The 72,089-nt window shown below is 44.2% G+C and overlaps 5 long non-coding RNA genes across 6 annotated transcripts; all 5 read right to left on the bottom strand.

The window, feature by feature from the left end:
* Nucleotides 1-7,703: 7,703 nt before the first annotated feature.
* Nucleotides 7,704-23,732, bottom strand: LOC142485430 (uncharacterized). Its single transcript, XR_012798471.1, has 7 exons — nucleotides 23,620-23,732; nucleotides 21,102-21,221; nucleotides 19,985-20,080; nucleotides 18,438-18,549; nucleotides 13,674-14,877; nucleotides 11,998-12,108; nucleotides 7,704-8,687 (listed from the first exon to the last, which is right to left on the bottom strand). It is a non-coding gene; the product is annotated as an uncharacterized LOC142485430 (long non-coding RNA).
* Nucleotides 23,733-26,516: 2,784 nt separating this feature from the next.
* LOC142485426 (uncharacterized) lies at nucleotides 26,517-30,251 on the bottom strand. Its single transcript, XR_012798467.1, has 3 exons — nucleotides 30,146-30,251; nucleotides 27,628-27,747; nucleotides 26,517-26,606 (listed from the first exon to the last, which is right to left on the bottom strand). It is a non-coding gene; the product is annotated as an uncharacterized LOC142485426 (long non-coding RNA).
* Nucleotides 30,252-36,659: 6,408 nt separating this feature from the next.
* Nucleotides 36,660-48,402, bottom strand: LOC142485425 (uncharacterized). 2 transcript variants are annotated; one of them, XR_012798466.1, is made up of 6 exons: nucleotides 48,290-48,402; nucleotides 45,772-45,891; nucleotides 44,656-44,751; nucleotides 43,101-43,212; nucleotides 38,337-39,540; nucleotides 36,660-36,771 (listed from the first exon to the last, which is right to left on the bottom strand). It is a non-coding gene; the product is annotated as an uncharacterized LOC142485425 (long non-coding RNA). The 2 variants fall into 2 exon arrangements; XR_012798465.1 differs by having other exon boundaries at nucleotides 44,656-45,891.
* Nucleotides 48,403-51,185: 2,783 nt separating this feature from the next.
* On the bottom strand, nucleotides 51,186-54,919 carry LOC142485427 (uncharacterized). Its single transcript, XR_012798468.1, has 3 exons — nucleotides 54,814-54,919; nucleotides 52,296-52,415; nucleotides 51,186-51,275 (listed from the first exon to the last, which is right to left on the bottom strand). It is a non-coding gene; the product is annotated as an uncharacterized LOC142485427 (long non-coding RNA).
* A 2,815-nt stretch (nucleotides 54,920-57,734) lies between these two features.
* Nucleotides 57,735-61,693, bottom strand: LOC142485429 (uncharacterized). The gene is made up of 3 exons (XR_012798470.1): nucleotides 61,588-61,693; nucleotides 58,817-58,936; nucleotides 57,735-57,796 (listed from the first exon to the last, which is right to left on the bottom strand). It is a non-coding gene; the product is annotated as an uncharacterized LOC142485429 (long non-coding RNA).
* Nucleotides 61,694-72,089: the final 10,396 nt, after the last annotated feature.

The following is a 72,089-nucleotide window of genomic DNA, read 5'->3' as shown; positions in this document are numbered from 1 at the left end:
CCAAGGTACCAGCCAAAGCGGTAACCCCACCGGCGCCGGCCAAGAAAGCTGTGAGTACCCCCCAGTGGACCCAAAAGCCGCCTGCGGGCAGCGGGTCACAGAAGGCGGGAGAGCTCCGGCATGAGCGCCGGTGCTACAATTGCAACAGCACTGGTCACATCAGACCAGATTGCCCGGAACCCCTGCGTTCCAACGGACCCTATCGAGGGCAACGCACCCCAGCTGCAAAGCCGGTAGCCCGCGTGCGGGTGGCTTCCACCAAAGAACCAGGACCGGTCATGGAAACAACTCCCAGCGAGACGTCCCATGTCACCCTACCCCGGTTTCTTCAGTGCCTACAGCCAGGAGCGGAGGACATCACAGCGCAGACCTGCAGCAGACGGACGGCAGGAGCAAGCATCTCACCCCGGTCACAGTCGGTGACCGGCAAGCAGTTGGCTTACTTGATTCAGGAGCTGCAGTGACCCTGGTCCGACCTGATATGGTCCGGCCAGAGGAATTGATCCCAGGCCCTGGGATACAGATCACTGTGGCTGACGGAGAGCCACGTTTCCTGCAGGTGGCCCGCATTTTTTTGGATTGGGGGGTGGGCAAGGGTGTGCGGGAGGTGGGGGTTTTACCAGGTTTGGATGCTGAAATTCTTTTGGGCAATGACCTGGGACCGATGACCTGCACCTACGACCGTGTGCCCCAGCCCGCTGCAGTGGCGGCGGTTACCCGGAGCCAGACCGCGGCAATGTCGGCGGTGGCCACCCCAGTCCCCCAGCCTTTGGGACCAACGTTAGCGGAGGGCACAGAGGAGCCCAGGGAGGTAAGCCAGGATCAGTTGCAACCACAGGCTGACTTACTGTTCCCCCTTACCGTGTCCCCTTCCCCTGACAATGACATGACTGGGGGGGGGGCAGATTTAGGAGCCCAGTTTAGGGAGGCAGTGAAGGCAGACCCTACCCTGGCCGGCGTGAGACTTCGGGCGTCCGAATCTCAGGCAGGGGAGGGCACTGAGCGCTGCCTATGGCATAAGGGACTCCTATACAGAGAAGAAGGGAACCCGAGAATAGAGAAGGGATTGACCGGTAAGCGACAGCTAGTAGTACCCCAGGGGTACCGACAGCAATTGTTACGGGTAGCTCACTCTATTCCGTTAGCGGGACATCAGGGGGTCACCAGAACGCGAGCCCGGTTATTGCAGCGTTATTTCTGGCCGGGGGCATCCAGGGATGCGGCTGATTTCTGCCGCTCCTGTGATGCCTGCCAGCGAGTAGGTAAGGCGGGCGACCGTGTGAAGGCACCCCTGAGACCCCTACCGATAATAGGGGAACCCTTCCAGAAGGTAGCGATGGACCTGATAGGACCCCTCATGATTCCTAGCAGGTCAGGGAAGTGCTACATCCTCACGGTGGTGGATTTTGCCACCCGGTACCCTGAGGCGGTAGCGCTGGGCACCATAAGTGCCAAGACAGTGGCAGCAGCTTTGCTGAACATTTTTGCTAGGGTAGGTTTCCCTAGTGAGATCCTAACTGATCAGGGGTCGCAGTTCATGAGTGAACTGTTACATTGTCTCTGGGATGCCTGCGGTGTACAGCACCAGCGCACTTCCCCTTACCATCCCCAAACAAACGGATTATGTGAGAGGTTTAATGGTACCCTGAAGCAGATGCTTCGGACCTTTATAGAGGCGGAGGGGAAAGACTGGGAGATTCACCTGCAGCACTTGCTGTTTGCATACCGAGAGGTACCGCAAGAATCTACAGGCTTCTCCCCCTTCGAGCTACTATATGGCCGCAGGGTACGTGGACCTCTGGACCTCTTCCGTGAGGGATGGGAGGGGGAGACTACTGCTACTGATGCTTCAGTGATCCAGTATGTAGTAGATCTCAGAGACCGGTTAGAGATGCTTATGGGGGTGGCCCAGGACCACCTCAGGGCTGCTCAGACCAAGCAGAAGCAATGGTATGACCAGCAGGCCGTAGCAGAGAATTCATCCCAGGACAGCAGGTGCTTGTTCTCAAACCCACTCGGGAGAACAAGCTGATGGCTGCCTGGTCGGGACCGTACCCGGTTATCCGAAAGGTGAATGAGTGCAACTATGTTGTACAGGTAGCGCCTGAGAGGCACAAGACATATCACATTAATATGTTAAAGGAATACAGAGCACCGAGTATGGGAGCAGTAATGGCCATTTGTAGCCCACTGCTGGAGGATCCGGCGAGCAATGCTCTGCCTGATCTCCTAGGGGAGGCAAAGCAAGGAAACACTGTTGAGCAGGTAGAGATCGGGGCACAGTTGAGTGCTAGGCAGAAGGGAGAAGCCAGGGACATGCTAGCTCAGTATAGCGCCCTCTTCACTGACATGCCAGGGACCACACATCTCACCAAACACCCAGTACACACAGGGGACCTGCAGCCTCTGCATAAGCACGCTTATAGAGTGTCAGCAGAGGTCAAGACAAGTATGGAGAGAGAGATTGAGGAGATGCTGACCCTAGGGGTAATTACTCCGTCCCAGAGCCCTTGGGCAAGTCCAGTAGTCCTAGTGCCTAAGAAGGACAAAACCACCCGGTTTTGTGTGGACTACCGGTTGCTCAACGCTGGGACGGTGTCAGATGCTTACCCCATGCCCCGCATGGATGAGTTACTAGATGAACTCGCGGGGGCAAAGTATCTGACCACCATGGATCTGAGCAAAGGCTACTGGCAGATTCCCCTGACCCTGGAGGCTAGGGAGAAGTCAGCATTCTTCACTCCAAGTGGCCTCTATGAGTTTTTGGTGATGCCATTTGGGATGAAGAATGCCCCGGCTACCTTCCAACGCCTGGTCAATAGGTTACTGGAAGGGATGCAGAGCTATGCCAGGGCTTACTTAGATGACATTGCTGTCTTTAGTAATTCCTGGGAATCCCACATAGGACATGTAGCTGCGGTGCTGGATAGAATCAGGGAGGCTGGGCTTACCTTAAAACCCACTAAGTGTATGGTAGGTATGGCAGAAGTCCTGTACTTAGGGCACAGGGTGGGTGGAGGGCATTTCAAGCCAGAGCCAGCCAAGGTAGAAGCCATAGTTCAGTGGCCTGTTCCAAAAACCAAGAAACAGGTCATGGCCTTTTTGGGCACCGCAGGGTACTACAGGAAATTTGTCCCACAGTACAGCGCCGTGGCCAAACCCCTGACTGATCTGACTAAGAAGCAACTGCCTGTGCTTATTACCTGGTCTCCTGCTGTGAAACTGCTTTCCAGGCACTGAAAGCTGCGCTTGCTGAGGCCCCCATCCTGGCTGCCCCAGATTATACCAAGCATTTTCTTATTCAGACTGATGCCTCAGACTTTGGTGTGGGGGCTGTGTTGAGCCAGGTGGGGGACGACGGCAAAGAGCACCCTGTGGTGTATCTCAGTCGCAAACTGCTCCCCAGGGAGGTGGCATATGCCACCATTGAAAAGGAGTGCTTGGCCATTGTGTGGGCACTCAAAAAGCTCCAGCCCTATGTCTATGGGAGGGCTTTCACGGTCATTACCGACCACAATCCCCTGAGCTGGCTACAGAGGGTATCAGGGGAAAATGCCAAACTGCTGAGATGGAGCTTGGCTTTGCAAGAATTTGAATTCACCATTCAGCACAAAAAGGGTAGTGAAAACAGCAATGCTGATGGACTTTCACGCCAGGACTATCCCTCTGAGACTGAATTCATTAATGGTGCCAGCAGTGCCCCACTCCCCGTCAGGGCCAGTGGGCCACAGGACACGCATTAAGAAGGGGAGGTGTAGAGGGAGAGAGGGGGTGGCTCGGTATTAAAGGGGTTGCACCCCATTTGGCCACCCCTGACCGCACCAGGGAGACAAGGGGTTAACTGGGCTGAGGTCCAGAAATGTGATGTAACCCTTGTTATGACATGTAAATGTATTTTCCCCTGTTCCATTGTAATGTCTGGTTACTCAGTGTTTGCATCACACACACACTAGAATCCATCCGGGAGCACAAGGGTTAATAACTCTTTAATGATTATAGCTCTTTGTGTAAGTTTCCCGCCTTTTCGGGCACCATTTTGCAGGTCCCCATTGGCCGCCATTAGGGCTCAATGCATTTCAATAGGAATTTGTGCTGTTTTCGTCCTGTTTCCTGTAGTGACCAGCAGGTGGCGTCCGAGAGGGAGAGCGGCGGTTTCCCATTGAAAGTCAATGGGCTCATTGACTTCAATGGAGATGCCTCGAGGTAACCTAGTTGGCTGCCGTCCAGACCGCAAACCGCAAAGCGGATACAATGTCCTTCAAAAGAGCTAAAATCACTGGGTCAAGTTCAACGTCAATTAGCGGGGAAATAAACTGTTTTAGGGCACCTAGGGATAAAATTCTTTTTGCCCCTAGTTCCTAAGCGTCCCCCCACTCGACCACCACCGGGTCCCCGAATCCTGGACCCCCGATAAGGGTCGAACCAGATAGAGCGGGTCGCGCCATAGGCTTTGCCGGCGGCGGCAGAAACGGCTCAGAAAAATGACTAAGTGAGAAATGCTGAATTTTAGGAATCCATATCTCCGGTTCCGGAGGGTTCAGCGGATCAGGGTTTGGGGTATCTGTAGCCACTGCTCCGGCATCGCTGCAGAACCATACTTGACCCGCTTGGACCAACCCGACGGAGTATGGACCCCCTTGAAGTTCGGGACTTTTCCCATAAACTTCAATGGCAGAAAACCCCCATTGACTTCAATGGCGGCGATTTACCATTGAAAGTCTATGGCGGAGCTGCCCGTTGTTTTCAATGGGGATTTAGTGAAAAGCTGAGATTTCTTTTTCAATGGAGATTTTTGTATTAAAATGATTTAATGTGCATTGGTGTAACTCCGGTTTCTTAGGTCGTAGCAAGTCGCTTTTTGGACCATATGGTGTCCCAGTTCTGGCAATGCGAACTGGGAAGTTTGGACCTGCTAAACCTAACGGAACCGGATATTTTAATACGTTTATGTTTTATGCTTAATAGTGTATCTTAAGGTATGGACAAAGACCCAGAAGAGATTCTTTTGGGCCATAAGGTAGCAGATGGCCCTGGGGACGCCGCTATGTCTAGGATTTAAGTGCTGTTCAAAGAGTTTTATCACCCTCACTGTTTATCCGAAGCCCAAACCAGGGCAGGTCTTAAGTGTTCCAGTTAACACCTTTCAACAAAGGTTTTCCTGCCAGAACTCCAAATGGTAGACTGTCTGGCATTCCTGACGTAAATGTGGGGCTTCAGAAATGAGACCCCCAGAGTTCTACTGCGCATGTGCCAACTAGCAGGGGGGCATGGGTCAGAATGCTTTCCCACGTTAGTGAGTGGCTGGAGGTAATTGTAAACCAATCCCCTGTGCTTAAGGTTAAGAATAGAAGGAGAATGGTTTATAAACTGCTGTCCACCCATATATCCTTTGTCTTCGTTTGCTGATATGGTTACCTGATATCACCTGAATGATTTCCTCACTGCTGAAAGAAATGCTACATCATACTTCTCATTCCCCAACCCTTAAGTAAGTGTACTTCTTGTTCGTTACTGTATTATCTGTTGTGTTCACCTATATTCTAAGGAATAAATACAATTTATTATATCTTAAGCCTCGTTCAGTTCAAACCCAATTATTTTTGTGTAATATTAATAAGCCTGTGGAAGCTATCGTCACAAGGAGGTATTATAGTGTGTATTGTGGGGAGAATTAGTGTGTGTGTTGTTTGGGAGTGATATTCGGGAGGATTGTGTGTGCAGAAGGAAGAATGAGTGAGGGGGGAGTAAGGGAGCAGGATTGAATGAGAGGGGGTCATTGAGTGATAGCGGGGAGGGGAGGGAAGAGTGAGGAGAGTGGGTGTAGGAGGGAGCAGTGCAAGAGACCGTCGGGGGCAGAATACATGGTGAGAAGGGAGGCTGCCTAGAAGCATAAAAATCTACTTCACCACTGTTCTGTACTCTCTTCAATACTCTGTGTTACAGATCTCTCTGGCAAGAAATGGGGTCCAATGGCAAAGACTGCTCTAAATAAGATAGTATAAATGAACACAGAGAGAAATTCCAAAGAGTAACCCAAGAAAATACAAGTGAAATCTAATCGTAAGGTAATTAGTCCCATTAAGTGAAATACATAAAGGAATAGTCCATAAAAAAGCACAAAGGAAAAAAATAGGAGTACTTTATTGTGATGTTACATTTCAGAGAATATAAAATTATAGGAAAACAATTCCACTTTGTTCAGAAAACCAGAAAGTCTTGGTCCCAGGTGGACTGAATTTTTATTGCAAATAAGTTCCTTAATACACAAGTAAAGAATATAGTTACTTATTCTATTCTCTACTGTAAGACGTGCCACATTGCCCAATATTTGGGTACAGTGCCCAGATTGTGACCATGCACTACAGAGGTGAGATTCCCCCAACTCCAATTTGCTACACACTCCAAGAGAGATTATTGTGATCAGAGGTGGAATGAGAGGGGTGAGAAGGGTCGCTGCCCAGGGAGTAGCCTGACAGGGGGTACAGAAATCTCTTTTGGTGCATATATTGCGGAGCTGCATTGATTGACTTGTCAATCAGCTCTGCTGCCTATCCCATTGACATCATGATCCGGCACTGTGATCAGCTGCAGCGCTGACCCAGGTGTGTTAGTGCAGCACTTTACAGGGAGGGAACAGAGGTTGTGGATGACAGATGCTGGGGATAGGCCATGAGTACGGGCCAGAGTAAGGTGGAGACTTTCTGTACTCTGCATACAGGACACTGCATGCATGACAGTGTCTGTGTGTGTGTGTGTGTGTGTGTGTATTCCAAGTGTCAGTGTGCATAAGTAAGTGTGCTCTGTAAGTATGCCTGTGTGGCAGGTATAGGGGGGTGGTTCAGCTGGAGGAACTTATCCAGGCACAAAAGCACATAGATGCCCCAGATTATACCACCCCAAATGCTGATAATATCCTGCTGCACTTTACAGAAGATGATGCAGATGTCAGTGGGTGGTGGGTTCATTAAATCCATCCATCATATCATAGCCACACTGTGCATATGATGTACTGAATCAATCACAGGAAGACATCTCCATGGTAGGGGTAGAAGTTAACAGAATATGTCCAGCACTGTGGTGTGTAGCCCATAAATAATAATTGTGCACATTACAGAACATACTTGCAACTGCAAGATCATTTTGCTGCTTGTAGTGTTTGCTCTTGTCCTGTGCAGTGTTGTCGTAGATCCGTCTCTTCAGTGTTCACTGCAATAAAAGTAAGACATTGCATTAATATTACAGAAGTTTGGGAGCTGAAATCCCACTATGCTGCAGACATTTTCCCTTTGCATAAGATTCTTGTGATTATATCTCAATGATGATCAATAACAACTACATCATAACACAGCCGCTCAATACAAAATATGTATTTGCTATCAATGGTCATGGAGGCCAAACGTCACACAATGTACAGATATACTGCTGCGGCCGAGTTTATTCGAGCATTTGCCCGTTCTTGGCCGCAGCAGTAACCTGGCGCGCGCCGGAGGGTGCCGGGCGCACGCCGAAGCAGCGGAGGAGCGCCCTCTGATCGGGGCTTTCTCCCTTCCGCTGCTGGGTCCGTCGGGTCCCCCGGAACCCCCTGCCGCTGTCCCCCACATCGCGGGACACCAGTGCTCCCTCGGGGAGCCCTGGACGCGCGTGCAGGGGGCGCAGGCACCCGATGACGCGTGACCATGCATCGGTGATGCGCGGCACGCTGAGGGAGTGCGGCTAGCACGCCAGGGCATCCCCCGGCTTGCGGTGCTAGCTGTGCTTCAATAAAACGTGTCGGTAGTGTAGCAAGGATTATTTCTTCCTCTGGTGCATTATGATGGGATGTGTTGTAAGATTCTGCATTATTAGCATCACTGAATCTTTTGGAAACTGAGTAATATTCTATGTTTTAATGCAATATTATGGATGATCAGCCGGTAAAATAAAGCTTACTGTATCTGTAGCCATGCTCTACCCATGATGTGCTGAATCAATGACTGCAGAGTGATTCAGAGTGGTAAACATGACTGGAACTCATCTCTGAATAGAGGACAGAACAGCAGTGCAGAGTAGGAGGTGAATGTATCTCAAATGGAAGACTTAGTAGCTGTGTGGGGAGTAGACAGTACAGACTGATCAAATAAATAGTTAAAGGAGTATCTTCAACATTACTTGGCTTTGTTATCAACATTGAAGTTTCTCTTGTTTTTTCTGTTCTTTAAATCACTACTACTGATGCCATGTGTAACCTGTACTGAGAGATATACTCTACTGGCCTAGATGAAACCATATGATGCAAACAGGATTCATCCCACTCCAGATTCATATGATTGCACCACTTCAACCTTTAATAAAACACATAGAACTACAGCAGTGCGCTACTGCACATGTTCTTGTTATGAATGGTAGTAGATGTGGTCCTTGGGTCAATACTTCATACAGCAGCCACACTCTACTCATGATGTATTGAATCAACAAAAACCTGCATGGTACAGATCACAGGAAGGGTAGAGTAGAGGGGAATATGTCCAATGCGAAACCCTTAGCAGCTGGATTGTGTGGAGTCAACAAAACGACAAATACTAAATGAGAAATATACACATTGCTTATCTGTCTCTGTGTAGTCATTTTCCTCCTCTTCAACTGTCTTTCAAAATTTCTCTTCTGACAGAAAAGAAACACATGGCTTCAATATTCACTGTTCTTCCCTCCTGAAATAAAAGTTAAGCATTGCATGGTTATGATCATACATACAATGAACCTTGCGCCAAACCATGTGATCCAAAGTAAATCCACCTCCCACCCATAGCTGTGTTCCTTCTAGAGCTTCTACCACACAAGTCATTAATGTTCGTGACACTGTACTGCAGTCACAGTCTGCACACAAAGTACTGAATCAATTACATCACACTGAAAAGGCAGTCTACATGATGCAATAGTTAACCATAATAACTCTGTCATGCAAATGACAGGAAAACCTATATGTATATCATTAGGGGAGAGGGGAAAAATAATTAAAAAATAAGTGCGACAAATAAAAACAGATTATAGGAAAGTAAATCCTTGCCCTGGGAACTTTACAATCTAATAGAAATGTTAGAAGACTTAAAGAGAGGCAGCAGTTGGGGGAAGAAGTGCAGTAGATGACAATGCTTGTCCTTAATGGTGGGTACAATTAGTAGAAAGCACATCTTGGGAACAATAGTTGTTAGCAGTGACTGTGGGTGTGGGACAGTAGCCACGAGTCAAAGTTTTTTAAATGCTTGATTTAAGTCGTGAATTTTAAGATTGGTCTTACATGTGGGTGGAAGAGGTTATGTTGGCATATACTGAGTGTGAGGAAGTTTCACATGTACGGTGCAGTGATGGAAAATGGTTTCAGGCAAGTGAGAGAACAGTAGAGGTGAAAGAAGTTTACAGGAGACAGTTATGGTTATAGTGCAAGAGACAAGCAAGGGCATAACGAGAGATCAAAGATGATATGCAAGAAGGAGCAGATTAATGGAGAGCCTTAACAAAAAGGTAAGGAGGAGAACTTTGTAGGTGATACAAAAACTTGATGGGATGCCAGGACAGGGATTTAAGGAGATGAGCAGAGACTGTTGTGGGAGAAAGTGAGATAATTCAAGCAGCAGAGTTTTGCATAGGAGAAAGTTGTGAAGCATGGAGGCCTGTTAGTAGTATGTTAAAATAACCTATAGGATAACAGTATACATTGGAGTTTTAGCAGTAGGTTGAGAGGGGAAAGGGAAGATGTTGGCAATATTACAGAGAAAGAGGCAACACATTTTACCCATAGCCGTGCATGTGAATGGAGATGGAATTGAAGAGCCAAATGTTACTCCTATGCAACATGTTTGATGACAAGATAGATGGTAGTACTGTTTACTGTGATGGAGAAAGGGGATAATATGAGCCCAGTGTTAGACATTAAGTTTAAGGCAGTGGAGTGCCATCCATGAGCATATAGCCAGGAGACAACCCAAGAGTAGGGACTGGATTGCAGGAGTGAGAACAGGGGTGGATAGATTTGTGTGTATCATCCGCATAGAGATTATATCTAAGGCCAAAAGCATTGATGAAGTCACCAAATGATAGTATGTAGAGAGAAAGAGAGATCTCAGAACAGAGCCCTGATGTATACCCACAGACAGATCAATAGAAGACGAAGACATGTTAGCAACAGAGATGGAGAATGTGTGACAGGAAAGTTATGATGAAAACCAGGATAGAACTTTGTTACTGATACCAAGAGAGAGTTTAGAATATGAAGGAGGAGAGTGATTGAGAGCATCAAACGCAGCCGATAGATCAAGTAGGATTAGTAGGGAAAAACCTTGGGAATTAGCTTTAAGCACAGTCTGTAGAACGTGCTGTACGAAAGGCAGGTTGTAAAGGATCCAGGAGGGCATGTGATTTAAGAATGTTGACACTAGCAATTAGAAGGCAAACAGCATGAGGGATACAGAGCGGTAGTTAGTAAGGCACATAGGGTGTAGTTTGTTTCTGACAAAAGGGTGACCGCTACAGGCTTAAAGTAAGAGGGCAAAAATCCAGAGAATAGGGAGAAATTGAAGATGTGGGTGAGAGTGGGGACTAAGAGATGCAGTAAGGTGTGAGGGGATACGATCTAGAGGGCATGTGATAGAGGGAGAATAGAAGATGATTAGCTTCCAGCTCTGTAAGAGAAGAAAAGGAGTCAAGTGCAGAAGGAGATTTGGGTAGAAGGAGAGAAGGGGGAAGGGACAGAAGGAATCTCCTTTTGGGTGGCATCCACCTTGCCTCTGAAGTAGTCAAATGCTTGAGGAGAAGTGAAGGAAGGATGGCAAGTGGGAGGAGAAGGTCAGTGGAGGGAGTCAAATACAGAGAAAAAAAACAGCGTAAATTAAATTTGAGTGTTGATGAGTGTGGAAAAAAGTAGTGTATTTAGCCCTAGAGAGCAGCTTTATACAGGACAGGAGACATTTTTACTGTAGAAAAATCAAACAAAGTGTGAGATTTCCTCCGTAGGTATTAAGAACAGCGAGTGGAAGTGTGATGAGTGTGTTTGGGAATTTAGCCAAAGGTGTGGGTTAGAGGGATGAGTGTGTCAGAGCCTATAGGGGGCATATAGATAGGAGGATAGCATTGTAAGAGTTAATAAGATTGTTAGTTTAAGCAGAAAGAAAGAGAGAGAAGAGAGAAGAGAGGTTAGAGTAGATGTCAGAGGAGAGTTTAATTAAGCAGAGGCAAATCAGTGGGACAGGTAAGATGCGGTGAGGGGAATGACTGATTGTGACTGATGAGAGCAGAAGAGGTTATGTACAACTAGAGCCTTGTTAGTAAGAGTGGACATTCCAGAGGGCACAGGAGAAGGGAAGAGAAAAGTAAGGAAAGGAATGTGGATTACATTAGATAGGTTAACACTCTTAGTAGGGAGGCCTGATGTGTATATGAGCCGGTCCAAGATTATAAGAGATATCCCCCAACATCAGCGAGCATAGAAGGAGACACAGAGATAGGTGTAGAGAGAGACAGAGATAGGGATATGTAGAGAGAGAAGGGCGTCAAGAGAATGAGACAGATAGGCGTAGAGAGAGGAGACATAGAGAGAGGGGGCTTTGAGAGGGGGGCGTAGAGAATGAGGGAAGGTGGAAGAGAATAGGATGTGCAGGAGTGCATTTCATTGAGCAGTGCAGAAATAGCTGCAATAGAGGTCTGTACAAATGGTGCTTTGTGTAGACACATGCAAAGGTAGGGGAAGGAAAGTGTATAGAACATGTGGATAAAAGCAGGAGTGTGGAAGTTAGAGAAATTAGAAAAGTTTTACAGAGGAGTGAGGAAACAGTAAACAGAAAGAACAAGAGAGAGGTTACATTGGGATGACGTGCTGTGGTAGAGAGAAATGCTAGGAGAGAGCCTCCAGATATTAGAGGACATGAATTGAGAGAGCAAATGTATAAATCAAAACCGGAGGGGGAGGTATAGCACGAAAGCTTGCACAGCAGTTGATGAAGATTATAGTCTTAAAGTTGCGTGTACCTGTCAGGGCACTCAAGAAGGTCAATGCTCACAAGTGCAGAGTTCATGAAGAAATGCTGAATCCAGTTCCCCTCCAATTTAATTTTAATATAACTTTTTCATTCTTCATTACTGCAAAAAGCAAACAAAACAAAACCACATTGCATTACTATTTTCAAAATGGATTGAATGACATATTCAACAGTAACTGTGTGATGCCAATATTGCCTTCTCACTCGTAGGCCAGTACGGTCAGGTACCCAGTACTGATAAAACAATAAGTGCCCGTACTAAGTACCAATATGAATTATAAGGAAATGTAAAATCTCCAGGTCTCTCTCCATCTCTGCAACAGATATATGGATAAGCCCATATTAAGGCATCACGTGACCGGAGCCGTCACTGACTGGGTATACGCAAAGATGCAGGGAGATGCAAAGAAAGGGAGGGAGAGAGACAGGGAGAAGATGGGAAACGGAGGGAGGCACGGATGGCAGGCCTCTCTCTTTCACTGGTGCATGCAAGGAGCTGGTCCCAACATCCACAAAGTGTGTGTGTATTATTGGTTGTGTTTTATGGCGGTAGGAGGATAGTGTGTATATTGTGTGTGTGTGGGAGTATTATATTGTGTGTAGGGTATTATAGTGTGTATATTATGTTGAGGTGCAGAGGAGAGTGTTAGATTGGGTATCTTGTGTTAGGGGGTATTGTGTATATTGTGTTTAAGACTATAATATTATTGGGGAGATTATTATTGAGGAGGTATTAAAGTGTGTATTGTGGGGAGTATTAGTGTATGTATTATTTGTGGGTGACAGATGCTGTGGGTAGGCCAAGAGTACGGGCCAGACTAAGGTGGAGACTTTCTGTACTCTGCATACAGGACTCTACATGTACTGCAGAGGTGAAATTCCCCCAACTCCAATTTGCTACACTCTCCAAGAGAGAATATTGTGATCAGAGGTGGAAGATGAGCAGGGTCACTGCCCAGGGAGTAGCCTGTCAGGGGGCATGGAAATCTCTTTTGGTGCGTATGTTGCCACGTGGCATTGATTGACCGGTCAATTAGCACTGCTTCCTATCACAGTGACATGATCCGGTGCTGTGATCGGTTGCAGCGCTGACCAAGGTGTGTTAGTGCAGCAATTTACAGGGAGGGAACAGAGGTTGTGGGTGACAGATGCTGGGGGTAGGCCAAGAGTACGGGCCAGAGCAAGGTGGAGATATTCTGTACTCTGCATGCCCATCCTGCATGCCCAGGACTCTGCATGCATGCCAGTGGCTGTGGGGTGTGTGTGTGTAGGTATGCCAAGTGTCAGTGTGCATAAGTAAGTGTGCTGTGTGTGTAAGTAAGTTTGCCTGTGTGCAGGAGGTGTAGGGGGGTGGGGGGCGGGGGGCAGTTCAGCTGGAGGACTTTACCCAGCACAAAAGCACATAGATGCCTCTGATTATATCACCCCAAATGCTGATAATATCCTGCTGTAGATGCACTTTACAGAAGATGATACAGATGTCATCAGTGTTTGGTGGGTTCATTAAATCAATCCATCATATAATAGCCACACTGTGCATATGATGTACTGAATCAGTAACACCAATCACAGGAAGACATCTCCATGGTAGGGGTAGTGTTGAAGTTAACAAAATATGTCCAGCACTGTGGTGTGGAGCCCATACATAATAATTGTGCACATTACCAGAACAACATATTGTCAACTGCATGATCATTTTGCTGCTTGTAGTGTATACTCTTGTCCTGTGCAGTGTTGTAGTAGATCCGTCTCTTCGGTGTTCACTGCAATAAAAGTAAGACATTGCATTAATATTACAGAAGTTTGGGGGCTGAAATCCCACTATGCTAATGACAGTTTCCCTTTGCATAAGATTCTTGTGATTATATCTCAATGATGATCAATAACAACTACATCATAACACAGCTGCTCTATACAGAATATGTATTTGCCATCAATGGTCATGGAGGCAATATGTCACACAATGTACATATATAGCAAGGATTATTTCTTCCTCTGGTGTATTATGATGGGAGGGTGAGATTCTGCATTATCAGCATCAGTAAATCTGTAGGAAACTGAGTGATATTCTATTTTTTAATGCAATATTAGGGTAAAATAAAGCTTGCTGTATCTATAGCCATGCTCTACCCATGATGTGCTGAATCAATGACTGCAGAGCGATTTAGAGTGGTAAACATGACTTGAACTCATCTCTGAATAGAGGGTAGCACAGTAGTGCAGAGTAGAAGGTGAATGTATCTCAAATGGAAACCCTTAGCAGCTGTGTGGGGAGTAGACAGTACAGACTGACCAAGTAAATAGTAAAAAGTAGTAACTTCAACATTACTTGGTTTTGTTCTCCACTCCTGTTTTTCTGTTCTTTAAATCACTAATACTGATGCCATATGTAACCTGTACTGAGAGTTATATACTCTACTGGCCTAGATCAAATTAAATGATGCAAACAGGATCCCTCCCACTCAAGATTCATATGATTGCACCACCTCAACCTTTCATAGCAATAACATAGAACTGCAGCAGTGCGCTACTGCACATGTTCTTGTTATGAATGGTAGTAGATGTGGTCCTTGGGTCAGTACTTCATACTGTAGCCACACTCTATTCATGATGTATTGAATCAACAAAAATCTGCATGGTACAGATCACAGGAAGGGGTGGAGTAGAGGTGAATATGTCCAATGCGAAACCCTTAGCAGCCGGATTTTTTGGAGTCAATAAAACGACAAATACTAAATGAGAAATATACACATTGCTTATCTGTCTCTGTGTAGTCATTTTCCTCCTCTTCAACTGTCCTTCAATTTTCTATTTTGCAAGAAAATGAACACATGGCTTCAATATTCACTTCTGTTCTGCAGTCTTTCCTCTTGAAATAAAAAAGTTAAGCATTGCATTATTATTATTATAATTATTATTGACGATACATACAATGAACCTTGCTCCAAACCATGTGATACAAAGCAAATCCACCTCCCTCCCACAGCTGTGCTCCTTCTAGAGCTTCTACCACACAAGTTATTCATGTCAGTGAAACTGTACTGCAGTCCCGGTCTGCACACAATCTACTGAATCAATGACATCACACTGTGTCACACAATGTCATGCTAACGACAGGAAACAATCTTTGTATATATAATAATAATAATAATAATAATAATAAAAAAAATAAGACAGGACAGACACTCCTACATTGCAATCAATAGAAAATAACTGGGACAGGCACTTCAAGGATGCATACGGTCCCGGATAAACTGTAGCTACCTATACACGTGTGCCTTGTCTCTAGACTCTGCAAATATCTCTATTTATATACCACCCATTGTGTACTCAGCGCTTTACAAGAGAGACCAAAAAGTACAGGAAATTATTATACAATAAGTTCAACAAACAAAAACAGACAATAGGAAAGTAAATCCCTGTCCTGGGTAGTTTACAATCTAAGAGAAATGTAAGGAGACTTACAGAGAGACAACAGGTGGGGGAACAAGTGCAGTAGATGACAATGCTTGTCCTTAATGGTGGGTACTTGTAGTATAAAGCACTTCTTGGGAACAATAGTTAGTGACTGAATGAGTGACAGTAGCAACGAGTAAAAGCTATTGAAATGCTTCATTTAAGTTGTGAATTTTAAGGTTGATCTTAAATGTGGGTGGAAGAGGGTATGTTGGCATATACTGAGTGTGTGTGAGTTTCACAGGTAAATTGATGGGAAAGGGTTTCAGGCAAGAGAGCGAGTGCGCAGTAGAGGTGTAAGAAGTATAATGGAGACAGTTATTAGTAGAGCTTAGGAGACGAGGAAGGGCATAACGAGACCAAAGATGATATGTAGGAAGGAGCAGATGAATAGAGAATAGTGTTGGACTGGGTCCTCAACTATAAAAAAATGGGTAACGGGTACCCGGCCAAAATGAAAGGTTCTACCCGGTCGGGTACACGGTTTGGCACTTACCTTCCGGGTGGCGGTGACATCTAGGATCAGCAGCAGTCCTGTGACGGTGGCAGCATCTGTGGTGTCTTCAGCCGGCGGGGGAGCTGCAGGCTCACAGACACAGCTTACCTGCTTCGGTGCTGTGGAAGTGATTCCTGCAGCTCCCCCCGCCAGGTGAAGACACCTCTGATGCTGCCAACATCAGAGGACTGCTGCTGCTGATCCTAGATGTCTTAGGAAAGGTAAGTATAAAAGATTATTTCCAGCTGCCCTGACATTACCCGACGCCGGGTATTACCCGGCCAAGTCCACTTCTCAGTGGCCGGTTTCGAGTAATGTCCGGGTAGCTGGAAATGTGTTGGGTAACGCCGGGTACTCGGTACACCACTAATAGAGAACCTTAACAAAAAGGTAAGGAGGAGAACTTTGTAGGTGATCTGAAACTTGATGGGAAGCAAGGAGAGGGATTTAAGGAGGAGGAGGAGATGAGCAGATACTGTTGTGGGAGAAAGGGAAATTATTCAAGCAGCAGAGTTTTGGATAGATTGCAAATGAGAAAGTTGTGAAGCAGGGAGCCCTGTTAGCAGTATGTTAACCCATACGATAAGGGCATGCATTGGCGTTTTAGCAGTAGATTGACAGAGAAAAGGGCAAATCTTGGAAATATTACAGAGAAAGAATCGACAAACTTTAGCCAGTGTCGTGAATGAAGATGGAAAGGGAAGAGTCAAATGTTACTCCTAGGCAATGTGCTTTCATGACAGGATGATGGTAGTACTGTTTACTGCGATGGAGAAAGGTGATATTAGGCCAGATTTAGGGGGAAATATGAGGAGCTCAGTTTTAGACATTAGGTTTAAGGCAGAAGAGTGTCATCCATGGAGGATATAGCCAGGAGGCGACCCGAAACTAGGAACTAAATTGCAGGAGTGACGGTAGGGTGGATAGGTGTGTGTATCATCTGCATAGAGATGATATCAAGGGCCAAAATAGTTGATAAGGTCAACTAGTGATAGTATGTAGTGAGAGAGGTCCCAGAACAGAGTCCTGAGGTATACCAACAGACAAAACAACAGGAGACAAAGACACGTTAGCAACAGAGATGGAGAATGTGTGATGGAGAAGTATGATGAAAACCAGGATATAAGTTTGCTGCGGATACGAAGAAAGAGTTTAGAATATGAATGAGAAGAGTGATTGACAGTATCAAAAGCAGAAGAGAGATCAAGCAGGATTAGTAAGTAAAATGGACCTTGGGAATTTTCTTTATGTACATAATTGGTTACATTGGGAAAGGCAGATTGTGAAGGGCCCAGAGGAGCATGTGATTTAAGAATGTTGATCAAACGGGAGATCACAAGACGTTCTAGCAATTAGGAGGCAAATGGTAGGACGGATACAGGGCGATAGTTAGAAATTCACACAAGGTCAAGGTTATTTTTGAGAATAGGGGTGACCACTGCATGCTTAAAAGGAAGAGTTGAAAGAGCCAAAGGATATGGAGGAATTGAAGATGTGGGTGAGAGTGAGAATATAGGATTGAGAGGGCATGTGGTAGAGGGAGAAGAGAAGATCAGGTTCCAGCTTTGTGACAGGAGAAAAGGAGTCAAGAGTGCAATGAGATCTAGATAGAAAAAGAGAGAGGGGGAAGGGAGAGAACGAATCTACTTGTGGATGGCATCCACCTTGCCTCAAGTGAGCAAAGGCTTGAGGAGAAATAAAGGATGGATGTTAAGTGGGAGGAGAAAGTCAGTGGTGGGACTCAAATACATAGAAGACAGTGTGAATGAAATTGGAGTGTTGATGAGTGAGGAAAAAGTAGTGTTTGACCTTAAAAAAAGGAGCAGAGTTTTACAGAACAGGACAAAGGTTTAGTGTAGAAAATCAGACTGTGAGATTTCCTCCATAGGTGTTAAGAGCAGCAGTGTGATGTGATGAAGTGTGATGAGAGCGTGCTTGTGAATTAAACCAATGCATGGGTTAGGCTGCGTCTATAGTAAGCACGCAACAGAAGGCAAAGTTAGCGCATGCCTGTCGCTCCAGCAATCCCTGCACTGAGGTCCGAGGCGACGGGGAGGCCCTGCATCGCTCGCACGCACTGTGGACGACCAAGCGTGTGCCCATGATAATCACGGCCTTAGAGGGATGAGTGTGTCAGAGCCTAGAAGGGGCATATAGATGATGGAGGAGGAGGGAGGAGGAGATGATAGCATTGTAAGAGTTAACAAGATAGTTAGTTTAAGCAGAAAGTGAGGAGAGGTTAGAGATAAGGGTAGATGTCAGAGGAGAGAGTTCAATTAAGCTGAGGTATCGAGTAGGACAGGGGTGAGGGGAATGAGAAGTGGTGGACATTCCAGAGGGCACGTGAGAAGGGAAGAGTAAAGTGAGACAAGGAATGTGGATTACATTAGATGGGTTAATACGCTTAGCAGGGAGGTGGAGAGAGAGGCAAGAGGCAGAGGGTGGTGTAGGGGTAGAGGAAGAGATGTTGCATGTACCTTGTCAGAACATTAAAGAACGTCAATTCACACTGGTGCAGAGTTGATGATGAAATGCTGAATCCAGTTCACGTCCAATTCAATTTTAACAGAACTTTTTCATTCTTCATTACTGCAAAAAAAAAAGTAAAAAACAATGCATTACTATTTTCAAAATGGATTGAATTCCCCCAACAATGACTATGTGTTACCAATATATCCCTCTCAGTCCCACTGCAGCACATACTGTACCAGTGTGAAAGTAAGAAGGTACACAGTACCGGTAAAACAATACGTGCCGGTACTATGCACCATATGAATTATAAGGGGATGTAAATCTCCCAGTCTCTCTCCATATCCGCAACAGAGCGGGCTCCGGTCAGTGGCATGGATGCCCATATATGGGTATGCTCATATTTGGGCATCCCATGTCACTGACCGGAGCCGGCTCTGAGTATAGGGATATATGCGGAGACGCAGAGGTGCAAGGAAATGGGAGGAGGCACGGTGAGAAACAGGGAGAGACCACAGGAAGATAGAGGGCAACAACTTCCACAAGGTACTTGTATGGGTATAATTGTTTGTATTTTGTGCAGAGGGGGTAATTTCAGATAAAATACAATTCTCCACCCTCTACGAAACAATTCCACTTTGTTCAGTAAGCCAGAAAGTCTTGGTCCCATGTGGACTGAATTTAATGCAAATAAGGTCCTTAATACACAAGTAAAGAATAAAGTTACTTATTCTCTACTGTAAGAAGTGCCACATTGCCCACTATTTGGGTCCTGTGCCCAGATTGTGACCATGCATGGCAGAGGTGAGATTCCCCCAACTCCAATTTGCTACACTCTCCAAGAGAGATAATTGTGATCAGAGGTGGAACTAGGGGAGGGTGTGAGCAGGGTCACTGCCCAGGGAGTAACCTGACTGGGGGCACGGAAATCTCATTTAGTGCATATGTTGCGGCACTGCATTGATTGACCGGTCAATCTGCACTGCTGCCTGTCACAGTGACATCCTGATCGGGCACTGTGATCAGCTATAGCACTGACCCAGGTGAGATAGTTCAGCACTTTACAAGGAGGGAACAGATGTTGTGGGTGACAGATGCTGGAGGTAGGCCAAGACTGTTGGCCAGAGTAACGTGGAGGCACTCTGCATGCCCATCCTCTCCCTGACATCAGGGGAAGGAAGTGGCCCTGGGGTGTGTGTAGGTATGCCAGATGTCAGTGTATGCATAAGTAAGTATGCCTGTGTAGTGGGAGGTGTAGGGGCGTTAAGCTGGAGGACTTAAAACAGGCACAAAAGCACATAGATACCTCTGATTATACCGCACCAAATGCTGATAATATCATGCTGTAGCTGCACTTTACAGAAGATGATGCAGATGTCATCATTGGTTGGTGGGTTCATTAAATCAATCCATCATATCATAACCACACTGTGCATATGATGTACTGAATCAGTAACACCAGGAAGACATCTCCATGTTAGGAGTAGAGTTGAAGTTAACAGAATATGTCCAGCACTGTGGTGTGTAGCCCATAAATAATAATTGTGCACATTACCAGAACAACATACTGTCAACTGCAAGATCATTTTGCTGCTTGTAGCGTATGCTCATCCTGTACAGTGTTGTAGTAGATCCGTCTCTTCAGTGTTCACTGCAACAAAAGTAAGACATTGCATTAATATTACAGACGTTTGGGGGCTGAAATCTCACTTCGCTGCGGACAATTTCCCTTTGCATAAGATTCTTGTGATTATGTCAATGATGATCAATAACTGCATCATAACACAGCCGCTCTATACAGAAGATGTACTTGCTCTCAATGGTCATGGAGGTAATACGTCACACAATGTACAGATATAGCAAGGATTATTTCTCCCACTGGTGCATTATGGCATTATGATGGGAAATGTTGTGAGATTCTGCATTATCAGCATCACTGAATCTTTTGGAAATTAAGTGATATTCTATGTTTTAATGCAATATTATGGATGATCAGCCGGTAAAATAATAATAGCTTGCTGTATCTGTAGCCATGCTCTACCCATGATGTGCTGAACCAATGACTGCAGAGAGATTCAGAGTGGTAAACATGACTGGAACGCATCTCTGAATAATGGGCAGCAAAGCAGTGCAGAATAGGAGGTGAAAGTATTTAAAATGGAAGATCCTTAGCAGCTGTGTGGGGAGTAGACAGTACAGACTGACCAAGTAAATGGTAAAAGGAGTAACTTCAACATTACTTGGCTTTGTTCTCCACATTGAAGCTTTCCTCCTCTTTAAATCACTAATACTGATGCCATGTGTAACCTGTACTGAGAGTTATATAATCTACTGGCCTAGATGAAACCATATGATGCAAACAGGATCCATCCCACTCCAGATTCATAGAATTGAACCACCTCAATCTTTCATAACAATCACATAGAACTGCAGCTGTGCGCTACTGCACATGTTCTTGTTATGAATGGTAGTAGATGTGGTCCTTGGGGTCTTTACTTCATACTGTAGCCACCCTCTACTCATGATGTATTGAATCAACGAAAACTTGCATGGTTCAGATCACAGGAAGGGGTAGAGTAGAGATGAAAATATTCAATGTGAAACCCGTAGCAGCCGGATTGTGTGGAGTCAATAAAACGACAAATACTAAATGGTAAATGAGAAATATACACATTGCTTATCTGTCTCTGTGTAGTAATTTTCCTTCTCTTCAACTGTCCTTCAAATTTTCTCTTTTGCAAGAAAAGGAACACATGGCTTCAATATTCACTTCTGTTCTGCAGTCATCCCTCCTGAAATAAAAGTTAAGCATTGCATTGTTATTATGATAATACATACAATAAACCTTGCTCCAAACCATTTGATGCAAAGCAAATCCACCTCCCACCCACAGCTGTGCTCCTTCTAGAGCATGCATGTCAAACTCCAGTCCTCGAGGGTCCCAAACAGGCCAGGTTTTCAGTAGGGATATCCTGAAAACCTGGCCTGTTTGCTGCCCTCGAGGACTGGAGTTTGACTTCCTTGTTCTTGAGCTTCTACCACGCAAGTCATCCATGTGAGTGACACTGTACTGCAGTCCTGGTCTGCACACAATCTACTGAATCAATGACATCACACTGTAAAGGCAATCTACAAGATGTATTAGTTGTCCACACTTCCGAAATGTTACTTTTATGTCCAAATCACTTATTCCCATGACCTGATATTTGTATTTGTTATTTATAGGATTGTCACAAAGAGTTGATGAGGTCACCAAATGATAGTATGTAGAGAGAAAGAGAGATCTCAGAACAGAGCCCTGATGTATACCCACAGACAGATCAATAGAAGACGAAGACATGTTAGCAACAGAGATGGAGAATGTGTGACAGGAAAGTTATGATGAAAACCAGGATAGAACTGTGTTACGGATACCAAGAGAGAGTTTAGAATATGAAGGAGGAGAGTGATTGAGAGCATCAAACGCAGCAGATAGATCAAGTAGGATTAGTAGGGAAAAGTGACCTTGGGAATTTGCTTTAAGCACAGTCTGTAGAACGAGCTGTACGAAAGGCAGGTTGTAAAGGATCCAGGAGGGAATGTGATTTAAGAATGTTGACATTCTAGCAATTAGGAGACAAACAGCAGAAGGGATACAGGGCGGTAGTTAGTAAGGCACATAGGGTGTAGGTTGTTTCTGAGAAAAGGGTGACCACTACAGGCTTAAAGTAAGAGGGTAAAGAGCCAGAGAATAGGGAGGAATTGAAGATGTGGGTGAGAGTGGGGACTAAGAGATGCAGTAAGGTGTGAGGGGATACGATCTAGAGGGCATGTGGTAGAGGGAGAAGAGAAGATGATTAGCTTCCAGCTCTGTAAGAGAAGAAAAGGAGTCAAATGCAGAAGGAGAATTAGGTAGAAGGAGAGAAGGGGGAAGGGACAGAAGGAATCTCCTTGTGGGTGGCATCCACCTTGCCTCTGAAGTAGTCAAATGCTTGAGGAGAAGTGAAGGAAGGATGGCAAGTGTGAGGAGAAGGTTAGTGGAGGGAGTCAAATACAGGGAAAAAAAGACAGCGTAAATTAAATTTGAGTGTTGATGAATGTGAAAAAAAAGTAGTGTGGTTTGGCCCCAGAGAGCAGCTTTATACAGGACTGGAGACATTTTTACTGTAGAAAAATCAAATATCAATTGTGTGATTTCCTTCATAGGCATTAAGAACAGCGAGTGGAAGTGTGATGAACATGTTTGGGAATTTAGCCAAGGGTGTGGGCTAGAGGGACAAGTGTGTCAGAGCCTAGAGGGGGCATATAGATAGGAGGATAGCATTGTAAGAGTTAATAAGATTGTTAGTTTAAGCGGAAAGAGAGAGAGAGCAGAGAGGTTAGAGTAGATGTCAGAGGAGAGTTTAATTAAGCAGAGGCAAATCAGTGGGACAGGTAAGATGGGGTGAGGGGAATGACTGATTGTGAATGATGAGAGCAGAAGAGGTCATGTACAACTAGAGCCTTGTTAGTCAGAGAACGGACATTCCAGATGGCATAGGAGAAGGGAAGAGAAAAGTAAGGAAAGGAATGTGGATTACATTAGATAGGTTAACACTCTTAGCAGGGAGGCAGAGGCAGGGAGGCCCGATGTGTATATGAGCAGGTTCAAGATTATAAGAGATATCCCACACATCAGCAAACATAGAAGGAGACACAGAGATAGGTGTAGAGAGAGACAGAGATAGCTCTATGTAGAGAGAGAGGGACGTAGAGAGAATGAGACAGATAGGCGCAGAGAGAGGGGGCGCAGAGAGAGGAGGCGCCAAAAGAGGGGGCGCAGAGAGAGGGGGCACAGAGAATAGGATATTAAAGAGTGCTTTTCATTGAGCAGTGCAGAAATAGCTGCAATAGAGGTCTGTACAAATGGTGCAGTGTGTAGACACATGCAAAGGTAGGGGAAGGAAAGAGGAGAACATGTGGATAAAAGCAGGAGTGTGGAAGTTAGAGAAATTAGAAAAGTTTAACAGAGGAGTGAGGAAACAGCAAGCAGAAAGAACAAGAGAGAGGTTACATTGGGATGACGTTCTGTGGTAAAGAGAAAATGCTAGGAGAGAGCTTTCAAATATTAGAGGACATGAATTGAGGGAGCAAATGTATAAATCAAAACCTGAGGGGGAGGTATAGCACGAAAGCTTGCACAGCAGATTATAGTCTTAATGTTGCGTGTACCTGTCAGGGTATTCAAGAAGTTAAATTCTCACAAGTGCAGAGTTCATGATGAAATGCTGAATCTAGTCCCCCTCCAATTTAATTTTAATATAACTTTTCCATTCTTCATTACTGCAAAAAGCAAACAAAACAAAACCACATTGCATTACTATTTTCAAAATGGATTGAATGGCATATTCAACAGTGACTGTGTGATGCCAATATTCCCCACTCACTCGTAGTGAAGCACATATTGTACTAGTGTTGAAAGTAGGCCGGTAGAGTCAGGTACGCAGTACTGATAAAACAATAAGTGCCCGTCGTAAGTACCAGTTCCGCAACAGTGCGGGCATCACATTAGTGACGTGGATGAACATATATGGATAAGCCCATATTAAGGCATCACGTGACCAGAGCCGTCACTGACTGGGTATACGTAAAGACGCAGGGAGATGCAAGGAAAGGGAGGGAGAGAGACAGGGAGAAGATGTGAAACGGAGGAAGGCACGGATGGAGGGAGTTCTTCCGAGCTTCTGCGGGCCTCTCTCTTTCACTGGTGCATGCCGGGAGCTGGTCCCAACATCCACAAAGTGTGTGTGTATTATTGGTTGTATTTTATGGGGGTAGGAGGGTAGTGTGTATATTGTGTGTGTGGGAGTATTATATTGTGTGTAGAGGTGCAGAGGAGAGTACTAGATTGTGTATCTTGTGTAAGGGTGTTGTGTATATTGTGTTTGGAGCTATAATATTATTGGGGAGATTAGTATTGAGGAGGTATTATAGTGTGTATTGTGGGGAGTATTAGTGTGTGTATTGTTTGTGGGTGACAGATGCTGGGGGTATGCAGCAATCCCTGCACTGAGGTCCGAGGCGGCTCTGCATCGCTCGCACGCACTGTGGACGACCAAGCATGTGCCCATGATAATCATGGCCTTAGAGGGATGAGTGTGTCAGAGCCTAGAAGGGGTATATATATAATGGAGGAGGGAGGAGGAAGGAGGAGGAGGGAGGAGGAGATGATAGCATTGTAAAAGTTAACAAGATAGTTAGTTTAAGCAGAAAGTGAGGAGAGGTTAGAGATAAGGGTAGATGTCAGAGGAGAGAGTTCAATTAAGCTGAGGTATCGAGTAGGACAGGGGTGAGGGGAATGAGAGGTGGTGGATGAGAGCAGAAGAGGTCATGTACAAATAGACCTTGTTAGTCAGAGAGCAGTCATTCCAGAGGGCACGTGAGAAGTGAAGAGTAAAGTGAGACATGGAATGTGGATTACATTAGATGGGTTAATACGCTTAGCAGGGAGGTGGAGAGAGAGAGGCAAGAGGCAGAGAGTGGTGCAGGGGTTGAGGAAGAGATGTTGCATGTACCTTATCAGAACATTAAAGAACATCAATTCACACTGGTGCAGAGTTGATGATGAATCCAGTTCACCTCCAATTCAATTTTAACAGAAATGTTTCATTCTTCATTACTGAAAAAAAAGAAAAGTAAAAAACATTTCATTACTATTTTCAAAATGGATTGAATTCCCCCAACAATGACTATGTGTTACCAATATATCCCTCTCAGTCCCACTGCAGCATATACTGTACCAGTGTGAAAGTAGGAAGGTACACAGTACCGGTAAAACAATACGTGCCGGTACTATGCACCATATGAATTATAAGGGGATGTAAATCTCCCAGTCTCTCTCCATATCCGCAACAGAGCGGGCTCCGGTCAGTGGCATGGATGCCCATATATGGGTATGCTCATATTTGGGCATCCCATGTCACTGACCGGAGCCGGCTCTGAGTATAGGGATATATGCGGAGACGCAGAGGTGCAAGGAAATGGGAGGAGGCACGGTGAGAAACAGGGAGAGACCACAGGAAGATAGAGGGCAACAACTTCCACAAGGTACTTGTATGGGTATAATTGTTTGTATTTTGTGCAGAGGGGGTAATTTCAGATAAAATACAATTCTCCACCCTCTACGAAACAATTCCACTTTGTTCAGTAAGCCAGAAAGTCTTGGTCCCATGTGGACTGAATTTAATGCAAATAAGGTCCTTAATACACAAGTAAAGAATAAAGTTACTTATTCTCTACTGTAAGAAGTGCCACATTGCCCACTATTTGGGTCCTGTGCCCAGATTGTGACCATGCATGGCAGAGGTGAGATTCCCCCAACTCCAATTTGCTACACTCTCCAAGAGAGATAATTGTGATCAGAGGTGGAACTAGGGGAGGGTGTGAGCAGGGTCACTGCCCAGGGAGTAACCTGACTGGGGGCACGGAAATCTCATTTAGTGCATATGTTGCGGCACTGCATTGATTGACCGGTCAATCTGCACTGCTGCCTGTCACAGTGACATCCTGATCGGGCACTGTGATCAGCTATAGCACTGACCCAGGTGAGATAGTTCAGCACTTTACAAGGAGGGAACAGATGTTGTGGGTGACAGATGCTGGAGGTAGGCCAAGACTGTTGGCCAGAGTAACGTGGAGACTTACTGCACTCTGCATGCCCATCCTCTCCCTGACATCAGGGGAAGGAAGTGGCCCTGGGGTGTGTGTAGGTATGCCAGATGTCAGTGTATGCATAAGTAAGTATGCCTGTGTAGTGGGAGGTGTAGGGGCGTTAAGCTGGAGGACTTAAAACAGGCACAAAAGCACATAGATACCTCTGATTATACCGCACCAAATGCTGATAATATCATGCTGTAGCTGCACTTTACAGAAGATGATGCAGATGTCATCATTGGTTGGTGGGTTCATTAAATCAATCCATCATATCATAACCACACTGTGCATATGATGTACTGAATCAGTAACACCAGGAAGACATCTCCATGTTAGGAGTAGAGTTGAAGTTAACAGAATATGTCCAGCACTGTGGTGTGTAGCCCATAAATAATAATTGTGCACATTACCAGAACAACATACTGTCAACTGCAAGATCATTTTGCTGCTTGTAGCGTATGCTCATCCTGTACAGTGTTGTAGTAGATCCGTCTCTTCAGTGTTCACTGCAACAAAAGTAAGACATTGCATTAATATTACAGACGTTTGGGGGCTGAAATCTCACTTCGCTGCGGACAATTTCCCTTTGCATAAGATTCTTGTGATTATGTCAATGATGATCAATAACTGCATCATAACACAGCCGCTCTATACAGAAGATGTACTTGCTCTCAATGGTCATGGAGGTAATACGTCACACAATGTACAGATATAGCAAGGATTATTTCTCCCACTAGTGCATTATGGCATTATGATGGGAAATGTTGTGAGATTCTGCATTATCAGCATCACTGAATCTTTTGGAAATTAAGTGATATTCTATGTTTTAATGCAATATTATGGATGATCAGCCGGTAAAATAATAATAGCTTGCTGTATCTGTAGCCATGCTCTACCCATGATGTGCTGAACCAATGACTGCAGAGAGATTCAGAGTGGTAAACATGACTGGAACGCATCTCTGAATAATGGGCAGCAAAGCAGTGCAGAATAGGAGGTGAAAGTATTTAAAATGGAAGATCCTTAGCAGCTGTGTGGGGAGTAGACAGTACAGACTGACCAAGTAAATGGTAAAAGGAGTAACTTCAACATTACTTGGCTTTGTTCTCCACATTGAAGCTTTCCTCCTCTTTAAATCACTAATACTGATGCCATGTGTAACCTGTACTGAGAGTTATATAATCTACTGGCCTAGATGAAACCATATGATGCAAACAGGATCCATCCCACTCCAGATTCATAGAATTGAACCACCTCAATCTTTCATAACAATCACATAGAACTGCAGCTGTGCGCTACTGCACATGTTCTTGTTATGAATGGTAGTAGATGTGGTCCTTGGGGTCTTTACTTCATACTGTAGCCACCCTCTACTCATGATGTATTGAATCAACGAAAACTTGCATGGTTCAGATCACAGGAAGGGGTAGAGTAGAGATGAAAATATTCAATGTGAAACCCGTAGCAGCCGGATTGTGTGGAGTCAATAAAACGACAAATACTAAATGGTAAATGAGAAATATACACATTGCTTATCTGTCTCTGTGTAGTAATTTTCCTTCTCTTCAACTGTCCTTCAAATTTTCTCTTTTGCAAGAAAAGGAACACATGGCTTCAATATTCACTTCTGTTCTGCAGTCATCCCTCCTGAAATAAAAGTTAAGCATTGCATTGTTATTATGATAATACATACAATAAACCTTGCTCCAAACCATTTGATGCAAAGCAAATCCACCTCCCACCCACAGCTGTGCTCCTTCTAGAGCATGCATGTCAAACTCCAGTCCTCGAGGGTCCCAAACAGGCCAGGTTTTCAGTAGGGATATCCTGAAAACCTGGCCTGTTTGCTGCCCTCGAGGACTGGAGTTTGACATCCTTGTTCTTGAGCTTCTACCACGCAAGTCATCCATGTGAGTGACACTGTACTGCAGTCCTGGTCTGCACACAATCTACTGAATCAATGACATCACACTGTAAAGGCAATCTACAAGATGTATTAGTTGTCCACACTTCCGAAATGTTACTTTTATGTCCAAATCACTTATTCCCATGACCTGATATTTGTATTTGTTATTTATAGGATTGTCACAAAGAGTTGATGAGGTCACCAAATGATAGTATGTAGAGAGAAAGAGAGATCTCAGAACAGAGCCCTGATGTATACCCACAGACAGATCAATAGAAGACGAAGACATGTTAGCAACAGAGATGGAGAATGTGTGACAGGAAAGTTATGATGAAAACCAGGATAGAACTGTGTTACGGATACCAAGAGAGAGTTTAGAATATGAAGGAGGAGAGTGATTGAGAGCATCAAACGCAGCAGATAGATCAAGTAGGATTAGTAGGGAAAAGTGACCTTGGGAATTTGCTTTAAGCACAGTCTGTAGAACGAGCTGTACGAAAGGCAGGTTGTAAAGGATCCAGGAGGGAATGTGATTTAAGAATGTTGACATTCTAGCAATTAGGAGACAAACAGCAGAAGGGATACAGGGCGGTAGTTAGTAAGGCACATAGGGTGTAGGTTGTTTCTGAGAAAAGGGTGACCACTACAGGCTTAAAGTAAGAGGGTAAAGAGCCAGAGAATAGGGAGGAATTGAAGATGTGGGTGAGAGTGGGGACTAAGAGATGCAGTAAGGTGTGAGGGGATACGATCTAGAGGGCATGTGGTAGAGGGAGAAGAGAAGATGATTAGCTTCCAGCTCTGTAAGAGAAGAAAAGGAGTCAAATGCAGAAGGAGAATTAGGTAGAAGGAGAGAAGGGGGAAGGGACAGAAGGAATCTCCTTGTGGGTGGCATCCACCTTGCCTCTGAAGTAGTCAAATGCTTGAGGAGAAGTGAAGGAAGGATGGCAAGTGTGAGGAGAAGGTTAGTGGAGGGAGTCAAATACAGGGAAAAAAAGACAGCGTAAATTAAATTTGAGTGTTGATGAATGTGAAAAAAAAGTAGTGTGGTTTGGCCCCAGAGAGCAGCTTTATACAGGACTGGAGACATTTTTACTGTAGAAAAATCAAATATCAATTGTGTGATTTCCTTCATAGGCATTAAGAACAGCGAGTGGAAGTGTGATGAACATGTTTGGGAATTTAGCCAAGGGTGTGGGCTAGAGGGACAAGTGTGTCAGAGCCTAGAGGGGGCATATAGATAGGAGGATAGCATTGTAAGAGTTAATAAGATTGTTAGTTTAAGCGGAAAGAGAGAGAGAGCAGAGAGGTTAGAGTAGATGTCAGAGGAGAGTTTAATTAAGCAGAGGCAAATCAGTGGGACAGGTAAGATGGGGTGAGGGGAATGACTGATTGTGAATGATGAGAGCAGAAGAGGTCATGTACAACTAGAGCCTTGTTAGTCAGAGAACGGACATTCCAGATGGCATAGGAGAAGGGAAGAGAAAAGTAAGGAAAGGAATGTGGATTACATTAGATAGGTTAACACTCTTAGCAGGGAGGCAGAGGCAGGGAGGCCCGATGTGTATATGAGCAGGTTCAAGATTATAAGAGATATCCCACACATCAGCAAACATAGAAGGAGACACAGAGATAGGTGTAGAGAGAGACAGAGATAGCTCTATGTAGAGAGAGAGGGACGTAGAGAGAATGAGACAGATAGGCGCAGAGAGAGGGGGCGCAGAGAGAGGAGGCGCCAAAAGAGGGGGCGCAGAGAGAGGGGGCACAGAGAATAGGATATTAAAGAGTGCTTTTCATTGAGCAGTGCAGAAATAGCTGCAATAGAGGTCTGTACAAATGGTGCAGTGTGTAGACACATGCAAAGGTAGGGGAAGGAAAGAGGAGAACATGTGGATAAAAGCAGGAGTGTGGAAGTTAGAGAAATTAGAAAAGTTTAACAGAGGAGTGAGGAAACAGCAAGCAGAAAGAACAAGAGAGAGGTTACATTGGGATGACGTTCTGTGGTAAAGAGAAAATGCTAGGAGAGAGCTTTCAAATATTAGAGGACATGAATTGAGGGAGCAAATGTATAAATCAAAACCTGAGGGGGAGGTATAGCACGAAAGCTTGCACAGCAGATTATAGTCTTAATGTTGCGTGTACCTGTCAGGGTATTCAAGAAGTTAAATTCTCACAAGTGCAGAGTTCATGATGAAATGCTGAATCTAGTCCCCCTCCAATTTAATTTTAATATAACTTTTCCATTCTTCATTACTGCAAAAAGCAAACAAAACAAAACCACATTGCATTACTATTTTCAAAATGGATTGAATGGCATATTCAACAGTGACTGTGTGATGCCAATATTCCCCACTCACTCGTAGTGAAGCACATATTGTACTAGTGTTGAAAGTAGGCCGGTAGAGTCAGGTACGCAGTACTGATAAAACAATAAGTGCCCGTCGTAAGTACCAGCTCCGCAACAGTGCGGGCATCACATTAGTGACGTGGATGAACATATATGGATAAGCCCATATTAAGGCATCACGTGACCAGAGCCGTCACTGACTGGGTATACGTAAAGACGCAGGGAGATGCAAGGAAAGGGAGGGAGAGAGACAGGGAGAAGATGTGAAACGGAGGAAGGCACGGATGGAGGGAGTTCTTCCGAGCTTCTGCGGGCCTCTCTCTTTCACTGGTGCATGCCGGGAGCTGGTCCCAACATCCACAAAGTGTGTGTGTATTATTGGTTGTATTTTATGGGGGTAGGAGGGTAGTGTGTATATTGTGTGTGTGGGAGTATTATATTGTGTGTAGAGGTGCAGAGGAGAGTACTAGATTGTGTATCTTGTGTAAGGGTGTTGTGTATATTGTGTTTGGAGCTATAATATTATTGGGGAGATTAGTATTGAGGAGGTATTATAGTGTGTATTGTGGGGAGTATTAGTGTGTGTATTGTTTGTGGGTGACAGATGCTGGGGGTATGCAGCAATCCCTGCACTGAGGTCCGAGGCGGCTCTGCATCGCTCGCACGCACTGTGGACGACCAAGCATGTGCCCATGATAATCATGGCCTTAGAGGGATGAGTGTGTCAGAGCCTAGAAGGGGTATATATATAATGGAGGAGGGAGGAGGAAGGAGGAGGAGGGAGGAGGAGATGATGATAGCATTGTAAAAGTTAACAAGATAGTTAGTTTAAGCAGAAAGTGAGGAGAGGTTAGAGATAAGGGTAGATGTCAGAGGAGAGAGTTCAATTAAGCTGAGGTATCGAGTAGGACAGGGGTGAGGGGAATGAGAGGTGGTGGATGAGAGCAGAAGAGGTCATGTACAAATAGACCTTGTTAGTCAGAGAGCAGTCATTCCAGAGGGCACGTGAGAAGTGAAGAGTAAAGTGAGACATGGAATGTGGATTACATTAGATGGGTTAATACGCTTAGCAGGGAGGTGGAGAGAGAGAGGCAAGAGGCAGAGAGTGGTGCAGGGGTTGAGGAAGAGATGTTGCATGTACCTTATCAGAACATTAAAGAACATCAATTCACACTGGTGCAGAGTTGATGATGAATCCAGTTCACCTCCAATTCAATTTTAACAGAAATGTTTCATTCTTCATTACTGAAAAAAAAGAAAAGTAAAAAACATTTCATTACTATTTTCAAAATGGATTGAATTCCCCCAACAATGACTATGTGTTACCAATATATCCCTCTCAGTCCCACTGCAGCATATACTGTACCAGTGTGAAAGTAGGAAGGTACACAGTACCGGTAAAACAATACGTGCCGGTACTATGCACCATATGAATTATAAGGGGATGTAAATCTCCCAGTCTCTCTCCATATCCGCAACAGAGCGGGCTCCGGTCAGTGGCATGGATGCCCATATATGGGTATGCTCATATTTGGGCATCCCATGTCACTGACCGGAGCCGGCTCTGAGTATAGGGATATATGCGGAGACGCAGAGGTGCAAGGAAATGGGAGGAGGCACGGTGAGAAACAGGGAGAGACCACAGGAAGATAGAGGGCAACAACTTCCACAAGGTACTTGTATGGGTATAATTGTTTGTATTTTGTGCAGAGGGGGTAATTTCAGATAAAATACAATTCTCCACCCTCTACGAAACAATTCCACTTTGTTCAGTAAGCCAGAAAGTCTTGGTCCCATGTGGACTGAATTTAATGCAAATAAGGTCCTTAATACACAAGTAAAGAATAAAGTTACTTATTCTCTACTGTAAGAAGTGCCACATTGCCCACTATTTGGGTCCTGTGCCCAGATTGTGACCATGCATGGCAGAGGTGAGATTCCCCCAACTCCAATTTGCTACACTCTCCAAGAGAGATAATTGTGATCAGAGGTGGAACTAGGGGAGGGTGTGAGCAGGGTCACTGCCCAGGGAGTAACCTGACTGGGGGCACGGAAATCTCATTTAGTGCATATGTTGCGGCACTGCATTGATTGACCGGTCAATCTGCACTGCTGCCTGTCACAGTGACATCCTGATCGGGCACTGTGATCAGCTATAGCACTGACCCAGGTGAGATAGTTCAGCACTTTACAAGGAGGGAACAGATGTTGTGGGTGACAGATGCTGGAGGTAGGCCAAGACTGTTGGCCAGAGTAACGTGGAGACTTACTGCACTCTGCATGCCCATCCTCTCCCTGACATCAGGGGAAGGAAGTGGCCCTGGGGTGTGTGTAGGTATGCCAGATGTCAGTGTATGCATAAGTAAGTATGCCTGTGTAGTGGGAGGTGTAGGGGCGTTAAGCTGGAGGACTTAAAACAGGCACAAAAGCACATAGATACCTCTGATTATACCGCACCAAATGCTGATAATATCATGCTGTAGCTGCACTTTACAGAAGATGATGCAGATGTCATCATTGGTTGGTGGGTTCATTAAATCAATCCATCATATCATAACCACACTGTGCATATGATGTACTGAATCAGTAACACCAGGAAGACATCTCCATGTTAGGAGTAGAGTTGAAGTTAACAGAATATGTCCAGCACTGTGGTGTGTAGCCCATAAATAATAATTGTGCACATTACCAGAACAACATACTGTCAACTGCAAGATCATTTTGCTGCTTGTAGCGTATGCTCATCCTGTACAGTGTTGTAGTAGATCCGTCTCTTCAGTGTTCACTGCAACAAAAGTAAGACATTGCATTAATATTACAGACGTTTGGGGGCTGAAATCTCACTTCGCTGCGGACAATTTCCCTTTGCATAAGATTCTTGTGATTATGTCAATGATGATCAATAACTGCATCATAACACAGCCGCTCTATACAGAAGATGTACTTGCTCTCAATGGTCATGGAGGTAATACGTCACACAATGTACAGATATAGCAAGGATTATTTCTCCCACTGGTGCATTATGGCATTATGATGGGAAATGTTGTGAGATTCTGCATTATCAGCATCACTGAATCTTTTGGAAATTAAGTGATATTCTATGTTTTAATGCAATATTATGGATGATCAGCCGGTAAAATAATAATAGCTTGCTGTATCTGTAGCCATGCTCTACCCATGATGTGCTGAACCAATGACTGCAGAGAGATTCAGAGTGGTAAACATGACTGGAACGCATCTCTGAATAATGGGCAGCAAAGCAGTGCAGAATAGGAGGTGAAAGTATTTAAAATGGAAGATCCTTAGCAGCTGTGTGGGGAGTACACAGTACAGACTGACCAAGTAAATGGTAAAAGGAGTAACTTCAACATTACTTGGCTTTGTTCTCCACATTGAAGCTTTCCTCCTCTTTAAATCACTAATACTGATGCCATGTGTAACCTGTACTGAGAGTTATATAATCTACTGGCCTAGATGAAACCATATGATGCAAACAGGATCCATCCCACTCCAGATTCATAGAATTGAACCACCTCAATCTTTCATAACAATCACATAGAACTGCAGCTGTGCGCTACTGCACATGTTCTTGTTATGAATGGTAGTAGATGTGGTCCTTGGGGTCTTTACTTCATACTGTAGCCACCCTCTACTCATGATGTATTGAATCAACGAAAACTTGCATGGTTCAGATCACAGGAAGGGGTAGAGTAGAGATGAAAATATTCAATGTGAAACCCGTAGCAGCCGGATTGTGTGGAGTCAATAAAACGACAAATACTAAATGGTAAATGAGAAATATACACATTGCTTATCTGTCTCTGTGTAGTAATTTTCCTTCTCTTCAACTGTCCTTCAAATTTTCTCTTTTGCAAGAAAAGGAACACATGGCTTCAATATTCACTTCTGTTCTGCAGTCATCCCTCCTGAAATAAAAGTTAAGCATTGCATTGTTATTATGTTACTACATACAATAAACCTTGCTCCAAACCATTTGATGCAAAGCAAATCCACCTCCCACCCACAGCTGTGCTCCGTCTAGAGCATGCATGTCAAACTCCAGTCCTCGAGGGTCCCAAACAGGCCAGGTTTTCAGTAGGGATATCCTGAAAACCTGGCCTGTTTGCTGCCCTCGAGGACTGGAGTTTGACATCCTTGTTCTTGAGCTTCTACCACGCAAGTCATCCATGTGAGTGACACTGTACTGCAGTCCTGGTCTGCACACAATCTACTGAATCAATGACATCACACTGTAAAGGCAATCTACAAGATGTATTAGTTGTCCACACTTCCGAAATGTTACTTTTATGTCCAAATCACTTATTCCCATGACCTGATATTTGTATTTGTTATTTATAGGATTGTCACAAAGAGTTGATGAGGTCACCAAATGATAGTATGTAGAGAGAAAGAGAGATCTCAGAACAGAGCCCTGATGTATACCCACAGACAGATCAATAGAAGACGAAGACATGTTAGCAACAGAGATGGAGAATGTGTGACAGGAAAGTTATGATGAAAACCAGGATAGAACTGTGTTACGGATACCAAGAGAGAGTTTAGAATATGAAGGAGGAGAGTGATTGAGAGCATCAAACGCAGCAGATAGATCAAGTAGGATTAGTAGGGAAAAGTGACCTTGGGAATTTGCTTTAAGCACAGTCTGTAGAACGAGCTGTACGAAAGGCAGGTTGTAAAGGATCCAGGAGGGAATGTGATTTAAGAATGTTGACATTCTAGCAATTAGGAGACAAACAGCAGGAGGGATACAGGGCGGTAGTTAGTAAGGCACATAGGGTGTAGGTTGTTTCTGAGAAAAGGGTGACCACTACAGGCTTAAAGTAAGAGGGTAAAGAGCCAGAGAATAGGGAGGAATTGAAGATGTGGGTGAGAGTGGGGACTAAGAGATGCAGTAAGGTGTGAGGGGATACGATCTAGAGGGCATGTGGTAGAGGGAGAAGAGAAGATGATTAGCTTCCAGCTCTGTAAGAGAAGAAAAGGAGTCAAATGCAGAAGGAGAATTAGGTAGAAGGAGAGAAGGGGGAAGGGACAGAAGGAATCTCCTTGTGGGTGGCATCCACCTTGCCTCTGAAGTAGTCAAATGCTTGAGGAGAAGTGAAGGAAGGATGGCAAGTGTGAGGAGAAGGTTAGTGGAGGGAGTCAAATACAGGGAAAAAAAGACAGCGTAAATTAAATTTGAGTGTTGATGAATGTGAAAAAAAAGTAGTGTGGTTTGGCCCCAGAGAGCAGCTTTATACAGGACTGGAGACATTTTTACTGTAGAAAAATCAAATATCAATTGTGTGATTTCCTTCATAGGCATTAAGAACAGCGAGTGGAAGTGTGATGAACATGTTTGGGAATTTAGCCAAGGGTGTGGGCTAGAGGGACAAGTGTGTCAGAGCCTAGAGGGGGCATATAGATAGGAGGATAGCATTGTAAGAGTTAATAAGATTGTTAGTTTAAGCGGAAAGAGAGAGAGAGCAGAGAGGTTAGAGTAGATGTCAGAGGAGAGTTTAATTAAGCAGAGGCAAATCAGTGGGACAGGTAAGATGCGGTGAGGGGAATGACTGATTGTGACTGATGAGAGCAGAAGAGGTTATGTACAACTAGAGCCTTGTTAGTAAGAGTGGACATTCCAGAGGGCACAGGAGAAGGGAAGAGAAAAGTAAGGAAAGGAATGTGGATTACATTAGATAGGTTAACACTCTTAGTAGGGAGGCCTGATGTGTATATGAGCCGGTCCAAGATTATAAGAGATATCCCCCAACATCAGCGAGCATAGAAGGAGACACAGAGATAGGTGTAGAGAGAGACAGAGATAGGGATATGTAGAGAGAGAAGGGCGTCAAGAGAATGAGACAGATAGGCGTAGAGAGAGGAGACATAGAGAGAGGGAGGCGTAGAGAATGAGGGAAGGTGGAAGAGAATAGGATGTGCAGGAGTGCATTTCATTGAGCAGTGCAGAAATAGCTGCAATAGAGGTCTGTACAAATGGTGCTTTGTGTAGACACATGCAAAGGTAGGGGAAGGAAAGTGTATAGAACATGTGGATAAAAGCAGGAGTGTGGAAGTTAGAGAAATTAGAAAAGTTTTACAGAGGAGTGAGGAAACAGTAAACAGAAAGAACAAGAGAGAGGTTACATTGGGATGACGTGCTGTGGTAGAGAGAAATGCTAGGAGAGAGCCTCCAGATATTAGAGGAAATGAATTGAGAGAGCAAATGTATAAATCAAAACCGGAGGGGGAGGTATAGCACGAAAGCTTGCACAGCAGTTGATGAAGATTATAGTCTTAAAGTTGCGTGTACCTGTCAGGGCACTCAAGAAGGTCAATGCTCACAAGTGCAGAGTTCATGAAGAAATGCTGAATCCAGTTCCCCTCCAATTTAATTTTAATATAACTTTTTCATTCTTCATTACTGCAAAAAGCAAACAAAACAAAACCACATTGCATTACTATTTTCAAAATGGATTGAATGACATATTCAACAGTAACTGTGTGATGCCAATATTGCCTTCTCACTCGTAGGCCAGTACGGTCAGGTACCCAGTACTGATAAAACAATAAGTGCCCGTACTAAGTACCAATATGAATTATAAGGAAATGTAAAATCTCCAGGTCTCTCTCCATCTCTGCAACAGATATATGGATAAGCCCATATTAAGGCATCACGTGACCGGAGCCGTCACTGACTGGGTATACGCAAAGATGCAGGGAGATGCAAAGAAAGGGAGGGAGAGAGACAGGGAGAAGATGGGAAACGGAGGGAGGCACGGATGGCAGGCCTCTCTCTTTCACTGGTGCATGCAAGGAGCTGGTCCCAACATCCACAAAGTGTGTGTGTATTATTGGTTGTGTTTTATGGCGGTAGGAGGATAGTGTGTATATTGTGTGTGTGTGGGAGTATTATATTGTGTGTAGGGTATTATAGTGTGTATATTATGTTGAGGTGCAGAGGAGAGTGTTAGATTGGGTATCTTGTGTTAGGGGGTATTGTGTATATTGTGTTTAAGACTATAATATTATTGGGGAGATTATTATTGAGGAGGTATTAAAGTGTGTATTGTGGGGAGTATTAGTGTATGTATTATTTGTGGGTGACAGATGCTGTGGGTAGGCCAAGAGTACGGGCCAGACTAAGGTGGAGACTTTCTGTACTCTGCATACAGGACTCTACATGTACTGCAGAGGTGAAATTCCCCCAACTCCAATTTGCTACACTCTCCAAGAGAGAATATTGTGATCAGAGGTGGAAGATGAGCAGGGTCACTGCCCAGGGAGTAGCCTGTCAGGGGGCATGGAAATCTCTTTTGGTGCGTATGTTGCCACGTGGCATTGATTGACCGGTCAATTAGCACTGCTTCCTATCACAGTGACATGATCCGGTGCTGTGATCGGTTGCAGCGCTGACCAAGGTGTGTTAGTGCAGCAATTTACAGGGAGGGAACAGAGGTTGTGGGTGACAGATGCTGGGGGTAGGCCAAGAGTACGGGCCAGAGCAAGGTGGAGATATTCTGTACTCTGCATGCCCATCCTGCATGCCCAGGACTCTGCATGCATGCCAGTGGCTGTGGGGTGTGTGTGTGTAGGTATGCCAAGTGTCAGTGTGCATAAGTAAGTGTGCTGTGTGTGTAAGTAAGTTTGCCTGTGTGCAGGAGGTGTAGGGGGGTGGGGGGCGGGGGGCGGTTCAGCTGGAGGACTTTACCCAGCACAAAAGCACATAGATGCCTCTGATTATATCACCCCAAATGCTGATAATATCCTGCTGTAGATGCACTTTACAGAAGATGATACAGATGTCATCAGTGTTTGGTGGGTTCATTAAATCAATCCATCATATAATAGCCACACTGTGCATATGATGTACTGAATCAGTAACACCAATCACAGGAAGACATCTCCATGGTAGGGGTAGTGTTGAAGTTAACAAAATATGTCCAGCACTGTGGTGTGGAGCCCATACATAATAATTGTGCACATTACCAGAACAACATATTGTCAACTGCATGATCATTTTGCTGCTTGTAGTGTATACTCTTGTCCTGTGCAGTGTTGTAGTAGATCCGTCTCTTCGGTGTTCACTGCAATAAAAGTAAGACATTGCATTAATATTACAGAAGTTTGGGGGCTGAAATCCCACTATGCTAATGACAGTTTCCCTTTGCATAAGATTCTTGTGATTATATCTCAATGATGATCAATAACAACTACATCATAACACAGCTGCTCTATACAGAATATGTATTTGCCATCAATGGTCATGGAGGCAATATGTCACACAATGTACATATATAGCGAGGATTATTTCTTCCTCTGGTGTATTATGATGGGAGGGTGAGATTCTGCATTATCAGCATCAGTAAATCTGTAGGAAACTGAGTGATATTCTATTTTTTAATGCAATATTAGGGTAAAATAAAGCTTGCTGTATCTATAGCCATGCTCTACCCATGATGTGCTGAATCAATGACTGCAGAGCGATTTAGAGTGGTAAACATGACTTGAACTCATCTCTGAATAGAGGGTAGCACAGTAGTGCAGAGTAGAAGGTGAATGTATCTCAAATGGAAACCCTTAGCAGCTGTGTGGGGAGTAGACAGTACAGACTGACCAAGTAAATAGTAAAAAGTAGTAACTTCAACATTACTTGGTTTTGTTCTCCACTCCTGTTTTTCTGTTCTTTAAATCACTAATACTGATGCCATATGTAACCTGTACTGAGAGTTATATACTCTACTGGCCTAGATCAAATTAAATGATGCAAACAGGATCCCTCCCACTCAAGATTCATATGATTGCACCACCTCAACCTTTCATAGCAATAACATAGAACTGCAGCAGTGCGCTACTGCACATGTTCTTGTTATGAATGGTAGTAGATGTGGTCCTTGGGTCAGTACTTCATACTGTAGCCACACTCTATTCATGATGTATTGAATCAACAAAAATCTGCATGGTACAGATCACAGGAAGGGGTGGAGTAGAGGTGAATATGTCCAATGCGAAACCCTTAGCAGCCGGATTTTTTGGAGTCAATAAAACGACAAATACTAAATGAGAAATATACACATTGCTTATCTGTCTCTGTGTAGTCATTTTCCTCCTCTTCAACTGTCCTTCAATTTTCTATTTTGCAAGAAAATGAACACATGGCTTCAATATTCACTTCTGTTCTGCAGTCTTTCCTCTTGAAATAAAAAAGTTAAGCATTGCATTATTATTATTATAATTATTATTGACGATACATACAATGAACCTTGCTCCAAACCATGTGATACAAAGCAAATCCACCTCCCTCCCACAGCTGTGCTCCTTCTAGAGCTTCTACCACACAAGTTATTCATGTCAGTGAAACTGTACTGCAGTCCCGGTCTGCACACAATCTACTGAATCAATGACATCACACTGTGTCACACAATGTCATGCTAACGACAGGAAACAATCTTTGTATATATAATAATAATAATAATAATAATAATAAAAAAAATAAGACAGGACAGACACTCCTACATTGCAATCAATAGAAAATAACTGGGACAGGCACTTCAAGGATGCATACGGTCCCGGATAAACTGTAGCTACCTATACACGTGTGCCTTGTCTCTAGACTCTGCAAATATCTCTATTTATATACCACCCATTGTGTACTCAGCGCTTTACAAGAGAGACCAAAAAGTACAGGAAATTATTATACAATAAGTTCAACAAACAAAAACAGACAATAGGAAAGTAAATCCCTGTCCTGGGTAGTTTACAATCTAAGAGAAATGTAAGGAGACTTACAGAGAGACAACAGGTGGGGGAACAAGTGCAGTAGATGACAATGCTTGTCCTTAATGGTGGGTACTTGTAGTATAAAGCACTTCTTGGGAACAATAGTTAGTGACTGAATGAGTGACAGTAGCAACGAGTAAAAGCTATTGAAATGCTTCATTTAAGTTGTGAATTTTAAGGTTGATCTTAAATGTGGGTGGAAGAGGGTATGTTGGCATATACTGAGTGTGTGTGAGTTTCACAGGTAAATTGATGGGAAAGGGTTTCAGGCAAGAGAGCGAGTGCGCAGTAGAGGTGTAAGAAGTATAATGGAGACAGTTATTAGTAGAGCTTAGGAGACGAGGAAGGGCATAACGAGACCAAAGATGATATGTAGGAAGGAGCAGATGAATAGAGAATAGTGTTGGACTGGGTCCTCAACTATAAAAAAATGGGTAACGGGTACCCGGCCAAAATGAAAGGTTCTACCCGGTCGGGTACACGGTTTGGCACTTACCTTCCGGGTGGCGGTGACATCTAGGATCAGCAGCAGTCCTGTGACGGTGGCAGCATCTGTGGTGTCTTCAGCCGGCGGGGGAGCTGCAGGCTCACAGACACAGCTTACCTGCTTCGGTGCTGTGGAAGTGATTCCTGCAGCTCCCCCTGCCAGGTGAAGACACCTCTGATGCTGCCAACATCAGAGGACTGCTGCTGCTGATCCTAGATGTCTTAGGAAAGGTAAGTATAAAAGATTATTTCCAGCTGCCCTGACATTACCCGACGCCGGGTATTACCCGGCCAAGTCCACTTCTCAGTGGCCGGTTTCGAGTAATGTCCGGGTAGCTGGAAATGTGTTGGGTAACGCCGGGTACTCGGTACACCACTAATAGAGAACCTTAACAAAAAGGTAAGGAGGAGAACTTTGTAGGTGATCTGAAACTTGATGGGAAGCAAGGAGAGGGATTTAAGGAGGAGGAGGAGATGAGCAGATACTGTTGTGGGAGAAAGGGAAATTATTCAAGCAGCAGAGTTTTGGATAGATTGCAAATGAGAAAGTTGTGAAGCAGGGAGCCCTGTTAGCAGTATGTTAACCCATACGATAAGGGCATGCATTGGCGTTTTAGCAGTAGATTGACAGAGAAAAGGGCAAATCTTGGAAATATTACAGAGAAAGAATCGACAAACTTTAGCCAGTGTCGTGAATGAAGATGGAAAGGGAAGAGTCAAATGTTACTCCTAGGCAATGTGCTTTCATGACAGGATGATGGTAGTACTGTTTACTGCGATGGAGAAAGGTGATATTAGGCCAGATTTAGGGGGAAATATGAGGAGCTCAGTTTTAGACATTAGGTTTAAGGCAGAAGAGTGTCATCCATGGAGGATATAGCCAGGAGGCGACCCGAAACTAGGAACTAAATTGCAGGAGTGACGGTAGGGTGGATAGGTGTGTGTATCATCTGCATAGAGATGATATCAAGGGCCAAAATAGTTGATAAGGTCAACTAGTGATAGTATGTAGTGAGAGAGGTCCCAGAACAGAGTCCTGAGGTATACCAACAGACAAAACAACAGGAGACAAAGACACGTTAGCAACAGAGATGGAGAATGTGTGATGGAGAAGTATGATGAAAACCAGGATATAAGTTTGCTGCGGATACGAAGAAAGAGTTTAGAATATGAATGAGAAGAGTGATTGACAGTATCAAAAGCAGAAGAGAGATCAAGCAGGATTAGTAAGTAAAATGGACCTTGGGAATTTTCTTTATGTACATAATTGGTTACATTGGGAAAGGCAGATTGTGAAGGGCCCAGAGGAGCATGTGATTTAAGAATGTTGATCAAACGGGAGATCACAAGACGTTCTAGCAATTAGGAGGCAAATGGTAGGACGGATACAGGGCGATAGTTAGAAATTCACACAAGGTCAAGGTTATTTTTGAGAATAGGGGTGACCACTGCATGCTTAAAAGGAAGAGTTGAAAGAGCCAAAGGATATGGAGGAATTGAAGATGTGGGTGAGAGTGAGAATATAGGATTGAGAGGGCATGTGGTAGAGGGAGAAGAGAAGATCAGGTTCCAGCTTTGTGACAGGAGAAAAGGAGTCAAGAGTGCAATGAGATCTAGATAGAAAAAGAGAGAGGGGGAAGGGAGAGAACGAATCTACTTGTGGATGGCATCCACCTTGCCTCAAGTGAGCAAAGGCTTGAGGAGAAATAAAGGATGGATGTTAAGTGGGAGGAGAAAGTCAGTGGTGGGACTCAAATACATAGAAGACAGTGTGAATGAAATTGGAGTGTTGATGAGTGAGGAAAAAGTAGTGTTTGACCTTAAAAAAAGGAGCAGAGTTTTACAGAACAGGACAAAGGTTTAGTGTAGAAAATCAGACTGTGAGATTTCCTCCATAGGTGTTAAGAGCAGCAGTGTGATGTGATGAAGTGTGATGAGAGCGTGCTTGTGAATTAAACCAATGCATGGGTTAGGCTGCGTCTATAGTAAGCACGCAACAGAAGGCAAAGTTAGCGCATGCCTGTCGCTCCAGCAATCCCTGCACTGAGGTCCGAGGCGACGGGGAGGCCCTGCATCGCTCGCACGCACTGTGGACGACCAAGCGTGTGCCCATGATAATCACGGCCTTAGAGGGATGAGTGTGTCAGAGCCTATAAGGGGCATATAGATGATGGAGGAGGAGGGAGGAGGAGATGATAGCATTGTAAGAGTTAACAAGATAGTTAGTTTAAGCAGAAAGTGAGGAGAGGTTAGAGATAAGGGTAGATGTCAGAGGAGAGAGTTCAATTAAGCTGAGGTATCGAGTAGGACAGGGGTGAGGGGAATGAGAAGTGGTGGACATTCCAGAGGGCACGTGAGAAGGGAAGAGTAAAGTGAGACAAGGAATGTGGATTACATTAGATGGGTTAATACGCTTAGCAGGGAGGTGGAGAGAGAGGCAAGAGGCAGAGGGTGGTGTAGGGGTAGAGGAAGAGATGTTGCATGTACCTTGTCAGAACATTAAAGAACGTCAATTCACACTGGTGCAGAGTTGATGATGAAATGCTGAATCCAGTTCACGTCCAATTCAATTTTAACAGAACTTTTTCATTCTTCATTACTGCAAAAAAAAAAAGTAAAAAACAATGCATTACTATTTTCAAAATGGATTGAATTCCCCCACCAATGACTATGTGTTACCAATATATCCCTCTCAGTCCCACTGCAGCACATACTGTACCAGTGTGAAAGTAAGAAGGTACACAGTACCGGTAAAACAATACGTGCCGGTACTATGCACCATATGAATTATAAGGGGATGTAAATCTCCCAGTCTCTCTCCATATCCGCAACAGAGCGGGCTCCGGTCAGTGGCATGGATGCCCATATATGGGTATGCTCATATTTGGGCATCCCATGTCACTGACCGGAGCCGGCTCTGAGTATAGGGATATATGCGGAGACGCAGAGGTGCAAGGAAATGGGAGGAGGCACGGTGAGAAACAGGGAGAGACCACAGGAAGATAGAGGGCAACAACTTCCACAAGGTACTTGTATGGGTATAATTGTTTGTATTTTGTGCAGAGGGGGTAATTTCAGATAAAATACAATTCTCCACCCTCTACGAAACAATTCCACTTTGTTCAGTAAGCCAGAAAGTCTTGGTCCCATGTGGACTGAATTTAATGCAAATAAGGTCCTTAATACACAAGTAAAGAATAAAGTTACTTATTCTCTACTGTAAGAAGTGCCACATTGCCCACTATTTGGGTCCTGTGCCCAGATTGTGACCATGCATGGCAGAGGTGAGATTCCCCCAACTCCAATTTGCTACACTCTCCAAGAGAGATAATTGTGATCAGAGGTGGAACTAGGGGAGGGTGTGAGCAGGGTCACTGCCCAGGGAGTAACCTGACTGGGGGCACGGAAATCTCATTTAGTGCATATGTTGCGGCACTGCATTGATTGACCGGTCAATCTGCACTGCTGCCTGTCACAGTGACATCCTGATCGGGCACTGTGATCAGCTATAGCACTGACCCAGGTGAGATAGTTCAGCACTTTACAAGGAGGGAACAGATGTTGTGGGTGACAGATGCTGGAGGTAGGCCAAGACTGTTGGCCAGAGTAACGTGGAGACTTACTGCACTCTGCATGCCCATCCTCTCCCTGACATCAGGGGAAGGAAGTGGCCCTGGGGTGTGTGTAGGTATGCCAGATGTCAGTGTATGCATAAGTAAGTATGCCTGTGTAGTGGGAGGTGTAGGGGCGTTAAGCTGGAGGACTTAAAACAGGCACAAAAGCACATAGATACCTCTGATTATACCGCACCAAATGCTGATAATATCATGCTGTAGCTGCACTCTACAGAAGATGATGCAGATGTCATCATTGGTTGGTGGGTTCATTAAATCAATCCATCATATCATAACCACACTGTGCATATGATGTACTGAATCAGTAACACCAGGAAGACATCTCCATGTTAGGAGTAGAGTTGAAGTTAACAGAATATGTCCAGCACTGTGGTGTGTAGCCCATAAATAATAATTGTGCACATTACCAGAACAACATACTGTCAACTGCAAGATCATTTTGCTGCTTGTAGCGTATGCTCATCCTGTACAGTGTTGTAGTAGATCCGTCTCTTCAGTGTTCACTGCAACAAAAGTAAGACATTGCATTAATATTACAGACGTTTGGGGGCTGAAATCTCACTTCGCTGCGGACAATTTCCCTTTGCATAAGATTCTTGTGATTATGTCAATGATGATCAATAACTGCATCATAACACAGCCGCTCTATACAGAAGATGTACTTGCTCTCAATGGTCATGGAGGTAATACGTCACACAATGTACAGATATAGCAAGGATTATTTCTCCCACTGGTGCATTATGGCATTATGATGGGAAATGTTGTGAGATTCTGCATTATCAGCATCACTGAATCTTTTGGAAATTAAGTGATATTCTATGTTTTAATGCAATATTATGGATGATCAGCCGGTAAAATAATAATAGCTTGCTGTATCTGTAGCCATGCTCTACCCATGATGTGCTGAACCAATGACTGCAGAGAGATTCAGAGTGGTAAACATGACTGGAACGCATCTCTGAATAATGGGCAGCAAAGCAGTGCAGAATAGGAGGTGAAAGTATTTAAAATGGAAGATCCTTAGCAGCTGTGTGGGGAGTAGACAGTACAGACTGACCAAGTAAATGGTAAAAGGAGTAACTTCAACATTACTTGGCTTTGTTCTCCACATTGAAGCTTTCCTCCTCTTTAAATCACTAATACTGATGCCATGTGTAACCTGTACTGAAAGTTATATAATCTACTGGCCTAGATGAAACCATATGATGCAAACAGGATCCATCCCACTCCAGATTCATAGAATTGAACCACCTCAACCTTTCATAACAATCACATAGAACTGCAGCTGTGCGCTACTGCACATGTTCTTGTTATGAATGGTAGTAGATGTGGTCCTTGGGTCTTTACTTCATACTGTAGCCACCCTCTACTCATGATGTATTGAATCAACGAAAACTTGCATGGTTCAGATCACAGGAAGGGGTAGAGTAGAGATGAAAATATTCAATGTGAAACCCGTAGCAGCCGGATTGTGTGGAGTCAATAAAACGACAAATACTAAATGGTAAATGAGAAATATACACATTGCTTATCTGTCTCTGTGTAGTAATTTTCCTTCTCTTCAACTGTCCTTCAAATTTTCTCTTTTGCAAGAAAAGGAACACATGGCTTCAATATTCACTTCTGTTCTGCAGTCATCCCTCCTGAAATAAAAGTTAAGCATTGCATTGTTATTATGATAATACATACAATAAACCTTGCTCCAAACCATTTGATGCAAAGCAAATCCACCTCCCACCCACAGCTGTGCTCCTTCTAGAGCATGCATGTCAAACTCCAGTCCTCGAGGGTCCCAAACAGGCCAGGTTTTCAGTAGGGATATCCTGAAAACCTGGCCTGTTTGCTGCCCTCGAGGACTGGAGTTTGACATCCTTGTTCTTGAGCTTCTACCACGCAAGTCATCCATGTGAGTGACACTGTACTGCAGTCCTGGTCTGCACACAATCTACTGAATCAATGACATCACACTGTAAAGGCAATCTACAAGATGTATTAGTTGTCCACACTTCCGAAATGTTACTTTTATGTCCAAATCACTTATTCCCATGACCTGATATTTGTATTTGTTATTTATAGGATTGTCACAAAGAGTTGATGAGGTCACCAAATGATAGTATGTAGAGAGAAAGAGAGATCTCAGAACAGAGCCCTGATGTATACCCACAGACAGATCAATAGAAGACGAAGACATGTTAGCAACAGAGATGGAGAATGTGTGACAGGAAAGTTATGATGAAAACCAGGATAGAACTGTGTTACGGATACCAAGAGAGAGTTTAGAATATGAAGGAGGAGAGTGATTGAGAGCATCAAACGCAGCAGATAGATCAAGTAGGATTAGTAGGGAAAAGTGACCTTGGGAATTTGCTTTAAGCACAGTCTGTAGAACGAGCTGTACGAAAGGCAGGTTGTAAAGGATCCAGGAGGGAATGTGATTTAAGAATGTTGACATTCTAGCAATTAGGAGACAAACAGCAGGAGGGATACAGGGCGGTAGTTAGTAAGGCACATAGGGTGTAGGTTGTTTCTGAGAAAAGGGTGACCACTACAGGCTTAAAGTAAGAGGGTAAAGAGCCAGAGAATAGGGAGGAATTGAAGATGTGGGTGAGAGTGGGGACTAAGAGATGCAGTAAGGTGTGAGGGGATACGATCTAGAGGGCATGTGGTAGAGGGAGAAGAGAAGATGATTAGCTTCCAGCTCTGTAAGAGAAGAAAAGGAGTCAAATGCAGAAGGAGAATTAGGTAGAAGGAGAGAAGGGGGAAGGGACAGAAGGAATCTCCTTGTGGGTGGCATCCACCTTGCCTCTGAAGTAGTCAAATGCTTGAGGAGAAGTGAAGGAAGGATGGCAAGTGTGAGGAGAAGGTTAGTGGAGGGAGTCAAATACAGGGAAAAAAAGACAGCGTAAATTAAATTTGAGTGTTGATGAATGTGAAAAAAAAGTAGTGTGGTTTGGCCCCAGAGAGCAGCTTTATACAGGACTGGAGACATTTTTACTGTAGAAAAATCAAATATCAATTGTGTGATTTCCTTCATAGGCATTAAGAACAGCGAGTGGAAGTGTGATGAACATGTTTGGGAATTTAGCCAAGGGTGTGGGCTAGAGGGACAAGTGTGTCAGAGCCTAGAGGGGGCATATAGATAGGAGGATAGCATTGTAAGAGTTAATAAGATTGTTAGTTTAAGCGGAAAGAGAGAGAGAGCAGAGAGGTTAGAGTAGATGTCAGAGGAGAGTTTAATTAAGCAGAGGCAAATCAGTGGGACAGGTAAGATGGGGTGAGGGGAATGACTGATTGTGAATGATGAGAGCAGAAGAGGTCATGTACAACTAGAGCCTTGTTAGTCAGAGAACGGACATTCCAGATGGCATAGGAGAAGGGAAGAGAAAAGTAAGGAAAGGAATGTGGATTACATTAGATAGGTTAACACTCTTAGCAGGGAGGCAGAGGCAGGGAGGCCCGATGTGTATATGAGCAGGTTCAAGATTATAAGAGATATCCCACACATCAGCAAACATAGAAGGAGACACAGAGATAGGTGTAGAGAGAGACAGAGATAGCTCTATGTAGAGAGAGAGGGACGTAGAGAGAATGAGACAGATAGGCGCAGAGAGAGGGGGCGCAGAGAGAGGAGGCGCCAAAAGAGGGGGCGCAGAGAGAGGGGGCACAGAGAATAGGATATTAAAGAGTGCTTTTCATTGAGCAGTGCAGAAATAGCTGCAATAGAGGTCTGTACAAATGGTGCAGTGTGTAGACACATGCAAAGGTAGGGGAAGGAAAGAGGAGAACATGTGGATAAAAGCAGGAGTGTGGAAGTTAGAGAAATTAGAAAAGTTTAACAGAGGAGTGAGGAAACAGCAAGCAGAAAGAACAAGAGAGAGGTTACATTGGGATGACGTTCTGTGGTAAAGAGAAAATGCTAGGAGAGAGCTTTCAAATATTAGAGGACATGAATTGAGGGAGCAAATGTATAAATCAAAACCTGAGGGGGAGGTATAGCACGAAAGCTTGCACAGCAGATTATAGTCTTAATGTTGCGTGTACCTGTCAGGGTATTCAAGAAGTTAAATTCTCACAAGTGCAGAGTTCATGATGAAATGCTGAATCTAGTCCCCCTCCAATTTAATTTTAATATAACTTTTCCATTCTTCATTACTGCAAAAAGCAAACAAAACAAAACCACATTGCATTACTATTTTCAAAATGGATTGAATGGCATATTCAACAGTGACTGTGTGATGCCAATATTCCCCACTCACTCGTAGTGAAGCACATATTGTACTAGTGTTGAAAGTAGGCCGGTAGAGTCAGGTACGCAGTACTGATAAAACAATAAGTGCCCGTCGTAAGTACCAGCTCCGCAACAGTGCGGGCATCACATTAGTGACGTGGATGAACATATATGGATAAGCCCATATTAAGGCATCACGTGACCAGAGCCGTCACTGACTGGGTATACGTAAAGACGCAGGGAGATGCAAGGAAAGGGAGGGAGAGAGACAGGGAGAAGATGTGAAACGGAGGAAGGCACGGATGGAGGGAGTTCTTCCGAGCTTCTGCGGGCCTCTCTCTTTCACTGGTGCATGCCGGGAGCTGGTCCCAACATCCACAAAGTGTGTGTGTATTATTGGTTGTATTTTATGGGGGTAGGAGGGTAGTGTGTATATTGTGTGTGTGGGAGTATTATATTGTGTGTAGAGGTGCAGAGGAGAGTACTAGATTGTGTATCTTGTGTAAGGGTGTTGTGTATATTGTGTTTGGAGCTATAATATTATTGGGGAGATTAGTATTGAGGAGGTATTATAGTGTGTATTGTGGGGAGTATTAGTGTGTGTATTGTTTGTGGGTGACAGATGCTGGGGGTATGCAGCAATCCCTGCACTGAGGTCCGAGGCGGCTCTGCATCGCTCGCACACACTGTGGATGACCAAGCATGTGCCCATGATAATCATGGCCTTAGAGGGATGAGTGTGTCAGAGCCTAGAAGGGGCATATATATGATGGAGGAGGGAGGAGGAGGAGGGAGGAGGAGGAGATGATAGCATTGTAAAAGTTAACAAGATAGTTAGTTTAAGCAGAAAGTGAGGAGAGGTTAGAGATAAGGGTAGATGTCAGAGGAGAGAGTTCAATTAAGCTGAGGTATCGAGTAGGACAGGGGTGAGGGGAATGAGAGGTGGTGGATGATGAGAGCAGAAGAGGTCATGTACAAATAGACCTTGTTAGTCAGAGAGCAGTCATTCCAGAGGGCACGTGAGAAGTGAAGAGTAAAGTGAGACATGGAATGTGGATTACATTAGATGGGTTAATACGCTTAGCAGGGAGGTGGAGAGAGAGAGGCAAGAGGCAGAGAGTGGTGCAGGGGTTGAGGAAGAGATGTTGCATGTACCTTATCAGAACATTAAAGAACATCAATTCACACTGGTGCAGAGTTGATGATGAATCCAGTTCACCTCCAATTCAATTTTAACAGAAATGTTTCATTCTTCATTACTGAAAAAAAAGAAAAGTAAAAAACATTTCATTACTATTTTCAAAATGGATTGAATTCCCCCAACAATGACTATGTGTTACCAATATATCCCTCTCAGTCCCACTGCAGCATATACTGTACCAGTGTGAAAGTAGGAAGGTACACAGTACCGGTAAAACAATACGTGCCGGTACTATGCACCATATGAATTATAAGGGGATGTAAATCTCCCAGTCTCTCTCCATATCCGCAACAGAGCGGGCTCCGGTCAGTGGCATGGATGCCCATATATGGGTATGCTCATATTTGGGCATCCCATGTCACTGACCGGAGCCGGCTCTGAGTATAGGGATATATGCGGAGACGCAGAGGTGCAAGGAAATGGGAGGAGGCACGGTGAGAAACAGGGAGAGACCACAGGAAGATAGAGGGCAACAACTTCCACAAGGTACTTGTATGGGTATAATTGTTTGTATTTTGTGCAGAGGGGGTAATTTCAGATAAAATACAATTCTCCACCCTCTACGAAACAATTCCACTTTGTTCAGTAAGCCAGAAAGTCTTGGTCCCATGTGGACTGAATTTAATGCAAATAAGGTCCTTAATACACAAGTAAAGAATAAAGTTACTTATTCTCTACTGTAAGAAGTGCCACATTGCCCACTATTTGGGTCCTGTGCCCAGATTGTGACCATGCATGGCAGAGGTGAGATTCCCCCAACTCCAATTTGCTACACTCTCCAAGAGAGATAATTGTGATCAGAGGTGGAACTAGGGGAGGGTGTGAGCAGGGTCACTGCCCAGGGAGTAACCTGACTGGGGGCACGGAAATCTCATTTAGTGCATATGTTGCGGCACTGCATTGATTGACCGGTCAATCTGCACTGCTGCCCGTCACAGTGACATCCTGATCGGGCACTGTGATCAGCTATAGCACTGACCCAGGTGAGATAGTTCAGCACTTTACAAGGAGGGAACAGATGTTGTGGGTGACAGATGCTGGAGGTAGGCCAAGACTGTTGGCCAGAGTAACGTGGAGACTTACTGCACTCTGCATGCCCATCCTCTCCCTGACATCAGGGGAAGGAAGTGGCCCTGGGGTGTGTGTAGGTATGCCAGATGTCAGTGTATGCATAAGTAAGTATGCCTGTGTAGTGGGAGGTGTAGGGGCGTTAAGCTGGAGGACTTAAAACAGGCACAAAAGCACATAGATACCTCTGATTATACCGCACCAAATGCTGATAATATCATGCTGTAGCTGCACTTTACAGAAGATGATGCAGATGTCATCATTGGTTGGTGGGTTCATTAAATCAATCCATCATATCATAACCACACTGTGCATATGATGTACTGAATCAGTAACACCAGGAAGACATCTCCATGTTAGGAGTAGAGTTGAAGTTAACAGAATATGTCCAGCACTGTGGTGTGTAGCCCATAAATAATAATTGTGCACATTACCAGAACAACATACTGTCAACTGCAAGATCATTTTGCTGCTTGTAGCGTATGCTCATCCTGTACAGTGTTGTAGTAGATCCGTCTCTTCAGTGTTCACTGCAACAAAAGTAAGACATTGCATTAATATTACAGACGTTTGGGGGCTGAAATCTCACTTCGCTGCGGACAATTTCCCTTTGCATAAGATTCTTGTGATTATGTCAATGATGATCAATAACTGCATCATAACACAGCCGCTCTATACAGAAGATGTACTTGCTCTCAATGGTCATGGAGGTAATACGTCACACAATGTACAGATATAGCAAGGATTATTTCTCCCACTGGTGCATTATGGCATTATGATGGGAAATGTTGTGAGATTCTGCATTATCAGCATCACTGAATCTTTTGGAAATTAAGTGATATTCTATGTTTTAATGCAATATTATGGATGATCAGCCGGTAAAATAATAATAGCTTGCTGTATCTGTAGCCATGCTCTACCCATGATGTGCTGAACCAATGACTGCAGAGAGATTCAGAGTGGTAAACATGACTGGAACGCATCTCTGAATAATGGGCAGCAAAGCAGTGCAGAATAGGAGGTGAAAGTATTTAAAATGGAAGATCCTTAGCAGCTGTGTGGGGAGTACACAGTACAGACTGACCAAGTAAATGGTAAAAGGAGTAACTTCAACATTACTTGGCTTTGTTCTCCACATTGAAGCTTTCCTCCTCTTTAAATCACTAATACTGATGCCATGTGTAACCTGTACTGAAAGTTATATAATCTACTGGCCTAGATGAAACCATATGATGCAAACAGGATCCATCCCACTCCAGATTCATAGAATTGAACCACCTCAACCTTTCATAACAATCACATAGAACTGCAGCTGTGCGCTACTGCACATGTTCTTGTTATGAATGGTAGTAGATGTGGTCCTTGGGTCTTTACTTCATACTGTAGCCACCCTCTACTCATGATGTATTGAATCAACGAAAACTTGCATGGTTCAGATCACAGGAAGGGGTAGAGTAGAGATGAAAATATTCAATGTGAAACCCGTAGCAGCCGGATTGTGTGGAGTCAATAAAACGACAAATACTAAATGGTAAATGAGAAATATACACATTGCTTATCTGTCTCTGTGTAGTAATTTTCCTTCTCTTCAACTGTCCTTCAAATTTTCTCTTTTGCAAGAAAAGGAACACATGGCTTCAATATTCACTTCTGTTCTGCAGTCATCCCTCCTGAAATAAAAGTTAAGCATTGCATTGTTATTATGATAATACATACAATAAACCTTGCTCCAAACCATTTGATGCAAAGCAAATCCACCTCCCACCCACAGCTGTGCTCCTTCTAGAGCATGCATGTCAAACTCCAGTCCTCGAGGGTCCCAAACAGGCCAGGTTTTCAGTAGGGATATCCTGAAAACCTGGCCTGTTTGCTGCCCTCGAGGACTGGAGTTTGACATCCTTGTTCTTGAGCTTCTACCACGCAAGTCATCCATGTGAGTGACACTGTACTGCAGTCCTGGTCTGCACACAATCTACTGAATCAATGACATCACACTGTAAAGGCAATCTACAAGATGTATTAGTTGTCCACACTTCCGAAATGTTACTTTTATGTCCAAATCACTTATTCCCATGACCTGATATTTGTATTTGTTATTTATAGGATTGTCACAAAGAGTTGATGAGGTCACCAAATGATAGTATGTAGAGAGAAAGAGAGATCTCAGAACAGAGCCCTGATGTATACCCACAGACAGATCAATAGAAGACGAAGACATGTTAGCAACAGAGATGGAGAATGTGTGACAGGAAAGTTATGATGAAAACCAGGATAGAACTGTGTTACGGATACCAAGAGAGAGTTTAGAATATGAAGGAGGAGAGTGATTGAGAGCATCAAACGCAGCAGATAGATCAAGTAGGATTAGTAGGGAAAAGTGACCTTGGGAATTTGCTTTAAGCACAGTCTGTAGAACGAGCTGTACGAAAGGCAGGTTGTAAAGGATCCAGGAGGGAATGTGATTTAAGAATGTTGACATTCTAGCAATTAGGAGACAAACAGCAGGAGGGATACAGGGCGGTAGTTAGTAAGGCACATAGGGTGTAGGTTGTTTCTGAGAAAAGGGTGACCACTACAGGCTTAAAGTAAGAGGGTAAAGAGCCAGAGAATAGGGAGGAATTGAAGATGTGGGTGAGAGTGGGGACTAAGAGATGCAGTAAGGTGTGAGGGGATACGATCTAGAGGGCATGTGGTAGAGGGAGAAGAGAAGATGATTAGCTTCCAGCTCTGTAAGAGAAGAAAAGGAGTCAAATGCAGAAGGAGAATTAGGTAGAAGGAGAGAAGGGGGAAGGGACAGAAGGAATCTCCTTGTGGGTGGCATCCACCTTGCCTCTGAAGTAGTCAAATGCTTGAGGAGAAGTGAAGGAAGGATGGCAAGTGTGAGGAGAAGGTTAGTGGAGGGAGTCAAATACAGGGAAAAAAAGACAGCGTAAATTAAATTTGAGTGTTGATGAATGTGAAAAAAAAGTAGTGTGGTTTGGCCCCAGAGAGCAGCTTTATACAGGACTGGAGACATTTTTACTGTAGAAAAATCAAATATCAATTGTGTGATTTCCTTCATAGGCATTAAGAACAGCGAGTGGAAGTGTGATGAACATGTTTGGGAATTTAGCCAAGGGTGTGGGCTAGAGGGACAAGTGTGTCAGAGCCTAGAGGGGGCATATAGATAGGAGGATAGCATTGTAAGAGTTAATAAGATTGTTAGTTTAAGCGGAAAGAGAGAGAGAGCAGAGAGGTTAGAGTAGATGTCAGAGGAGAGTTTAATTAAGCAGAGGCAAATCAGTGGGACAGGTAAGATGGGGTGAGGGGAATGACTGATTGTGAATGATGAGAGCAGAAGAGGTCATGTACAACTAGAGCCTTGTTAGTCAGAGAACGGACATTCCAGATGGCATAGGAGAAGGGAAGAGAAAAGTAAGGAAAGGAATGTGGATTACATTAGATAGGTTAACACTCTTAGCAGGGAGGCAGAGGCAGGGAGGCCCGATGTGTATATGAGCAGGTTCAAGATTATAAGAGATATCCCACACATCAGCAAACATAGAAGGAGACACAGAGATAGGTGTAGAGAGAGACAGAGATAGCTCTATGTAGAGAGAGAGGGACGTAGAGAGAATGAGACAGATAGGCGCAGAGAGAGGGGGCGCAGAGAGAGGAGGCGCCAAAAGAGGGGGCGCAGAGAGAGGGGGCACAGAGAATAGGATATTAAAGAGTGCTTTTCATTGAGCAGTGCAGAAATAGCTGCAATAGAGGTCTGTACAAATGGTGCAGTGTGTAGACACATGCAAAGGTAGGGGAAGGAAAGAGGAGAACATGTGGATAAAAGCAGGAGTGTGGAAGTTAGAGAAATTAGAAAAGTTTAACAGAGGAGTGAGGAAACAGCAAGCAGAAAGAACAAGAGAGAGGTTACATTGGGATGACGTTCTGTGGTAAAGAGAAAATGCTAGGAGAGAGCTTTCAAATATTAGAGGACATGAATTGAGGGAGCAAATGTATAAATCAAAACCTGAGGGGGAGGTATAGCACGAAAGCTTGCACAGCAGATTATAGTCTTAATGTTGCGTGTACCTGTCAGGGTATTCAAGAAGTTAAATTCTCACAAGTGCAGAGTTCATGATGAAATGCTGAATCTAGTCCCCCTCCAATTTAATTTTAATATAACTTTTCCATTCTTCATTACTGCAAAAAGCAAACAAAACAAAACCACATTGCATTACTATTTTCAAAATGGATTGAATGGCATATTCAACAGTGACTGTGTGATGCCAATATTCCCCACTCACTCGTAGTGAAGCACATATTGTACTAGTGTTGAAAGTAGGCCGGTAGAGTCAGGTACGCAGTACTGATAAAACAATAAGTGCCCGTCGTAAGTACCAGCTCCGCAACAGTGCGGGCATCACATTAGTGACGTGGATGAACATATATGGATAAGCCCATATTAAGGCATCACGTGACCAGAGCCGTCACTGACTGGGTATACGTAAAGACGCAGGGAGATGCAAGGAAAGGGAGGGAGAGAGACAGGGAGAAGATGTGAAACGGAGGAAGGCACGGATGGAGGGAGTTCTTCCGAGCTTCTGCGGGCCTCTCTCTTTCACTGGTGCATGCCGGGAGCTGGTCCCAACATCCACAAAGTGTGTGTGTATTATTGGTTGTATTTTATGGGGGTAGGAGGGTAGTGTGTATATTGTGTGTGTGGGAGTATTATATTGTGTGTAGAGGTGCAGAGGAGAGTACTAGATTGTGTATCTTGTGTAAGGGTGTTGTGTATATTGTGTTTGGAGCTATAATATTATTGGGGAGATTAGTATTGAGGAGGTATTATAGTGTGTATTGTGGGGAGTATTAGTGTGTGTATTGTTTGTGGGTGACAGATGCTGGGGGTATGCAGCAATCCCTGCACTGAGGTCCGAGGCGGCTCTGCATCGCTCGCACACACTGTGGATGACCAAGCATGTGCCCATGATAATCATGGCCTTAGAGGGATGAGTGTGTCAGAGCCTAGAAGGGGCATATATATGATGGAGGAGGGAGGAGGAGGAGGGAGGAGGAGGAGATGATAGCATTGTAAAAGTTAACAAGATAGTTAGTTTAAGCAGAAAGTGAGGAGAGGTTAGAGATAAGGGTAGATGTCAGAGGAGAGAGTTCAATTAAGCTGAGGTATCGAGTAGGAAAGGGGTGAGGGGAATGAGAGGTGGTGGATGAGAGCAGAAGAGGTCATGTACAAATAGACCTTGTTAGTCAGAGAGCAGTCATTCCAGAGGGCACGTGAGAAGTGAAGAGTAAAGTGAGACATGGAATGTGGATTACATTAGATGGGTTAATACGCTTAGCAGGGAGGTGGAGAGAGAGAGGCAAGAGGCAGAGAGTGGTGCAGGGGTTGAGGAAGAGATGTTGCATGTACCTTATCAGAACATTAAAGAACATCAATTCACACTGGTGCAGAGTTGATGATGAATCCAGTTCACCTCCAATTCAATTTTAACAGAAATGTTTCATTCTTCATTACTGAAAAAAAAGAAAAGTAAAAAACATTTCATTACTATTTTCAAAATGGATTGAATTCCCCCAACAATGACTATGTGTTACCAATATATCCCTCTCAGTCCCACTGCAGCATATACTGTACCAGTGTGAAAGTAGGAAGGTACACAGTACCGGTAAAACAATACGTGCCGGTACTATGCACCATATGAATTATAAGGGGATGTAAATCTCCCAGTCTCTCTCCATATCCGCAACAGAGCGGGCTCCGGTCAGTGGCATGGATGCCCATATATGGGTATGCTCATATTTGGGCATCCCATGTCACTGACCGGAGCCGGCTCTGAGTATAGGGATATATGCGGAGACGCAGAGGTGCAAGGAAATGGGAGGAGGCACGGTGAGAAACAGGGAGAGACCACAGGAAGATAGAGGGCAACAACTTCCACAAGGTACTTGTATGGGTATAATTGTTTGTATTTTGTGCAGAGGGGGTAATTTCAGATAAAATACAATTCTCCACCCTCTACGAAACAATTCCACTTTGTTCAGTAAGCCAGAAAGTCTTGGTCCCATGTGGACTGAATTTAATGCAAATAAGGTCCTTAATACACAAGTAAAGAATAAAGTTACTTATTCTCTACTGTAAGAAGTGCCACATTGCCCACTATTTGGGTCCTGTGCCCAGATTGTGACCATGCATGGCAGAGGTGAGATTCCCCCAACTCCAATTTGCTACACTCTCCAAGAGAGATAATTGTGATCAGAGGTGGAACTAGGGGAGGGTGTGAGCAGGGTCACTGCCCAGGGAGTAACCTGACTGGGGGCACGGAAATCTCATTTAGTGCATATGTTGCGGCACTGCATTGATTGACCGGTCAATCTGCACTGCTGCCTGTCACAGTGACATCCTGATCGGGCACTGTGATCAGCTATAGCACTGACCCAGGTGAGATAGTTCAGCACTTTACAAGGAGGGAACAGATGTTGTGGGTGACAGATGCTGGAGGTAGGCCAAGACTGTTGGCCAGAGTAACGTGGAGACTTACTGCACTCTGCATGCCCATCCTCTCCCTGACATCAGGGGAAGGAAGTGGCCCTGGGGTGTGTGTAGGTATGCCAGATGTCAGTGTATGCATAAGTAAGTATGCCTGTGTAGTGGGAGGTGTAGGGGCGTTAAGCTGGAGGACTTAAAACAGGCACAAAAGCACATAGATACCTCTGATTATACCGCACCAAATGCTGATAATATCATGCTGTAGCTGCACTTTACAGAAGATGATGCAGATGTCATCATTGGTTGGTGGGTTCATTAAATCAATCCATCATATCATAACCACACTGTGCATATGATGTACTGAATCAGTAACACCAGGAAGACATCTCCATGTTAGGAGTAGAGTTGAAGTTAACAGAATATGTCCAGCACTGTGGTGTGTAGCCCATAAATAATAATTGTGCACATTACCAGAACAACATACTGTCAACTGCAAGATCATTTTGCTGCTTGTAGCGTATGCTCATTCTGTACAGTGTTGTAGTAGATCCGTCTCTTCAGTGTTCACTGCAACAAAAGTAAGACATTGCATTAATATTACAGACGTTTGGGGGCTGAAATCTCACTTCGCTGCGGACAATTTCCCTTTGCATAAGATTCTTGTGATTATGTCAATGATGATCAATAACTGCATCATAACACAGCCGCTCTATACAGAAGATGTACTTGCTCTCATTGGTCATTGAGGTAATACGTCACACAATGTACAGATATAGCAAGGATTATTTCTCCCACTTGTGCATTATGGCATTATGATGGGAAATGTTGTGAGATTCTGCATTATCAGCATCACTGAATCTTTTGGAAATTAAGTGATATTCTATGTTTTAATGCAATATTATGGGTGATCAGCCGGTAAAATAATAATAGCTTGCTGTATCTGTAGCCATGCTCTACCCATGATGTGCTGAACCAATGACTGCAGAGAGATTCAGAGTGCTAAACATGACTGGAACGCATCTCTGAATAATGGGCAGCAAAGCAGTGCAGAATAGGAGGTGAAAGTATTTAAAATGGAAGATCCTTAGCAGCTGTGTGGAGAGTAGACAGTACAGACTGACCAAGTAAATGGTAAAAGGAGTAACTTCAACATTACTTGGCTTTGTTCTCCACATTGAAGCTTTCCTCCTCTTTACATCACTAATACTGATGCCATGTGTAACCTGTACTGAGAGTTATATAATCTACTGGCCTAGATGAAACCATATGATGCAAACAGGATCCATCCCACTCCAGATTCATAGAATTGAACCACCTCAACCTTTCATAACAATCACATAGAACTGCAGCTGTGCGCTACTGCACATGTTCTTGTTATGAATGGTAGTAGATGTGGTACTTGGGTCTTTACTTCATACTGTAGCCACCCTCTACTCATGATGTATTGAATCAACGAAAACTTGCATGGTTCAGATCACAGGAAGGGGTAGAGTAGAGATGAAAATATTCAATGTGAAACCCGTAGCAGCCGGATTGTGTGGAGTCAATAAAACGACAAATACTAAATGGTAAATGAGAAATATACACATTGCTTATCTGTCTCTGTGTAGTAATTTTCCTTCTCTTCAACTGTCCTTCAAATTTTCTCTTTTGCAAGAAAAGGAACACATGGCTTCAATATTCACTTCTGTTCTGCAGTCATCCCTCCTGAAATAAAAGTTAAGCATTGCATTGTTATTATGATAATACATACAATAAACCTTGCTCCAAACCATTTGATGCAAAGCAAATCCACCTCCCACCCACAGCTGTGCTCCTTCTAGAGCATGCATGTCAAACTCCAGTCCTCGAGGGTCCCAAACAGGCCAGGTTTTCAGTAGGGATATCCTGAAAACCTGGCCTGTTTGCTGCCCTCGAGGACTGGAGTTTGACATCCTTGTTCTTGAGCTTCTACCACGCAAGTCATCCATGTGAGTGACACTGTACTGCAGTCCTGGTCTGCACACAATCTACTGAATCAATGACATCACACTGTAAAGGCAATCTACAAGATGTATTAGTTGTCCACACTTCCGAAATGTTACTTTTATGTCCAAATCACTTATTCCCATGACCTGATATTTGTATTTGTTATTTATAGGATTGTCACAAAGAGTTGATGAGGTCACCAAATGATAGTATGTAGAGAGAAAGAGAGATCTCAGAACAGAGCCCTGATGTATACCCACAGACAGATCAATAGAAGACGAAGACATGTTAGCAACAGAGATGGAGAATGTGTGACAGGAAAGTTATGATGAAAACCAGGATAGAACTGTGTTACGGATACCAAGAGAGAGTTTAGAATATGAAGGAGGAGAGTGATTGAGAGCATCAAACGCAGCAGATAGATCAAGTAGGATTAGTAGGGAAAAGTGACCTTGGGAATTTGCTTTAAGCACAGTCTGTAGAACGAGCTGTACGAAAGGCAGGTTGTAAAGGATCCAGGAGGGCATGTGATTTAAGAATGTTGACATTCTAGCAATTAGGAGACAAACAGCAGGAGGGATATAGGGCGGTAGTTAGTAAGGCACATAGGGTGTAGGTTGTTTCTGAGAAAAGGGTGACCACTACAGGCTTAAAGTAAGAGGGTAAAGAGCCAGAGAATAGGGAGGACTTGAAGATGTGGGTGAGAGTGGGGACTAAGAGATGCAGTAAGGTGTGAGGGGATACGATCTAGAGGGCATGTGGTAGAGGGAGAAGAGAAGATGATTAGCTTCCAGCTCTGTAAGAGAAGAAAAGGAGTCAAATGCAGAAGGAGAATTAGGTAGAAGGAGAGAAGGGGGAAGGGACAGAAGGAATCTCCTTGTGGGTGGCATCCACCTTGCCTCTGAAGTAGTCAAATGCTTGAGGAGAAGTGAAGGAAGGATGGCAAGTGTGAGAAGAAGGTTAGTGGAGGGAGTCAAATACAGGGGAAAAAAGACAGCGTAAATTAAATTTGTGTGTTGATGAATGTGGAAAAAAAAGTAGTGTGGTTTGGCCCCAGAGAGCAGCTTTATACAGGACTGGAGACATTTTTACTGTAGAAAAATCAAACATCAAGTGTGAGATTTCCTTCATAGGCATTAAGAACAGCGAGTGGAAGTGTGATGAACATGTTTGGGAATTTAGCCAAGGGTGTGGGTTAGAGGGACGAGTGTGTCAGAGCTTGAAGGGGCATATAGAGGATAGCATTGTAAGAGTTAATAAGATTGTCAGTTTAAGCAGAAAGAGAGAGAGAGAGAGCAGAGAGGTTAGAGTAGATGTCAGAGGAGAGTTTAATTAAGCAGAGGAAAATCAGTGGGACAGGTAAGATGGGGTGAGGGGAATGACTGATTGTGAATGATGAGAGCAGAAGAGGTCATGTACAACTAGAGCCTTGTTAGTCAGAGAACGGGCATTCCAGAGGGCATAGGAGAAGGGAAGAGAAAAGTAAGGAAAGGAATGTGGATTACATTAGATAGGTTAACACTCTTAGCAGGGAGGCAGAGGCAGGGAGACCCGATGTGTATATGAGCAGGTTCAAGATTATAAGAGATATCCCACACATCAGCAAACATAGAAGGAGACACAGAGATAGGTGTAGAGAGAGCCAGAGATAGCTCTATGTAGAGAGAGAGGGACGTAGAGAGAATGAGACAGATAGGCGCAGAGAGAGGGGGCGCAGAGAGAGGGGGCGCAGAAAGAGGGGGCGCAGAGAGAGAGGGGGCGCAGAGAGAGAGGGGGCGCAGAGAGAGAGGGGGCGCAGAGAGAGAGGGGGCGCAGAGAGAGAGGGGGCGCAGAGAGAGAGGGGGCGCAGAGAGAGAGGGGGCGCAGAGAGAGAGGGGGCGCAGAGAGAGAGGGGGCGCAGAGAGAGAGGGGGCGCAGAGAGAGAGGGGGCGCAGAGAGAGAGGGGGCGCAGAGAGAGAGGGGGCGCAGAGAGAGAGGGGTGCAGAGAGAGAGGGGGCGCAGAGAGAGGGGGCGCAGAGAATAGGATGTACATGAGTGCTTTTCATTGAGCAGTGCAGAAATAGCTGCAATAGAGGTCTGTACAAATGGTGCAGTGTGTAGACACATGCAAAGGTAGGGGAAGGAAAGAGGAGAACATGTGGATAAAAGCAGGAGTGTGGAAGTTAGAGAAATTAGAAAAGTTTAACAGAGGAGTGAGGAAACAGCAAGCAGAAAGAACAAGAGAGAGGTTACATTGGGATGACGTTCTGTGGTAAAGAGAAAATGCTAGGAGAGAGCTTTCAAATATTAGAGGACATGAATTGAGGGAGCAAATGTATAAATCAAAACCTGAGGGGGAGGTATAGCACGAAAGCTTGCACAGCAGATTATAGTCTTAATGTTGCGTGTACCTGTCAGGGTATTCAAGAAGTTAAATTCTCACAAGTGCAGAGTTCATGATGAAATGCTGAATCTAGTCCCCCTCCAATTTAATTTTAATATAACTTTTCCATTCTTCATTACTGCAAAAAGCAAACAAAACAAAACCACATTGCATTACTATTTTCAAAATGGATTGAATGGCATATTCAACAGTGACTGTGTGATGCCAATATTCCCCACTCACTCGTAGTGAAGCACATATTGTACTAGTGTTGAAAGTAGGCCGGTAGAGTCAGGTACGCAGTACTGATAAAACAATAAGTGCCCGTCGTAAGTACCAGCTCCGCAACAGTGCGGGCATCACATTAGTGATGTGGATGAACATATATGGATAAGCCCATATTAAGGCATCACGTGACCAGAGCCGTCACTGACTGGGTATACGTAAAGACGCAGGGAGATGCAAGGAAAGGGAGGGAGAGAGACAGGGAGAAGATGTGAAACGGAGGAAGGCACGGATGGAGGGAGTTCTTCCGAGCTTCTGCGGGCCTCTCTCTTTCACTGGTGCATGCCGGGAGCTGGTCCCAACATCCACAAAGTGTGTGTGTATTATTGGTTGTATTTTATGGGGGTAGGAGGGTAGTGTGTATATTGTGTGTGTGGGAGTATTATATTGTGTGTAGAGGTGCAGAGGAGAGTACTAGATTGTGTATCTTGTGTAAGGGTGTTGTGTATATTGTGTTTGGAGCTATAATATTATTGGGGAGATTAGTATTGAGGAGGTATTATAGTGTGTATTGTGGGGAGTATTAGTGTGTGTATTGTTTGTGGGTGACAGATGCTGGGGGTATGCAGCAATCCCTGCACTGAGGTCCGAGGCGGCTCTGCATCGCTCGCACACACTGTGGATGACCAAGCATGTGCCCATGATAATCATGGCCTTAGAGGGATGAGTGTGTCAGAGCCTAGAAGGGGCATATATATGATGGAGGAGGGAGGAGGAGGAGGGAGGAGGAGGAGATGATAGCATTGTAAAAGTTAACAAGATAGTTAGTTTAAGCAGAAAGTGAGGAGAGGTTAGAGATAAGGGTAGATGTCAGAGGAGAGAGTTCAATTAAGCTGAGGTATCGAGTAGGACAGGGGTGAGGGGAATGAGAGGTGGTGGATGATGAGAGCAGAAGAGGTCATGTACAAATAGACCTTGTTAGTCAGAGAGCAGTCATTCCAGAGGGCACGTGAGAAGTGAAGAGTAAAGTGAGACATGGAATGTGGATTACATTAGATGGGTTAATACGCTTAGCAGGGAGGTGGAGAGAGAGAGGCAAGAGGCAGAGAGTGGTGCAGGGGTTGAGGAAGAGATGTTGCATGTACCTTATCAGAACATTAAAGAACATCAATTCACACTGGTGCAGAGTTGATGATGAATCCAGTTCACCTCCAATTCAATTTTAACAGAAATGTTTCATTCTTCATTACTGAAAAAAAAGAAAAGTAAAAAACATTTTATTACTATTTTCAAAATGGATTGAATTCCCCCAACAATGACTATGTGTTACCAATATATCCCTCTCAGTCCCACTGCAGCATATACTGTACCAGTGTGAAAGTAGGAAGGTACACAGTACCGGTAAAACAATACGTGCCGGTACTATGCACCATATGAATTATAAGGGGATGTAAATCTCCCAGTCTCTCTCCATATCCGCAACAGAGCGGGCTCCGGTCAGTGGCATGGATGCCCATATATGGGTATGCTCATATTTGGGCATCCCATGTCACTGACCGGAGCCGGCTCTGAGTATAGGGATATATGCGGAGACGCAGAGGTGCAAGGAAATGGGAGGAGGCACGGTGAGAAACAGGGAGAGACCACAGGAAGATAGAGGGCAACAACTTTCACAAGGTACTTGTATGGGTATAATTGTTTGTATTTTGTGCAGAGGGGGTAATTTCAGATAAAATACAATTCTCCACCCTCTACGAAACAATTCCACTTTGTTCAGTAAGCCAGAAAGTCTTGGTCCCGTGTGGACTGAATTTAATGCAAATAAGGTCCTTAATACACAAGTAAAGAATAAAGTTACTTATTCTCTACTGTAAGAAGTGCCACACTGCCCACTATTTGGGTCCTGTGCCCAGATTGTGACCATGCATGGCAGAGGTGAGATTCCCCCAACTCCAATTTGCTACACTCTCCAAGAGAGATAATTGTGATCAGAGGTGGAACTAGGGGAGGGTGTGAGCAGGGTCACTGCCCAGGGAGTAACCTGACTGGGGGCACGGAAATCTCATTTAGTGCATATGTTGCGGCACTGCATTGATTGACCGGTCAATCTGCACTGCTGCCTGTCACAGTGACATCCTGATCGGGCACTGTGATCAGCTATAGCACTGACCCAGGTGAGATAGTTCAGCACTTTACAAGGAGGGAACAGATGTTGTGGGTGACAGATGCTGGAGGTAGGCCAAGACTGTTGGCCAGAGTAACGTGGAGACTTACTGCACTCTGCATGCCCATCCTCTCCCTGACATCAGGGGAAGGAAGTGGCCCTGGGGTGTGTGTAGGTATGCCAGATGTCAGTGTATGCATAAGTAAGTATGCCTGTGTAGTGGGAGGTGTAGGGGCGTTAAGCTGGAGGACTTAAAACAGGCACAAAAGCACATAGATACCTCTGATTATACCGCACCAAATGCTGATAATATCATGCTGTAGCTGCACTTTACAGAAGATGATGCAGATGTCATCATTGGTTGGTGGGTTCATTAAATCAATCCATCATATCATAACCACACTGTGCATATGATGTACTGAATCAGTAACACCAGGAAGACATCTCCATGTTAGGAGTAGAGTTGAAGTTAACAGAATATGTCCAGCACTGTGGTGTGTAGCCCATAAATAATAATTGTGCACATTACCAGAACAACATACTGTCAACTGCAAGATCATTTTGCTGCTTGTAGCGTATGCTCATCCTGTACAGTGTTGTAGTAGATCCATCTCTTCAGTGTTCACTGCAACAAAAGTAAGACATTGCATTAATATTACAGACGTTTGGGGGCTGAAATCTCACTTCGCTGCGGACAATTCCCTTTGCATAAGATTCTTGTGATTATGTCAATGATTATCAATAACTGCATCATAACACAGCCGCTCTATACAGAAGATGTACTTGCTCTCATTGGTCATGGAGGTAATACGTCACACAATGTACAGATATAGCAAGGATTATTTCTCCCACTTGTGCATTATGGCATTATGATGGGAAATGTTGTGAGATTCTGCATTATCAGCATCACTGAATCTTTTGGAAATTAAGTGATATTCTATGTTTTAATGCAATATTATGGGTGATCAGCCGGTAAAATAATAATAGCTTGCTGTATCTGTAGCCATGCTCTACCCATGATGTGCTGAACCAATGACTGCAGAGAGATTCAGAGTGCTAAACATGACTGGAACGCATCTCTGAATAATGGGCAGCAAAGCAGTGCAGAATAGGAGGTGAAAGTATTTAAAATGGAAGATCCTTAGCAGCTGTGTGGAGAGTAGACAGTACAGACTGACCAAGTAAATGGTAAAAGGAGTAACTTCAACATTACTTGGCTTTGTTCTCCACATTGAAGCTTTCCTCCTCTTTAAATCACTAATACTGATGCCATGTGTAACCTGTACTGAGAGTTATATAATCTACTGGCCTAGATGAAACCATATGATGCAAACAGGATCCATCCCACTCCAGATTCATAGAATTGAACCACCTCAACCTTTCATAACAATCACATAGAACTGCAGCTGTGCGCTACTGCACATGTTCTTGTTATGAATGGTAGTAGATGTGGTCCTTGGGTCTTTACTTCATACTGTAGCCACCCTCTACTCATGATGTATTGAATCAACGAAAACTTGCATGGTTCAGATCACAGGAAGGGGTAGAGTAGAGATGAAAATATTCAATGTGAAACCCGTAGCAGCCGGATTGTGTGGAGTCAATAAAACGACAAATACTAAATGGTAAATGAGAAATATACACATTGCTTATCTGTCTCGGTGTAGTAATTTTCCTTCTCTTCAACTGTCCTTCAAATTTTCTCTTTTGCAAGAAAAGGAACACATGGCTTCAATATTCACTTCTGTTCTGCAGTCATCCCTCCTGAAATAAAAGTTAAGCATTGCATTGTTATTATGATAATACATACAATAAACCTTGCTCCAAACCATTTGATGCAAAGCAAATCCACCTCCCACCCACAGCGGTGCTCCTTCTAGAGCATGCATGTCAAACTCCAGTCCTCGAGGGTCCCAAACAGGCCAGGTTTTCAGTAGGGATATCCTGAAAACCTGGCCTGTTTGCTGCCCTCGAGGACTGGAGTTTGACATCCTTGTTCTTGAGCTTCTACCACGCAAGTCATCCATGTGAGTGACACTGTACTGCAGTCCTGGTCTGCACACAATCTACTGAATCAATGACATCACACTGTAAAGGCAATCTACAAGATGTATTAGTTGTCCACACTTCCGAAATGTTACTTTTATGTCCAAATCACTTATTCCCATGACCTGATATTTGTATTTGTTATTTATAGGATTGTCACAAAGAGTTGATGAGGTCACCAAATGATAGTATGTAGAGAGAAAGAGAGATCTCAGAACAGAGCCCTGATGTATACCCACAGACAGATCAATAGAAGACGAAGACATGTTAGCAACAGAGATGGAGAATGTGTGACAGGAAAGTTATGATGAAAACCAGGATAGAACTGTGTTACGGATACCAAGAGAGAGTTTAGAATATGAAGGAGGAGAGTGATTGAGAGCATCAAACGCAGCAGATAGATCAAGTAGGATTAGTAGGGAAAAGTGACCTTGGGAATTTGCTTTAAGCACAGTCTGTAGAACGAGCTGTACGAAAGGCAGGTTGTAAAGGATCCAGGAGGGAATGTGATTTAAGAATGTTGACATTCTAGCAATTAGGAGACAAACAGCAGGAGGGATACAGGGCGGTAGTTAGTAAGGCACATAGGGTGTAGGTTGTTTCTGAGAAAAGGGTGACCACTACAGGCTTAAAGTAAGAGGGTAAAGAGCCAGAGAATAGGGAGGAATTGAAGATGTGGGTGAGAGTGGGGACTAAGAGATGCAGTAAGGTGTGAGGGGATACGATCTAGAGGGCATGTGGTAGAGGGAGAAGAGAAGATGATTAGCTTCCAGCTCTGTAAGAGAAGAAAAGGAGTCAAATGCAGAAGGAGAATTAGGTAGAAGGAGAGAAGGGGGAAGGGACAGAAGGAATCTCCTTGTGGGTGGCATCCACCTTGCCTCTGAAGTAGTCAAATGCTTGAGGAGAAGTGAAGGAAGGATGGCAAGTGTGAGGAGAAGGTTAGTGGAGGGAGTCAAATACAGGGAAAAAAAGACAGCGTAAATTAAATTTGAGTGTTGATGAATGTGAAAAAAAAGTAGTGTGGTTTGGCCCCAGAGAGCAGCTTTATACAGGACTGGAGACATTTTTACTGTAGAAAAATCAAATATCAATTGTGTGATTTCCTTCATAGGCATTAAGAACAGCGAGTGGAAGTGTGATGAACATGTTTGGGAATTTAGCCAAGGGTGTGGGCTAGAGGGACAAGTGTGTCAGAGCCTAGAGGGGGCATATAGATAGGAGGATAGCATTGTAAGAGTTAATAAGATTGTTAGTTTAAGCGGAAAGAGAGAGAGAGGTTAGAGTAGATGTCAGAGGAGAGTTTAATTAAGCAGAGGAAAATCAGTGGGACAGGTAAGATGGGGTGAGGGGAATGACTGATTGTGAATGATGAGAGCAGAAGAGGTCATGTACAACTAGAGCCTTGTTAGTCAGAGAACGGGCATTCCAGATGGCATAGGAGAAGGGAAGAGAAAAGTAAGGAAAGGAATGTGGATTACATTAGATAGGTTAACACTCTTAGCAGGGAGGCAGAGGCAGGGAGGCCCGATGTGTATATGAGCAGGTTCAAGATTATAAGAGATATCCCACACATCAGCAAACATAGAAGGAGACACAGAGATAGGTGTAGAGAGAGACAGAGATAGCTCTATGTAGAGAGAGAGGGACGTAGAGAGAATGAGACAGATAGGCGCAGAGAGAGGGGGCGCAGAGAGAGGAGGCGCCAAAAGAGGGGGCGCAGAGAGAGGGGGCACAGAGAATAGGATATTAAAGAGTGCTTTTCATTGAGCAGTGCAGAAATAGCTGCAATAGAGGTCTGTACAAATGGTGCAGTGTGTAGACACATGCAAAGGTAGGGGAAGGAAAGAGGAGAACATGTGGATAAAAGCAGGAGTGTGGAAGTTAGAGAAATTAGAAAAGTTTAACAGAGGAGTGAGGAAACAGCAAGCAGAAAGAACAAGAGAGAGGTTACATTGGGATGACGTTCTGTGGTAAAGAGAAAATGCTAGGAGAGAGCTTTCAAATATTAGAGGACATGAATTGAGGGAGCAAATGTATAAATCAAAACCTGAGGGGGAGGTATAGCACGAAAGCTTGCACAGCAGATTATAGTCTTAATGTTGCGTGTACCTGTCAGGGTATTCAAGAAGTTAAATTCTCACAAGTGCAGAGTTCATGATGAAATGCTGAATCTAGTCCCCCTCCAATTTAATTTTAATATAACTTTTCCATTCTTCATTACTGCAAAAAGCAAACAAAACAAAACCACATTGCATTACTATTTTCAAAATGGATTGAATGGCATATTCAACAGTGACTGTGTGATGCCAATATTCCCCACTCACTCGTAGTGAAGCACATATTGTACTAGTGTTGAAAGTAGGCCGGTAGAGTCAGGTACGCAGTACTGATAAAACAATAAGTGCCCGTCGTAAGTACCAGCTCCGCAACAGTGCGGGCATCACATTAGTGACGTGGATGAACATATATGGATAAGCCCATATTAAGGCATCACGTGACCAGAGCCGTCACTGACTGGGTATACGTAAAGACGCAGGGAGATGCAAGGAAAGGGAGGGAGAGAGAGAGACAGGGAGAAGATGTGAAACGGAGGAAGGCACGGATGGAGGGAGTTCTTCCGAGCTTCTGCGGGCCTCTCTCTTTCACTGGTGCATGCCGGGAGCTGGTCCCAACATCCACAAAGTGTGTGTGTATTATTGGTTGTATTTTATGGGGGTAGGAGGGTAGTGTGTATATTGTGTGTGTGGGAGTATTATATTGTGTGTAGAGGTGCAGAGGAGAGTACTAGATTGTGTATCTTGTGTAAGGGTGTTGTGTATATTGTGTTTGGAGCTATAATATTATTGGGGAGATTAGTATTGAGGAGGTATTATAGTGTGTATTGTGGGGAGTATTAGTGTGTGTATTGTTTGTGGGTGACAGATGCTGGGGGTATGCAGCAATCCCTGCACTGAGGTCCGAGGCGGCTCTGCATCGCTCGCACACACTGTGGATGACCAAGCATGTGCCCATGATAATCATGGCCTTAGAGGGATGAGTGTGTCAGAGCCTAGAAGGGGCATATATATGATGGAGGAGGGAGGAGGAGGAGGGAGGAGGAGGAGATGATAGCATTGTAAAAGTTAACAAGATAGTTAGTTTAAGCAGAAAGTGAGGAGAGGTTAGAGATAAGGGTAGATGTCAGAGGAGAGAGTTCAATTAAGCTGAGGTATCGAGTAGGACAGGGGTGAGGGGAATGAGAGGTGGTGGATGATGAGAGCAGAAGAGGTCATGTACAAATAGACCTTGTTAGTCAGAGAGCAGTCATTCCAGAGGGCACGTGAGAAGTGAAGAGTAAAGTGAGACATGGAATGTGGATTACATTAGATGGGTTAATACGCTTAGCAGGGAGGTGGAGAGAGAGAGGCAAGAGGCAGAGAGTGGTGCAGGGGTTGAGGAAGAGATGTTGCATGTACCTTATCAGAACATTAAAGAACATCAATTCACACTGGTGCAGAGTTGATGATGATTCCAGTTCACCTCCAATTCAATTTTAACAGAACTTTTTCATTCTTCATTACTGCAAAAAAAAAAGTATAAAACATTGCATTACTATTTTCAAAATGGATTGAATTCCCCCAACAATAACTATGTGTTACCAATATATCCCTCTCAGTCCCACTGCAGCACATACTGTACCAGTGTGAAAGTAGGAAGGTACACAGTAACGGTAAAACAATACGTGCCGGTACTATGCACCATATGAATTATAAGGGGATGTAAATCTCCCAGTCTCTCTCCATATCCGCAACAGAGTGGGCTCCGGTCAGTGGCATGGATGCCCATGTATGGATATGCTCATATTTGGGCATCCCATGTCACTGACCGGAGCCGGCTCTGAGTATAGGGATATATGCGGAGACGCAGAGGTGCAAGGAAATGGGAGGAGGCACGGTGAGAAACAGGGAGAGACCACAGGAAGATAGAGGGCAACAACTTCCACAAGGTACGTGTATGTGTATAATTGTTTGTATTTTGTGCAGAGGGGGTAATTTCAGATAAAATACAATTCTCCACCCTCTACGAAACAATTCCACTTTGTTCAGTAAGCCAGAAAGTCTTGGTCCCATGGGGACTGAATTTTAATGCAAATAAGGTCCTTAATACACAAGTAAAGAATATAGTTACTTATTCTCTACTGTAAGAAGTGCCACATTGCCCACTATTTGGGTCCTGTGCCCAGATTGTGACCATGCATGGCAGAGGTGAGATTCCACCAACACCAATTTGCTACACTCTCCAAGAGAGATAATTGTGGTCAGAGGTGGAACTAGGGGAGGGGGTGAGCAGGGTCACTGCCCAGGGAGTAACCTGACAGGGGGCACGGAAATCTCATTTAGTGCATATGGTGCGGCACTGCATTGATTGACCGGTCAATCTGCACTGCTGCCTGTCACAGTGACATCATGATCGGGCACTGTGATCAGCTATAGCACTGACCCAGGTGAGATAGTTCAGCACTTTACAAGGAGGGAACAGATGTTGTGGGTGACAGATGCTGGGGGTAGGCCAAGACTGTTGGCCAGAGTAACGTGGAGACTTACTGCACTCTGCATGCCCATCCTCTCCCTGACATCAGGGGAAGGAAGTGGCCCTGGGGTGTGTGTAGGTATGCCAGATGTCAGTGTATGCATAAGTAAGTATGTCTGTGTAGTGGGAGGTGTAGGGGCGTTAAGCTGGAGGACTTAAAACAGGCACACATCTCACTTCGCTGCGGACAATTTCCCTTTGCATAAGATTCTTGTGATTATGTCAATGATGATCAATAACTGCATCATAACACAGCTGCTCTATACAGAAGATGTACTTGCTATCAATGGTCATGGAGGTAATACGTCACACAATGTACAGATATAGCAAGGATTATTTCTTCCTCTGGTGCATTATGGCATTATGATGGGAAATGTTGTGAGATTCTGCATTATCAGCATCACTGAATCTTTTGGAAATTAAGTGATATTCTATGTTTTAATGCAATATTATGGATGATCAGCCGGTAAAATAATAAAAGCTTTCTGTATCTGTAGCCATGCTCTACCCATGATGTGCTGAATCAATGACTGCAGAGAGATTCAGAGTGGTAAACATGACTGGAACGCATCTCTAAATAATGGGCAGCAAAGCAGTGCAGAATAGGAGGTGAAAGTATTTAAAATGGAAGACCCTTAGCAGCTGTGTGGGGAGTAGACAGTACAGACTGACCAAGTAAATGGTAAAAGGAGTAACTTCAACATTACTTGGCTTTGTTCTCCACATTGAAGCTTTCCTCCTCTTTACATCACTAATACTGATGCCATGTGTAACCTGTACTGAGAGTTATATAATCTACTGGCCTAGATGAAACCATGTGATGCAAACAGGATCCATCCCACTCCAGATTCATAGAATTGAACCACCTCAACCTTTCATAACAATCACATAGAACTGCAGCTGTGCGCTACTGCACATGTTCTTGTTATGAATGGTAGTAGATGTGGTCCTTGGGTCTTTACTTCATACTGTAGCCACACTCTACTCATGATGTATTGAATCAATGAAAACTTGCATGGTTCAGATCACAGGAAGGGGTAGAGTAGAGATGAAAATGTTCAATGTGAAACCCGTAGCAGCCGGATTGTGTTGAGTCAATAAAACGACAAATACTAAATGGTAAATGAGAAATATACACATTGCTTATCTGTCTCTGTGTAGTAATTTTCATTCTGTTCAACTGTCCTTCAAATTTTCTCTTTTGCAAGAAAAGGAACACATGGCTTCAATATTCACTTCTGTTCTGCAGTCATCCCTCCTGAAATAAAAGTTAAGCATTGCATTGTTATTATGATAATACATACAATAAACCTTGCTCCAAACCATTTGATGCAAAGCAAATCCACCTCCCACCCACAGCTGTGCTCCGTCTAGAGCATGCATGTCAAACTCCAGTCCTCGAGGGTCCCAAACAGGCCAGGTTTTCAGTAGGGATATCCTGAAAACCTGGCCTGTTTGCTGCCCTCGAGGACTGGAGTTTGACATCCTTGTTCTTGAGCTTCTACCACGCAAGTCATCCATGTGAG

This window comes from Ascaphus truei, unplaced genomic scaffold (assembly GCF_040206685.1).
Source record: "Ascaphus truei isolate aAscTru1 unplaced genomic scaffold, aAscTru1.hap1 HAP1_SCAFFOLD_603, whole genome shotgun sequence".
Taxonomy (NCBI): Eukaryota; Metazoa; Chordata; class Amphibia; order Anura; family Ascaphidae; genus Ascaphus; species Ascaphus truei.
Note: the sequence above shows the minus strand (reverse complement) of the source record. Positions and strands in the feature narration are given on the sequence as shown.